Source organism: Blennius ocellaris, assembly GCF_963422515.1.
Source record: "Blennius ocellaris genome assembly, chromosome: 3".
NCBI classification, from domain to species: Eukaryota; Metazoa; Chordata; class Actinopteri; order Blenniiformes; family Blenniidae; genus Blennius; species Blennius ocellaris.
In genome coordinates this window covers 10,594,217-10,666,305 of record NC_137652.1, presented here as the reverse complement: position 1 = coordinate 10,666,305, position 72,089 = coordinate 10,594,217, and the positions used below count along the sequence as shown (strand labels likewise).

Below are 72,089 nucleotides of genomic sequence, written 5' to 3'. Positions count from 1 at the left end.
AGTGTTGGAGGTCATGACGTCTGATCCTTTCAAATATTTGTGAAACCAGAAAAAAAAACATTCTTCAGCTCAATTTTAGCTCTTGACAAATGCATCTGTATGATTCCCTGAGAGCAATGGCCATAATGGCTGAGGTTTCCAGCAGATATGTATTAAGGGAGTGCAAGAATACATTTACGATGGAAAAGGCAGCCAGAGAGCGAGAGAGAGAGTCTGCGGGCAGATAAACACTGACGATTTGTATTGCATACAAACTGCTACACAAAATCCAATTTCTTTAAAGTGCAGGTTGGAAACAGTCAAATAAAGCAGATTTCCACAATCCAATAACAGTTGAAGTATTTAGTGGTCAAACTTTACCTGACTTGAAATCAAAACATTTCTAAAACAGTTACCTAATCACGATGCAAAAGTATTTACAAGATGTGACCTTTTTGATTTCAACCCCTTGATCAGTGGGTGATATGGAAGCTAAAATGCCCCGGGTATCTTTCATGTTCACAACAGCTGCATTGATATTTTATTGCTTGTGGACATAAAGTGAACATTCAAATGGAAACTAATTAATTTTTGAATCTGCCACCAAAATGTAAAAGTCCACACCTTAAGTTGTAAATTTGAGCGCAAGAGAAAAAAAAGAGGCAGGCTTCCTGTTTGCTTCACAGTGGCTGTCCAGCAGATGGCAGCTGCGCACATGAATCCTACCTTGAATGCCTTCCAGCTCCTTCAGCTTCTCTCCATTTATGTCTGTGGCTGTGACCAAAGCTCCTTCCTTTGCAAATGCCTGCAGTAGAAACAACGTGTGTCAAACCAAGTAGTTTCAAAATGTCTACACCTGGCAACCAAGACCTCAACACGAGTTGATAGCAAAAAATTATTTTATCATATGAATCAAGATAAAATGTTCAATTCACAAAATCAGTTTATGATGATATAAATGTTGGGAACCAGAAAAGGAAAGCTATATGCAGCTAGTTATCAACCTGATCTACCTGAATGCAAGCAAATTCCATCCTCAGGTCAACAATAACAATACAGAATTGCAAGCCAGTCACTTCTTAAACCTGATCCCCCATGTCACATCAAATCCATACTGTTTGGTCAAAAAGCATTCTTTAGGTGTAAATAAAATACCCCCTCTCCTCCTTTAGAAATCATGTGACTTCAACCTAATGAGCTGAGACATCTTAAATAGACATTTCTATTTGAATTCATCAATTCAGTACTACACAAAAAAAAACCACAAATCTCTGCAATACATTGCACGGCTGAAGACATCGCTTGAAAAGAAGTGTGAAAGATTGTCAAGTGTTTTTTTTTTTTATCACTTTGCGGAAGATCATGTGCATGAGCAATAAATTCCATCTGTGTTTTCATTTTAGCAAGAATTGTTATTGTCACATTGTTGCTTGTAATGCATGTCAATGAAGTGGTGTTATCAATTCATATTTTCAAAAGGATATTAAAACATAGCAACAAATGAAAACAACATTAAAATCTGCTGCAGAACTAAGTGACTAAAATATGTAATCTCTGCCAAAAATATACAGATATATCATTTTCTCCAGCCAGAGTTGGTAAATGAATCATTTCCTCTGTGATTTGGAAGATAATAAATCAGTGAGAAGTACTTATTAAAGCTCATTACTATTGCGGCAGCACGTCCAATCCCCTGCGCAGCTGCAGACAACACAATCACTTTTCCATCCAGGCGACCCATAGTGCTTTCTCTGCTGCTGTGAACACAACAATAAACAAAACTATAGTGATGATCAGTAACAGGTTCATTCCAATGATAAATACTCTTTCTTTAGTAAAAGCATCATTAAGATTGTGTTCATGCAGGATTGATATCAAACCATTTCGTGATTCCAATACGATGCTGTTTTCAAAATCGAAATTGTATGTGTTGAAAAACAATATGGTGTGGCCAAACCCATTCAATTGTTTGTTTGTATATATTAAAAATGTACATGAGTAATAACCTAATTAAAGTCCATCTAGGCAGAATGGATCTGTCATTATAGAGATTGAAGGGTGAATACTGCCTGAGGGAGTCTCAATAATGTCTTGAAAACGCTTTATGCATTTACATATAAAAGGAAATCTTTTCTGAAACTTGACAAATAGATAGGCAGCCCTTCAAAATTCCAAACACAATATTCCATAAAGACAAGGTGAAAAAACTTTTTTTCTTAAATGTTTGCAATGGTGGGAGGCCCACTGCACACTTCAAAAATTACTGACCTCCAGAAAAAAAGAACTGAAACAGAAAACAGCCCCAGTGGCCAAGAAAAAATATTGAAAAAGATGAATAACCCTCAAAATAGCCTCAGTTAAAAAGAGACAAAATATAATGAATGGACACTCCTTGGTGCTTGCAGGTTAATAGTTCAATAACTGAAAAAAATAGTATTGGTCTATTTAATAATGTCTGCTTTTTTGCGAAATAATCTTATAAAAACATGTAGAATTTATCACACATTCTGAATTTTTTTTTTTTTTAAACAATAGTGTTACTGTTTATGAGGACTTGGAATCAGATTTATGGCCTTACAGTGTACAGTGACGTACAGTGTTCCCTGTCGCTGATTATAATCCATAGAAGATGGCCCGTTGAGGAAACAGTGTGTGTTTTAACAATCATTTTCTTATCTTGTCTCTTGAAGGACAATAAATTCAATGTAATATTCAAACCCCATCTTACAGTTAAAAAGTAACTCAGCTGAACTACATTTACAGGCATGTTGTTGTTGGCCCGTATGCGATCAGCAGTTGCCTTCCCCTTCTGCAGCCTATCTGCCAGTTTTCTCCAGTCCTCGCTCATCGGGAACCAATCAGCATACTGAATCACTGAATAACTGAATCCGAAAGCTATATTGAATATTTCTCACCAATTTCTTTCCCTGTGCCATGTTTATAATGATATTGTAAAGTTAAATAAAACATGTCAGGTATGTGGGAAATTCAATTTCCAAGTAATGGTTGGCTTCCATAGACTACTGAAAGTTTTGCAAGCGCTGCATGTCAATCTGAGCAAAAATGGATCATTCTGTATGTGAGGCATACTGTGTTGCACAGGCCCTTCTTTTTTATCACAACAAAACGTTTCTGGTGGAGTCATATAGTGTTTTCATCAAATAAAGTCATGCCTCGAATATGAGGGTGAATTGATGAGTTTGCATCAGTCAGTTTCAACTTCATTCACTCCATGTGCTTCAAAAAGAGAAAAAAACGTGGTATGCAGAATCATCAGAAGGCATGCGAGTATTTATCAATGCATGGTTGGAAAAGCACACAGCTGTCAACGGATCACTTTGGCATTGAAATAAACATAGATAGCGGAAGTACATGATTTGGGGTTTTGATTTAGATTTGGGGTTGTTATATCTGCGTGTTCTACATGGTTGCAAGCGTTTACCATAGTTATTAAACAAAACTGTGCACTTGAATATGTGAACTACACAGATTTCTTATGATCGTTGCATAACAGCTTTCCATAACCGAGCCTCGCTGTGCAGAGAAAGTAGCAGCTTATCTTCAATGCCGTTAAACAGTGTGTCACCTTCAACACTGACGAGTTATGTAAATCCGACAAACAAAGTTAGGGTGCATATGTTTGGCCAAACTTTAAACGCAACACAAAGTCACGTCAACAACTCACCGAGCGCTCAGTCCCTGGTCCACCACGCTGAATGAACGGAGAGGGTAAGCGAGTGACGTACCTGCTGCTTGAGCTCCTATTGGCTAGAAAGCAGGAAGTATTTTCTAGAACGGCATTGCTTATAAAATCTAAAAGGCAGGCAATGTAGTGCAGGTGTCTTTCTTTCTTTCTTTCTTTCTTTCTTTCTTTCTTTCGAGGGGTGATAATGGTATGCATAGATATAAAACGGACAAGCTTGAACCAGCAGATGGCGGTAGTGCAACTTCACGGACGCCAACTGCATTTGAGCTTAAGTGAAGAAGAAGAAGAAGAAGAAGAAGAAGAAGAAGAAGAAGAAGAAGAAGAAGAAGAAGAAGAAGAAGAAGAAGAAGAAGAAGAAGAAGAAGAAGAAGAAGAAGAAGAAGAAGAAGAAGAAGAAGAAGAAGAAGAAGAAGAAGAAGAAGAAGAAGAAGAAGAAGAGAGGGAAACAGTCGCCAGGGCCGATATGATTGATGGGAAACACTGTAGATAGAACCAACAGATGGCGGTAATGCAACTTTATGGATGCAAACTGCCATTGAACCCAAAAGAAGAAGTTTGTTTGCTTGTTTCGTTCCACATTTGATCGTCAAAGTTTTCCAAAACCTAAATTAAAACGCAAATCTTATTAACCTACTGAAAATACCACAAACAAGTGAAAATCTTTCATATTCGGCCAAGGGTGAAACACTCATTTATAGTTATGGAGCCTCATAAACATACATTTGATCTCAAGTGGGATAGATCAATACAATCATGGGACGATAACCATAATTTATTACTATTAACAACAACAATAATACATTCATTATACCTCATTTCTCCATCCTATATTACAATGGGCAGCCACATTACCCTGCTTTAGGAGCGGCTGATCAAAGATTTTGCTTGGACCCACAGTGGTGGCCTGTCCACTGTAGCGATCAAACCTGCGAGCTCCCGATCCCAAGCCCACCTCCCTAGCCTCTACACACCATCACCGCCCTAAACACTGTAGAAGCATACAATTACTTGCACGACTAAATACTCTCATTACTGGAACACCACTGAGAATATCCGACTCCCACTGAGTGCTCTCATATCTCACAGAACACAACGTTGTGACTGAATTTCAAGTGAAGCAGTGGACTGTTTATGAAAGTGAGGCCTATATATATTTAGTATGTGTATGTGCATAGTAATTCTCAATAAGAGTCTTGACAGCTCCATCCTCTTTCCTGAGCATTGTGCATGAATACCTAAATTCTATTTAACGTAGAAGTGGATTATTTGGTGAATAAATGAAATACACTCCTAAATGAAGAGAGACGCAAGGATGTGCAGGTATTGTTCAGGAATATAGTTTCCCCAAAAGAACACAATGATATTAATTTCAATCAAGAGATACAACATAATCACACAAAGACATTTAATGGCTTCAATATGCAAAATGACCAAACAAACAATATGAAAAACACATAATCACAGATGGAGAAACTATTAACTAGAAAAAGAACAAAGTGAAGCAAAATACAGATGGATCCAAGGAAAGAAAATTTTAAAAGGAGGCCAAGTGACATGCAAAAATATACAGGAGACACAACAAGAGACACATAATGAGCACCTTTTATTTGGTCTTTAGCTGTCTTGATTGCCATTGAGGAACAATCTTTATCTTTTTATTTTCTGCAGAATACATTCAACATTATATTATCATTCCTGTCAGTCTTAATGCTCTTTGATATTTCATCGCAATGACTTTCTTTGTTTGTGTGGAGCACATTAGTTGCATTGCTGCTGTAATGTACTATACCAATAAATGTGTCTCGTGTATATGTAGTTTCTGACTCCATTTTTCTTAAAGAAACCGTACAAAATACCAATAAACACCTTGCCTTGCCTGAGATTGTTTGCTATGTATAGGCTGTTCCCAATACAATTTAACTTTTCATATTTTAAATGTGGCTGTCCCATATTTATTTGAGACATAGATGTGAATAAATCAAATCACATTGATGACAACTACAGGCTAACCCTGTTTACAGTCTTGACCTGAGTTTACCATCAATTCAGACATACGTAGAAAAGCCTGACTGGTGCATGTGACTTTTCAAAAGACCTTGTAGGTGCAGTGAATGATTGGCTATGCATGAACAATTTCCCTTTTGCCATTGCCACAACCAGCCCATCGGCTACTCTCGCGTGACTGCAAGGGAGAGTGAGAAAACCCTGATTATTCTCATCACCTCATATAATTGACTCCTTGGACAACGATGTACAATTCCATCAGTTTACAATAACTTGCAAAAGATGAGACGAGTGGCGAGCCAGTTACATCTAAATAATCTCTGCCGCTGGTCTCTTGTTGATGCAGTAATTTACATTTTCACTATGCTTCCCACGCTAATCCATATATGCAATATAACATAACTGTACAGTATGTATATTATTTGTGTAATCTTTTATGATGTGTTCGAAAAGCAATCATTTTCTCATCTTTATGTATTTAACTCATATTTTTTTTTCAAATATAGTGTGTGGGAGTTTTTTTCATTCACAAAACTGTATATTTTTCCCCCCATATATTTGCTCTTCAGTTCATTGGATGTCAGCTTCAAAGCGTTAGCAAAACACTTTTTGAATACCACCGGTGGAACGCCATTGTGGAGGACACAGAAAAGTCTTCAAGGACTCCTTAAAAATCTAATGCATTTCTTCAAAACAAATTAGGTTGACTGCTGACCCCAAGGTCAGCAGTCATCACCATGAAGTGACAGTTTGGCTCTTCTGCCTGAGAATGAAAGCTCCATTTAATATGTGACGTATTTCCTCCAGGTTTGTATATTTTGTGGCGATAGAAGCATTGCTTTTGTTTTGTACATAAAGGGCAGTGTGCTCGTCATCACTCAGCCAGTGGAAACAGTTGGTATTTTGTTTTCTCTGGGGGGGATGAAAGTTTGATGAATGACAGCCCAGCTGTGAGTTCAAATGCTATGTACTTTCTCGGCTGTGCACACAGCTTGTTGTATTGATGCTGCAGAGAATATGAGAGGGGTCTCCTGGTGATGTCTGGTTGGTTTTTATTTGGTATTGAAGGTTTACTGTAAGATTCCTCTTTGTATTGACATTTTAGATCTATATGTGGACTTTTACTTATATTATCTTTCAGGCTTTGTGGGGATGCCTTGAATCAACCTTTGTATTCCCTAAGGAATGCACTGCTAAATTGCTCACGTTTCAGAAATCCATGAAATAGCATAGAATCTGCATTAAATGTGACTCGTAACAAACCTTTAATGACTTATTGATTGAACTGGTAAAAAATATATTGAGGTTCCCACCTTAACGCTACATATCCATTTAGTCCAAGATACTCTGTCAAGACACGAAAAAGATATAACTCTTAGACACGGTTAATAAAAAAAATTAAAAAAACTCACTCCCATCCCATGATCAGTTTAAAAGCCAAAAACCAAAAACAAACTCATGTATTTATTTAAGTTTGAACTTTATTAGGTTTGATTGTTTGCTGTTATCTCTGTGCTTGCATTGGTGCTCACATGGTGACACCAGCGTTTTCACTAATTCACTAGTTTTCACTTCCAAATACATGCTTTTTAGGTTTATTATTGCCTATACTGTAGATTCATTCTTTCTGTGTTTCCCCATCAATGAACTCTCAACCTAATATCTATCCATTGATCCATCCATACAGTTTTGTGTAATGTACATTCGACGCTTGTGATATACTTTGATTTTCAAGTATGATAAAGTTATATACATACTCAGTGGTTGTAGTGAATTACTTTGTTTATTAATGGTATAATTCACAATTATGCAGCCTTAAATGCATTTAAGAAGAGTACTATTGGATGAATAACTGTCACAACAAAAATTGACATTACAGGCATCCTTCCTAAATTTAAATGATATAATGAGTAATAATATAGAAATAGTAAACGTACATTTTCCAAACTATTGATTAAGTTTAAAATTTAAACCTGTAAATGATAAATAGGTTTGGCGTAAACAAAAAGTATTTTGCACTGGTTTGCTTTCTTTTCCAGGGATTAATCAGCAAAGGATTAAACATTGTAAATGGGGAACAAAACACATTACCACTTGTACCACAAATATAATTTAAAACCGGCAATGTATACAAGGGAGAACAAAAGCACACCTTTTTATTACTCTAATAATCAAGTTATGAGTACTTAATATAAATTAGACTTATATTTCAGTTCATTATTCGATTGTGGGAATAATGACCATTGGTATATAATAATAACAATACATAATCATAATTATATGCACATTCATATTGTCATTTTGTACACATAATATAGTCTGTTTCATGCATAAAGACACAAGGCTTTTCATTTGGCCTCAGTTGTTAAAAGGTTTTATAGGCAGCAGGTTATATTACAGGCATCATGTTTGATGGCTTGATGAGTTTTCAAAGGACACTAATGCAGCCTTACACGCAGCAACAACAGTGATTGCTTATAGATTTCACCAGAAAAATCCCTTTTCCAATCTCGCAGCGTTCGATTGTATCGGTGCAAGAAAACTATAACTCAGATGGATTGTTTGTATTTCTTCCATGGCTGTAAAATTGCCACACAGTATGCTTTAATGATTGGTTAGACATCCAAACTATTTGAAGCTGTGGTAGGAGGAAGCAACATGTGAGAAAATGTTGATTTGGCCTCTATCTTTGTCTCTTGATCAAAATATGAGCATAGGACCAGCTTTCACAAACACTCCCATCTGTTGAAGGTAATCTCTTTGCTATTTCCATCACACTGCCAACTGACAAAATGTCTACCAACCAGTAATTAAATCTGCTCCAGTCTGATGAAAACTTGGAAGCTTAAAATTGGATGCTGTTTGAAGTTCTTATCATCGAGTTGGGGATGAACTCGATTTAAAAATTTCTACACTGGATTGCCACAGTGTTTGCATACAAGGAATTTAAAACACCAATTTTAACATGGTTTGAAGTACACATAACTAGCAGTGAAGAAAATAAACAACCAACAATATGTCTGTCAACAATTTACCCTCTCTGTTATGATGAGAGAATTAAAAATATTTTTTGACAGACAATATGCAGGTACGGACATTTCCCTTCAGTGCAGCTTGAGCAATTTCAAACCATGCAGCATTTTATGTATTCCAATCCTTTTCAACACAACCCGACTGGCATCATGACAGAATACACAGTGGCAGTGGTCAATTGAAAAGCTCTCTCTCATTTTGCTTCCTATTAGGAGCAGGCTGGACCGATATGCTGGCAGCAATGAGTTGACCCCAGTTTTGTCTTTTTTTTTTTTTCTTCTTTTTTTTTGGATTGAATGGGAGGCTGCTTGGTTTCACAGCGTGCAGGGTCATTTACAGAGGAAATAGCAACGAGCTCTTACATCTGAGAATGAGCTTGTGTGGCCGTCGGCGATCGGTCGATTAAACTTAAGCTCAATTATTTTCAACACAGGGAGGGATACAATTTCACACCAATTCAAGCAACTTCACCAGAAGAACAAAACACATTAAATAATTAAACTATAAACCTTGTTGCCTATATCAGACCCCATGAAGATAAAAAAATATATATATTTTTTAAAACAACCCAAAAAAACATGTTAATGGTTGTTGGACTCTATCACCGCTGAAAATCAACAAGTGTGTTGGGTAGAGGGCCCATTACACTGCTGGTTGTTCACAACAGCCTATTTCAATATTTTCATCATATTGATTTTACATCCAATATGTCTTTTAATACAGAGTAAACATCCTCTCCCCTGCATGGTTTCTTCACAAATCACATCCTGGGAATATATATACTTGGCAAACAGCTACAGTATGTAAGGGAAACAAGCACACTTTCATTTTAATGATACTTGAAAAAACACAAATTTTCACTCATTTGCCATCTTTCAAAGCAGTATGTTATTCATTAGTAATACTTAAGGGAGAGTTTTGTGGAGTAGACCAAAACAGTAGAGGCAGGCTCCAGATGGGCAAGAATAATTTTCAGGATCCAATCTCATTAGCATGACGTAGTTTGATTTGAGAAGAATGTAAAAACTACCTTTGCTATACTGTTGACGTGAGTGCCGTCACAGCCAAAAAAGATAACGGAAAAGATCCAAAAGAGGGTTTTGTTTTCCACACACTGTTTCCATCTCCGCTGCTGACTCCAAGAAGCTTGAGTCAAACATCAGTGTGCCCTGTTCACGTCATGATTCATATTTACTGGAAACACAGAAAACATTTCTTTTTATGATTTATGTTACTTGCCAGAGCATATACAGCTACAAATGTAAGAAATAATACAGCAATTGCATGCTTCAATGCTTACATTTGTCACATTTTCAGGAAATACATCATGCAAGACGACTGAATATGAAGGACTACATTTTCTATGTAAGACTGCAGAACAGGTGCACAATCACAACCTTCTGTGATCAGTCAAAGAAATAGGGTAAAGAAAATATTTAGCAATTTCTGAAAATGCTAATAGTAAAAGTATATATAATGCAGAAATTGAAAGTGTTGTTAGATTTTTCTAAGTTGTTTGGTCTGTTAGGATGGCTCTTGAACAAGGATCCCTGAGGAACAAATGTCAGAAAGTATAAAGGTTAGAGGTTAGAAATGCAAAACATAGGGGACAGAATAAACATTTTCTTGTGATGTTTTTAACTACACGAAATGCAAGGACTTTTCAGTATGTCGCATTTACAGTCAGAGTGAAACAATAATGTGAAGGCTCAAACTTGAGGAAACATTTTTAAAAAAAAACAACTCACGCATAACTTGACACGTTTGTTTAATCACACCTCATAAATACAACAGCCTTGAACCATAGCTTTTTTTTCTAGATACTTCTTCACTGAAAGACAAGCATATTTCTTAGCAGGGGAAATCGTAGTTGAAAACACATTAATTGCACTAAATAAATGTATTGGTTCAGTGTGTTCAATACGTATCTGATAACGGTTGAATTATGCAATTATGATAAAGCTTTTTTTATTTCCCATCGTTGCGTAATTTACCTGTCCCTTCAATGGGTAGCACAAATATTGTTGCACTTTTAGATTCCGATTTCCACACATAGAAGGTGAAATTGGTAATTAAACTTTGAAGGCAATAAAAATGACTTTGACACAGTGTGACCACTTTAACGATTCATAGTAGAAGCAAGTGATTTCTTGTCTTCATAAAAGTAACATTGGAATTTCAAGGCAGTAAAAATAAGTACAAAGAAATGCTCCTCAGAGTGACTGACAATATTTTAGTACAAAAGTACCATTAAAATTTCAAGTAAGGAATGAATAATGTATTAGGACTATAACTGTAAGCAACTTGTGAATGAATTATCATTATAATTATTACTCGGGTGTTTTAAGAATTAATTTGAAGCATGAAAATGATTTTGACCTATGATGTATTTCCAAGCTAGTATAGTATGGTAGTCTATTGACACGCATGCAATTATTAGGTTATTATTATTTTCTTTTCTTTTTTAGAAATGTGATATTCTTGACACACAGTATATGATTTCTTTCTTTTCTTTTGATAATCCAATCAGTAATTTAGAAAATATCATTTTCTTTAATGACAAGGGCTCATTACAGGAGCACCTTGAGAATGTAGAAGAAAAGATTTTTTTTTTTTAACGATTCTTTTGTCACTGAACAGCCTTACTTGACTTTTGAGCTTGAGATCAAAAGCTGAAAGAATAAAAACCCAGAGAGTCCTTTCATCCCTCTGGTGGAAAACCAGCCTGATGCAAGAAGACAGCCTGTCTAACATCCTGAATGGTCTGTGTAGGGGAATATCGAATGAAAATGGATCCATGGAGAGTGATTCTAAAACTAAAGAAACTAGATGGAACTATATTTAAACAAGAATTGATCTATGTTGCAGGTAATTCACACCTGCGGTGCAATTTCAAATACTAAAGTGTTTGCTGCTGACTTCAAGTATGACTCAAGATCGCTCTCTACGTAAATTTCTCTCCACTTCTAAAATGGATTTTGATTCATTTATATTGTTGAATTCACTTATATCCACTTACTTCTCTGTGGCTTTTAATAGCCCCCAAAGTTCTTTAGTCACATTCACCTATTAACACACAACCCCCCACACCTATGAAGATGGACGCCATTCAAAAGAAATGAGGGTAGGCACAGAGGAATAAACAGCTATGTGCAATCCTTTGTGAAGCAGCATCGACTAAAACTGCAGCTCTCTTTTATAGTGAGTGGGCCAAACATTTTATGACAAAAGAGCAATAAAATGAGTTCTCATTGGTGCTACATTATTGAAATTCTACTAAAATATTCATTGCAGTAAAAATCTATTTTGAATGAAGAATGGTTGCATGTCAGAAGCAGCTACTTACCAAATTAAAGCAGTGGAACCCAAATAAGCATCATATCTCAAAAGCTGTGGCACCACAGTGATGTGTGAAGAAAGACATTGCTTTTCATTAGCTGGTGGATATCATACTTTACATTATAATTTACCATTTAAGGTTTTGTTTCAAGACCTTTTATGAAATGTGGACTCCAAAGTGTATAAATGTCTATCAATTATATAAAAGAATCAAACTTTATTTCATAAAATGTTCAGTGTCTGGTGATGGAAATGGCTCCTCTCATGGAGACAAAGCGTCCCTCTTCTCCTTTGGCCCAAATGTTTATGATGAATGCCACAGGCCAGTCTGCAGATAATGAATGAACTAATCAAAATGAGTGTACTTTAAAGTGTGCGGAAAAAGAAAAGAAGAAACTAAAGAAGAGAGAGGGTTACTGGGCCACTTCCACATCAACAAATAGATAGAAACTTGGATCAACCTTTGAGCTTCTTTGTAGTTGGCTGTGCCTGATAAACTTCCAGAGGGCAACTCAGTCAGTCCAAACACCTCGACGAGCTCCCTGTGCAGGAAAAAACGCTCTATATGAGACGCTTTATATACGCTTAATATGCTTTTTTTGAGTTTCACTCATCTTCCCTTTAACATCCATTCATCCATCCATCCATCCATCATTTGGGGATCCCAGAAGCAGGGTAAACCCTGGTCAAAAACCGAGATAGGCTCACACAACCACAACAACGTACAGTTTTGTCATCACATTATCAATTACATGTTCTTTGACTTTGGGAAGAATCCAGAGTAACTGCAGATTCACCCACATACGCATGGGGAGAATATACAATTGCCGTACAAATATCTCGCCAGCCAACAAGCCCAAACTTTTGGAAGGATTTACAGCAGGTTTTACAGTGATATCAGTATTGATTGATTGATTGATTGATTGATTGATTGATTGATTGATTGAACAATTAAATCGCATGTTTCTTGAATCTCGAAAAGTATCATTTGCATAAATGTCTCTACTGTGCATGTCTGGGAAATCGTAAGCATATGAACCGCAGTCTCAAGTATTTCTTGATATCACATGAATATTCTGCATTCATTAAGCTAAAGACCACTGGGAGGCAGAAAAAGCCCAAGTTTACAATCATTGGCTCCAAATCATCGGATTATTAGATATGTTGCTGTACGATGTGCTTTGATACACTCCAGAGCTCCTGGGGGAAGCTTGGCTCTACACTTGAAAAAGCATTGTACCAGCAGAAGAACCTTTGTGCTTCATCCATAGCCTTCTTTAGGAGCCACGATTTCACACTCATTTTGCACAATAAGTAATGACACAACGAGCAATGTTTTCTTACAGACACAGAAAGGTATTAATGAAGGCAAAATGTCTCTTAGCACGAAAATATTGACTTGGTGAGAAAAGGCTTTCTATGAATCAGGGCTTTACACTAATGTAGAGCCAGAGGCAAACAGCAGGTGCACCCTGTCAAAAAAAAAAAAAAATCCTCATTTTTATATGCCTTTATGAATAAGCGTATCAGCAGATCGAAATAGCTTTGTGTATCTTAATAGGAGCAAGGTGGCAGATACATCAAAATACCCAGATGCACAGTTTCCTGTCAAATTGAAAGCTGGGGTGGCCTTCAGTGACAGCAGTGGCAATTATTTCTGAAAAATCCCTGAACTACAAGTTAAGACATGTGAACAACACTTGAAGCGGGCAATGTCAGCTTCATCTGAGAAAAACCTCTGAATAACATCAGATGTCCCCTGCCCTTTGTAACACTGCACCACAACCTATTATATGCAGTATGGCTTTCGACTCGAGTACCAGCATAGTTGTTACCTTGAAACCCAATGGCAGATGCTTAAAGTGCTCAAAATGAGGGCTGGAGAAGTGCCGAAAGCTCAATAAACGTGTCACGGTAAAAGTGCTGGTGTTCAAATATGCTTTAAGAATCAGCACTCAGATGAAAACATCAATGTAGTTATAGGAAAGCAGTGAGAGGGCTTTTTTTCTTGTAATACTTTTCAATAGTCTGCCCGGGAATAACTATATGCAGCTGTGTTTAGGATCACACAGTGTCAGCATTTGCCAAATTTTGACAGCTTTTCCAATAAATCTAGGGAAAAACACAACTATGCTATGCAAAGCTGTTGAGGGACATCTTTTAATTTCGCTGCAGCGTTGTCAGTTAATCAGACAGAGCCAGTCGTCCTTTGGGGTGGAAAAAAATAAAGCTAGTTTGTGCTGGAGATGATGTGTACTGTCAGAGTAGAGGAAGGCTGATACAGCTGAGTTCTTGTATGGTGGGATGTGGACTTTCCAGCTCTGCCATCACGCAAAACTCAAGCCAGCTAAATTAGAGCATACATTCACAACTGTTATTTTCTCCAAAGTTATAAATTAAAACTGATCACTTCAAATGTTTGTTCATATCATTATTATGATTTTAACAGTATTTCAACAGTGTAGTAGTTGTAGCATTATTGGCTCATTTGGATGCTCTTCCTTGTGCACATGTGAGCTTTTCTCCAGGTTCACCGTTTTCCTCCCTCAGTCTAATGATCTTAGGCTAACTGACAATCTGAAATGTGAATTTGAGTGTTGGAAAAAGTCACAACAATGAGCAACACAGTGTTATCAATGGATCGCCTACAGTACATATTGTACATATTTATTGACTCTGCCTTTAATCTTGAGCCACATTAGCTAACATGATGTTTCTTGGTCACGTAGCCACTCGGATAATGCAAAGCTGTGCAGAGAAACATAAGGCTGTGAGATTGGTGCAATGGTGAAAGTACATCAATGACAGAGATCAACTTTCACTTCACGATCATGCAACTAAACTTTGACTATAAAATTCAGTCTGCTGAGTATGGAAATATGTCATCATTTTCTTAATGAGGATTTACCACAAGCATATATTACGTAAACAAAGCAGTGAAAATGATGATAAATAATGAAACACAGTTGCACAGTCTGAAGTGCAAAAGGAGATTGATGACCACTAAACAGATGCTTTAATCTGAGTCTTGTTTTTGTAAAAAATAATTTTTATATAGAAAGTAAACCATATGGAAATATGTTAACACAAGTGGAATTAATTAAAAAATTTTCCCCTGATCCTGGATGCCTATTTCATGATACTTCATTGTTTTTCTACTGCAGCACACTATGTTCACAAGAGTCCATCACTGCAGACATTGGCTGAACCTCCTCAGTACATCAGAGGCTTCAGACAGACTCCAATGACCCAAAAAGCATTTTTCTTGATTGTAGGCTAATGCAAGAGGACTTTGAAGCAACCCATACAGGCACAACAGATGCAAATATCTGGAGAGAAAGCACACAAACCAGGAACTGTCTGACTAGTACCATAACACTGCACTTCTCTGGACTGTTGCTCATTATTTAAAGCAGTTGCTAATTATCATTTTCTGGTGTCTGAAAAAAAAGACACCAGAAAAAAAAAGTGTCTGAAAAAGAGTGGTTATCATCATTGACCTGAAGCAAATAAAAGAGTTATCAGTCGAGGCCAAATATTTGGACTGATTGCCTGGTCTCTTAGTTCATTTTCCTCGATAGCAGTAAAGACAATAAAATGCTGTGTGCTGTGAGCTCTGTGTGCTGTGGAAGTCATGAGATTTGTTTCCCTCAAGTTACACTGATACTTATGGCAAAATTACCTTTCTTACATTGAACACTGGTTAAATAAATGTGTTTTCCAGATGTCAGAGTCCCCTGACTAAATTGTATTTGAAGTCATTGACAGTTTTGGTCTCAGCAGCCAAATTGGATACATTAGATGAGATAACTAAACCTTCACTGTTCGATTCGGTCTACTGAGTTTGGGAAAAACAAATTTAAGCCGTAAAAAATATTTCCTGGGTCCAGATTTGCATGGATGGTAATTAGTATAGTCGATAAATTCTCAAAGCTCTTCAAAACCCAGTGACGTAACATTGAGTTTCAAAGACACTGACAATTGTATGGTTTTACACAAATCTCAGCTGCCAAATGGGATCATTGGGAGATCTGCCATGTTCTTCAAGGGGATGCAATTTCCATCAGCTTATTCTCACTGGAGAGGTTTTGTTAACCCACTTTGTTTCTGCAGCTCTTCAAAGAGAGTTTGTGCGCCATTGTTTCCATCAGTAGTCCTTGTTGAATTGTTGAAATGAGGTTTTCAAGACAGTGCAGGTTTTGTGTGCATGCTGAAAAGATGCTGTTTCTCCCATTAAATTCAGATTCAAGTACAGAAACACATAAACATTGACTGAACATCAGATTGACAAAGTTTTACATTCAGTCAGTTATGTAATTCTCAACTTGTATTGTTTTGACCAGTTAAAGCATATTGCTAAAGATATTGAGAGATACAGTGAGGAACAGACAGATATTACTGCAAAGTAGAAGAACCAACTCAAAGAACCAGGTAAATAATCTTTGATATTGCTTTTAAATTTGGCAGCTTCAGGGAAGCTATTGTGAATGAACTTTTATAAATAAGTAAGGTGATGTGCTCATAATGGACAGGATATAGTAATTAAACAATAAAGTAATCAATCGTATAAAGAAATATCAAACACAGTCAGATTTACCTGCAGACTCAGTCACAGTGAGATAAAGCTTACTGAAGAATCAATCCACAAAAGGATAAATTCCCAGGTAAAGTGAATTAAACTGGTTTTCAGACCTTCCTCAGTCATCATCTCATATTTTGGAAAAAGCATCGATGCACATGAGGATTTTTTGTTCTTGTCTTGCACATATCCATTAAGTGAAATCTGCCAAAAACCTGATTATGCTAATACAATGTGCAATGGTAACATGTATTAAAATCAAGTAATTTGTAATGGTCCAAAAGCATTTTAATGATGAAAGACCATTTTGAACCAATTTTAAACAAATGCTTAAAGCAGATATTACATCAGGAAAGATCTTCAAAGTCACTGACAATGTTACTTACCATGCAGGCACAAGGATATCATTTATATAGCTGATTGTCTTTCTTTTTTCTTTTTTTTTTTTTTTGCTAATATTGCATGATCCAACTCCACATCAAAAGACTTTTTAAAGTTAATCTCTGCAGTTGATGTACTTTAAATGTACTGACAGTCTAATATGGCTAAATGTCTCAGTTACATCATCTAACTGGCTGTGCTTTCCCTTGTGTTATTATGGTTACATGTAGCAGTATTAGCATATTGACCCATTAAAGACATTCTGCTGCTCGTTCGTTCCTGTTGTGTCTTATTGCTGTCATGCTGTACGTTTTGCATTTTTTTCCTTCAGGTTGCAGCTTTTGCATTGTAGCGACCTTCAGGACCACTGCAGTTCTACATCAGTTATATGCCTCATTATGCTGAATGACTGCAGTACTGAAAAGAAGCATGAGTGTATCATGCTTTTAATAATACTCAATATGTTGTTCGGGAAAGTTTCACTGAAGAGCTGCTAGATATTTTTAGAAACGACTAATGCAAATATCATTACATCAAAGCGGACATTTTCACTTTTTTAGTTTTGTGTTCCTCCATCTTTCGAAATGCTTTCTAGCATTTAAAACTTAATTAACTTCTTGGTTTGGTTACTAATGAAAAAATTATGGCAGCAGGTATCACAGATTTCATTTTTAAATCAATTTCTGGCGTGACTTGTTGGGGACACATGCCCCACTCAGAAAACTAGTTTCATCCAATTTATGCTGCTCGTCAGCCCGTTGAAGACACTCTGTGCTTTCCTGCCTTGAGCTCCTTTGTGCTGCAGACACACAGACAGACAGACAGACAAATGGACAGCTGGGTTAAAGACACTTTTTACCTAAGCTGAAGTTGGTGTGTGTGCAGATTGAATGAGCTGAATTCTTTAGCAGGGCTTACACACTGCTTGTGTCTTGTCTTTGATATGGATTGCCAGCCTTATCTCATTGAAAACCAGCCTGTGGATCTGATATATATCTTTTACTCCCACACTTTCATCTGGAAGGAAAAAAAGAAGTGTTAAATTAACCATGAGCCAATTTCTTTCTGCAAGTCTTTTTTTTTAAACTTGCGTTGCTTCCTCTAACAATTTACCACTCAACCTTGCTCCATTTCCTCCCTGCATCTCCCCCTTAGTTTACCCCTGAGACCTGGCACATCATCCACCTCTCGACTGACCTTCACCTTCTATGCCAAGCACAATCTGCACCACGAGCTTGGCTATTAATGAAGATGACAGAACAAGAGAACAGCTCTCTTTTGCTTGGGCAGGTCGGACTGAGAGGGTCGAAAAGGTCAGGTTCCTCCACCAGGCAAACGATGTGAACATAAATGCAGCTTAGCTAGAGGAACCCAGGAGGACCAATTGAGATAGGGCTCTCACAATTTAGAAAACTATTAAGGAAAAGAGAAAGAAAAAACAGAAGAAGACTCCATTCACTGGAACTTACTTTTGAGAGATTGTGAAAACACTTTTGTGAAACCACTCTTTTGATGATGTTGCAGATTACGTTTTTGTCTGCCAGCAGTTTTATAAAGCTCAACCACAAAATATTTTTGTACCTCACTCACGATTCAAATTACACAGTAACTGTGTGGGGGGGAAAAAATAAACTCCTTTAAACTAAAAGTATTGCTGATTTTATAGGTATAAACTGTCACCTTGCAGAATATACCTTCCTGAAGGACGTCCTATAATTCTGGAACTTCATTTATGAACATAATTAAATGGACTTCCCTGATATAGTGCATTTCAACTGTGTGAGCTTTCCCATTTCACTTTACATTGTTACACACACAGTACAAACATTCAATCCATTGGGGTACAGTGTCTTGTTCAAGGACACTTCGGCATGTGGACAGGTGGAGATGCGAATCAAACCTGCAACCTTTCAATTGGAGACGGTCGCTCTACCAACTGAGCCTTGCCACGCTGTCTGAGACAAATACATGCACAATATGCAATCACCCCTGATGTCCTTATTTTGACAGGCACAATTAATCCCAGATGAGATTGAGCATGCTCTATTTGGTTGGAATATATGAATGGGGGGAAAGTCAGGAGCTCCAATTTCACTGTAAGATATTAATAATAACATTAACATTATGAAAAGCTATTATGTTAATCTGAGAAAAGAGCCCAAATCACTTCACCTCTTCTTTCTTTTTTACATCAAATCAGTTAAGTACATTAACCTGATTTTAAATTGTATTGTTTGATATCATTGCATTTTAAAGATTAAATGTATAGTCCTTTTGTTTCCATGTTCCCCAGACTGGCTGCACTGCTGAATATTCTCCCTCACAAAGCTTTCTCTAAACAACCTTGAAAATTAATGTTATCCAAAAGGTAGTTTAGAAGCCTAGTGGCAATTGCGAGTCCATTGCAAAAACCCGAGTCAGGAGTAAGATAAGTGAAAAGGATGTTCAACAGCTGCTTAAATACTTAAACGCGTTTGATTTGACAGTCTAGTTTGTGTTTTGGCCAAACAATTTCCTTTAAAACCAAGATTAAAAAGTAGTAAATGTTTTGGATACAGCAATGGAAGTACTAGCTCTCCAAATATTGATTGACTGATGCAAAAACCGATTATTACAAAGACATTGCTGTCATTTTGTAGTTATTTTAAAATGGCTTTCATTCTTTTGGGTGTTTGGCGCTTTACAAGAGAAACACACTTGGGAATATTTACACACTGAATCAGATTTTATTAGCAGATTCTGTTCTTCACTGTTTGCTAGTCTTCATGGTTAGTATAACAAGCTTTCTGATTCAGAACAGAGAAAAAGGGAACTCAGCTCTTTCCTCTTGTTTGCACTTCATTGCTGTTCGCCCGCAGTAATTTGTAGTGCCTTTGCTTAGGGTCATTATACGTTTCAAACACAATCACCATTTTTTCAGAGACCAAGTGTGGCCCAAGAGGAGATGTCCTTCAGTTGCATTTTCCACACTTTTATCAGAGCAGTGTGTGATTGTGTTAGATAAACTCTTTCCCAATGGGTTTTCTTTCTGCTGAATTAACACAGCTGGATCTCCAACACGAGAGCTCTTTAATCTAGCAGCCCTGAGGCTAGAGGTAATGGAGGACAGAGTATATCATGTGAAAGCTTTGAGTCTTAAATAATACAAAAGCCATGAACCACAGCTACTGCTGTTACATGGGAGAAACCAGCATGGGGCTGTGAATCGGAGATGCAGTGAACCCATAACACTGAGCTGGGAAGAAGATATCATCATCAACGCAATTAATCCACAATTGACTATGAATACTACATTGTTCAGCGAGGCAGCACTTCAGTAAAAACCTATGTAAACCTATAGAAACTACAGGAATCAAGCATATATATATATACATATATATATATATACACACACACACACACACACACACACACACACACACACACACACACACACACACACACACACACACACACACACATATATATATATATATAATTTTTTTGTGATTGCTTAATTGTTAAGTATTACTAAAATAGACTCATCATGCTGTTGCTTACGTTTAATTAGAGTTGCTCAAAGCTGATTAATCAGGACCAGGATGAGTTATATGATAGATTTAAATGCCAGATATGATCAACTTGCTTAGGTTTTCGTGGCTTTGTTTACACAAAGTCATTAACAGTTTCAGGGAGGTTGCAAATCAATATCAAACACCCGCTGTTGGTTGATGAATCCTGATAGTGCATCAGGCATGAAATTGGATGAATTCCTGATGCATATTCAAAATGTCACATGTGAGGCAGGTACTGTGTGTTTGGCTGTGGCTCAGTTACTTGTAACTTGTACTTCTATAAATCAAAAAGGGAAAAACACATTGTGGTTCAAATCTGTCAGGTAAAGTGAAGGAATACTGTTTTTCCCCAAAACAAGGAGATAAGCGAAGGAGGAATGACAACCAGCTTCGGCTTTGATTATTTTTTTAATAACAAAACTAATAAAAGTTATGTACAGTCAGTTCATACTACACCTAAAGCATCAGGATTAGTTTGATTTTAAAGAACACGTGCCAACTTCTCTACAACTTCTGACAGTATACACACAGCTAATTATATAATATATATTTAATCACCTATTTTACCATTATATGACTCTACATACTTAGATTAATACAAATAACAACGAACCAGTAGGACTAACCATACTGATTCTGCTAAGAATGACCCTGCACATATTCATTTGTTTGCTGAGCAGCAGAGCTCAGAATGTAATTTCATAAAAATATTACAATACCTCTTCCTTTTGTGCCATTTACACAAAGAATCTGGCGGCTTGTTTTGCATTCATTTTTAAGATTTCTGCATTCTTCTGTTAGATTTCTGAAGCCTCATCGATAGAGCAGAGGCCAGTAGTGTGGTGCAAGCTGCACTGATTTTTTTCTTTTTCTTTTTTCCCCTTATTATTGCATTGACCTTTGGATGAACAGCCACATCTGTGTTCATCTGTTTGAAATCAATTTGCAAATGACCTAGGTGGTCACACACGGTTCCAATGTTCTGCTTGTGCACAAGATTACTCTGTCAACACTGTATGTCTTAAGAAAAAGCCAAGTGGGAAGGTCAGTACTGATGGTGTTGTGGAGCCGTCACAAATCTTATTGAAATTCTGTTTAAATGAGCCAATTCTGTCAAACTGGGGCATTAAGCACTTAATGGACAAGAGATGTATGCCGATGAAGTTGATTGCTTCGACATAGAAGTGGGATAATCAGGGAAACAAAGTCTTAATAGCACAGTTCTAGCAGCAAGGTGGCACACTCATCTGTAATGAAGTGTAAAATCCAGTGGCATAAATACAAACAGCTACACCAAACAGACTATATCCATTATTTTATATTTAATTAGGGCATCTTGAAAACATTTTCCAAACAACAAACCCACTGATATAAGCATATACAAGTCAAACACTGAATATGTGATTTTCCATGAGGCAGAAGCATTGAGGGTTAAGTGGTAGAAAATCTTTTCATGCGTGTACATGCGTGTTTTTTTTTTATTTTTTATAAATGTCCTTTGTGCTGTTCATGGCTGCCTAGCTTTGGAATAGTGCTCTAGAAAAATGAATTTGTGACTTTTAAAATGCACTGTGACATTTGGTTGTCAATGCATACATTTGATGTGTTTTTATTGTATTTGTATTATACTCATTATAATGAGCTATAGTAGCTCATCTGTGTGATAAGACTACTCTAGGGTCAGTCTTCACTCTCCAAGTGACCATGTTACCCATTCACCACCTTCCACTCTTTGGACGATAGCAGATATGAGTAAATCAAAACTTGTCAAATCTTCACACTAGTATACATATCTGACACAACAACAAAAATATCCAAATCTACTTGGCCTCCTGCTTAGAAGTAAGTGTGTGTGAACCTTTTCAGGAGTAGCTGAGCTACCAAGATCCAAAGAACTGCAGGCCTGCACCTGCCTCAGTTAAGGTTAGTTTTCATGATTTAACGGTAAGAGCCTGGACAAATATAAGAGAAAACCTGTGACCGAAAAGATCACCAAAGCTCGTTTCACATTTGGTCAAAAAAAAATCTGGTGGAAAACTAACAAATCATTTAAAAAAAAAGAACATCCTACCAACACTAAAGTACATTGGTGTTTGTGATGGTCTGGCGCTGCTTTGCTGTTTCAGCACCTGGATGACTTGCTATAATTGATGGAATCCTGAATTCTGCTCTCTATCACAAAATCCTGAAGGAGAATATCTGCCCATCAGTTTATGACCTCAAGCTCAACCGCACTTGTGTTATTTAACAGGTCGATGATCCAAAACGTACCAGCAAGTCCCCCTCAGAATGGCTTTCAAAAAAGAAAGGTTTTGAAGTGGCCCAGACAATGTCCGGACATTAATCCAATTGAGATGCTGTGCCCGTCCATGCTTGACAACCCTCCACTGTGGCTGAATTAAAACTGTTCATCCAGAATTTCCCCACAGCAATGTGAAAGACCCATTACAGGTTATCACAATGGTTTGATTGCAGTTGTTGTCGCTGAGAGCAGCACACCCCCTTATTAGATTTAGAGGGCAATTACTTTTTCCACAAAAGGCCAAGTAGGTTTGAATAGCTCGTTCCTTTATCAAATTGATTCAGTATTTAAACAAATGTTTGTCTGTACTCAGGCTATCTTTGTGTAATGTATAGATTTCTACTTTTTTAGAGTACATACCCAGCTGACTGGTGACTTGACAACCTTTTGTCTATGAGCTTCTAGACCTCCCACAATGTACCTGCCAACCGAGCAAGTCTTTAAACAGAGCAAAATTTGGAAATCAGGATCGTCTGGCTGTTTTGGGCTTCTTATATCATAGTGACTTGTGTAAAGTGTTATTGCTTCACTGCAGTATTTGGAGGGTCTCTGTTTCTACGAATGAAGTGACTTGTGTTATACATTTAGTTTAGCAGTGACTTGTTTGAATAAATACTGATTAAACCATGCAGATAAAGTCATTGTTCATACTTAGGTTACACAAGAGTAAACTGAAGATTAGATAAAAGACTGATCGCGCAAGAATGCAGGACTATCACACAGTTACTATCGTTCTGTTCCATTATAGTTAGCTACAATTAGCTGGTTGATACTGTTACTGTTTTTATGTGACCTGCTGAGACAACGTGCACATGCACACACCCCCCACACTTGCTTGCTTCCTCGCAGGCACAAAAAATTTAATAACTACATCTCAGGTAGCATTCGATATCCTTCACAACCTATTGGATGCCGCCTACATTGACTTTTTGTGAAAATGCTGCAGTTTATAACAATATGTCACTACATCCAGAGAATGCTTCTGTTTTCATTTACTTACGCAGCGCACAGCACAGCACAGCACAGCACAGCACGGCACAGCACAGCACAACACAACTTTAAACTAGAACTACATTTACATTTTAATGACTTTTATTTTATTTATAACTGAACAGCGCCAATTCATTACAAATTGGAAATGTTTTGAGTCAGGTTTAATCACCAAAGGTACAAAACAGTCACATGAAGTTCAGGATTGGCAGTAACAAAAAGCACAATAAATATAGTGAGCGACATGGAAAGATTGCTCAACTCTCTTACTGTTACACTAAATATATTGTGTTCATTTGAAAAATAAAATAAAGTCAACCGTGTTCATTACTTTCTCACTGCATTCAGTCATATTGGCATGTAGTCAGTTCAACTTACTGTACCTGTGTAGAATATGAAATGGCGAGCCATGCTGCCAAGTAAATAAAATATATTTGTGATTAAACTTTAACACAAAGCAGGATTTTTCTCTGTTAATAATGCAAATGTTTCAAATAGTATTTAAAATTGGGTGTTTAACGAAGCAGATTATAATATTTTACAAGATGCATGATACATTTATGGTTCTGTCTCCCCCCTCCTTGATCTGTGTGGCACTGTAATCAATACAAGGTTGAGAAAAATGCAAATACAGACCACATTAAGCTGCTTACACATGACATTTATGGCCTTGCTGCTGGCGAGACGATGTAGGATTCAACATTTGCACACACCATGTTACATTTCAACGTATATGTCTAGTCTAAGGGGGACTTTTTCTCATTAACTGTGCCGGACTTATTGAAGCTCTGGAATTTCCTTTGGGGTCATTGCAGTTCGAGGCTCCTGATCTGCGGTGCTGAACTAAACTCACATGAAATCTTCATTTTATATTACTTCAATAAAATTCTTGTGTAAAAGGTAAGATTGAGGTTAAACGTGTCTAACGAGCTGTGCAGATCCATTTAAAACACGTTTTTTTCAATAGATTAAATTTAACTTGAGTCTTCATTAACCTTTTGCCATGTGCACAGATGAGTCAACAAGGCTGTTAGTGTGTCCTCGAGCAGCCATGTGTTTCCACTGCAAGGAAGGCGAAGGCACTGGGGTAATAATGACATTAATGATGACTATTTTAATATACCTGAAAGTACACCTGAAATATGCAATGGATCATTCATTATTGAACATTATTAACATCATTGATGAGGCAAAATCCCTCTGATGTTTGATGGTTGGTTCTCAAAATGTACACATAACATCACTCACAAAACCTAACTCTGGTGAAGCTGGCCTGACATGATCAGGATTGAGTGCCTCGATCTCTTGAGCAGCTTACCTCTGTACTGTCTGGTGCCTGGAGCAGCTTTGTATTCTTCACTGTGCCAGCTTATGCTCTGCGGGGATGCAGGATGCAAGCGTGTGCATGTCAATGCATCTTGCAGGCTTGTCTCAGCAGTCCCTTACCAATCACACATTTAGACTCTTCACCGCTGTCTAGCTATTTACTGTTCTAATGGTAAAGGCATCTAATGGAATCAATAAGCTGGAGTCCAAGAAAATAAATAAGATGGAAAGAATTTAATGTTTTGCTTTTTTATTTAATTACTCACTTTGTCATTACAATGCCATGTGGAAAATCAAGCCTATGTAAGAACCTTCTCTTCCTTTCATTTTGCTATCAGGCTAATAAATAAGACTTTCATTCGCTTCCACCAATCTGACTTACAGCTGATGGAGGCAGATTGTATCACTCCTATCTATTGTGCTTGAAGTTAATGTAATGATTAAGTAATTCATTTGTTTATGTTTATTTTCAAGATGTAATGTACATGAATAGTTAACCCTCTGGCCTGATAACCAAATTTTTCTGGACCTCCTCCGGGTTGGGATTGAGACAATTTCTGTGCAGTTTGCATGTTCTCCCATTACATTTTTTGCATGTACCAATAAAATAAAATGTGATCAGTCACAGAAAGCCGTGCATTTATTTACAATAATCAATCATCATTTATCATTTCCCACACCCTGCAATTTCATTACTTTGTGTGTTTTATCAAATACCTGCATATTTTTCTGCTGCACAACTTACATTAGGAACAGTGTCCTATATTTTCTGTGTCGGTTTGATAAGATGACATTAATATGAATCATATATCCTCAAGCAGTAAAATATCTGACTAATAAATGGTTCATACACCGATTAGCCATAGCATTAAGAAGATATGTATAATACTGTGTAGATAACCCCATGAGCAACAAACTCAAATGCTTTTATTCTGACACCTCTCGAAAGGAGCTCCAGTCGCTCGTCTGTTAGATTGAAACAAACTGACCAACCTCTGCTTTCATCTTGCATCAGTGATTCTGGGCTTTCCATGACTCTGATGATGGTTCACCACTTTACTTTGACCTTTCTTTGATCTTTAATACATACTAACCACCAGGAAGAAGCAAGAACCATCAAGAACCGCAGTTTTGGAGTCAAGTCAAAATTTGTTTATACATGCATTAAATAAAAAAAAATAATGGAATAAACTGAAAAAGCTTTTTGTGTTGCACATTTTAACAATACAATATGACAAAATCAATAACGTAAATGATAAAAAAGACACACTTATCTAATGTTTTAATGTTTTAACACCCCACCCCCCCATACACTAAGAGGTGTCAAAATGAGTAAAATCATTATCATGAAAAAGCCCTGTCAAATAACTTAACTCTGAATTAAGTAAACACAGAAATAATACTGATAAATTACACTGAAGTAGATTTAAGTAGATTTAAGAATTTTCAAAATTATATTTTAACAAGGCCTTTTTGAAAACTGCCACCAGTAAAAAATGGATGCTAGTGTAGCATGAGTACTAAATGTACATCCACATAGGACGATGATGAGTTGGAAGTTATGCTTGGATGTGAAATCCGGCTCGGTAGCTGTAGGATAGTCCAGAATTTGGCAACTCACTCTGTCATCTTAAATCAGGTCATAGATTTCATGACACACTGACATCCACTCAGCATAAATTGATAAAATGTCATATTTCAGAATGTGATTTAAGTGCAGGTTCATTTGCTGTCCAAAAACATTAACCTTGAGGAGATTCTTTAATATTATAACATTCTTCCTGCCTTTTTTTTTAACATAAAAATAAAATATGACGGAAATAATTGCAAGAACCATTAAAAAGATACAAAAAGAACACGGAAGAGTACATCTCATCTTCCCAGATGAGGAGCTTTATTATCTCAATTAATGACTAATTATTTCGGATTAGCAACTAAAAGAAAATATTTGTTATTAGAGGCTAGATATAACTGCAGAAATACAGCAAAAAAGAAAAAGTTTGAGTGACATAGGATTCCCTGTGGCAGAAAAGATGGTTTGTTAATTGGTACAAAGATGAGGAAGAAATGGCTCAGCAGTTTTCACACATCAATTATTCAAGAAAAGTGGAACAAAACTGCTGTGACAGCTCATCTCTGCTCTTCATTCAATGTTTTGTTTAAATGACGACAACACTGGAAAAATAAATGTTTTTCTTCGAGAACGGGCAGAGACAAACACTTTTAACTACCGCACATAAAGTGTGTATTTTGTTAGAAACACTGTTAAGTAAATTGACAGCTTTATGCGCCTTTACCACTGTGGTGGGTGACAAGCTGTTCCTTAAACAACCAACCTGCCAAGTGGTGTGACACAGACCAGCAGGCCAGGCTGTATGCAGGTTAGAAATGTGCCTGTTTTCCAGGACATTGTGTTGTCAGTGAGAAAGTAACCTTGTTGATGATATAATTGTTACAAATGGAAAGTAGTAAATAGAGTCCACTGATATAGTGCTTTTTTACACTGATTTACCAGGTTCCAAAGCACTTTAGAACGTTTACACGCACATATTCATGCATCAGTGGAGGCGGGTACCATGGCTGTATGGATGGTCGCTGAGTCCATCCATTACGAGCGGTTGGGGGTTCAGTGACTTGCTCAAGAACACTCTCACACTTTGAAAGATGGAGGATTGTACTGTGGAACCTGTGAAAATGTGTGCGTTTACATTTTGGAAGAGCGAGGGATTTTGCTCAGTGTTGACCCTTGTATTCATCTGGATTTTCACTTGTTTCAACAGTATACGTTGTAAATATTTGGTATTTTGAACTTGAACAGTTTTTAGATTCACCCTTAGTTTGAGCCTGAAAGCTTTTCTGTTTATGTCAGACCCCAGTGAACCCAAGAAAGCCAAGAAGTCAAATATCAAATACTGCACTGCACTGTGCTCATAATAGGATGGTCAGCAGCAGTCTCCACGTTACCTTTGGTATTAAAACAATGGTTATTCGGTATTCGGGGTCAAAAGTGAGCAAAGTAAACGCCATCACACCAGCAGCAGCATGTTTGACAAGATGGATCAATACGTTCATGTTGTTTACACCGACTTCTGAGTGTACCATCCAAATGTTGCAGCAAAAATAGAAATTCATCAGGCCAGGCATAGTTTTTCAATACTCACCTGACTCACGCAGTACTTCCACACAGTAGGTTTTTTTTGTTTTTTTTTTTAGGTTTCCCATTTTATGCGTTCAGAGATGGTCTGTATACTGTTCATTGTAGCGTGTCAAAGAGTTTCAGTGGTTGTTAGAAAGTTGGAAAAATTAAATCTGTGGCCTGGGAGGAATTGAAACACCTGTAAAGGTTTTCGAGAGCATCTTCTGCCAGCTCAGAGGGGTAGTAGGGGTAATGCTGTGCTCAGAAATGGCAAACATTTGACCTGAAATGAGAATGCCAACAGGAGATGGGGCACTTTGAAGATCTCTTGAACCTAGCAGACATTCCTCCTTCACACTTTTGGCTTCTGGGGTGCGACTATTGGAGTATAACACTTCGCAGTCCGCCGTGTGTTTTGTAGGTTTGGGAAATGTTCACATCTATGTCTCCAGAGTCCTTGAAGGAGCTTCAGCAGTGTGACATATTGGGGTCCCTGTACTTCTGGTGTGAGAGCTGTGTATGTATGCTTGGCAAAGAATTGGACATGTTCTGGGTGGCACTGCACCTCACCAAAGTTGGTCTTTGTCTTCCCTTCTGTTGATAATCTTCTTGAAAAGGGTGTTACATGGGGTCGGCAAATGGTTGTGTCAGCATGCACTGAAACAGTTTGCTGAGTCCATAGTTTATGCTAAAGAAGTTGCCATGGATGTTCTCGGTAGGGGGGCAGAACCTTTCTCAAGTGGAACAGGACAAGTATTTGGGGGTTCTATTTTTTATTTTACAGCAGCTAAAATGAAAGTCAGTCACACTGTAAAACTACACAAATCTGTATGTATAATCTACACAAAAACTGTCCCAAAGTTTTCTTCTAAAGTTGATTGAGTTACTGTACTTTTGCCCATATTTCATTCTGACTAAAATGTTACCCCATATAGTACCTTTGGATATCTCTCCTGACAGAAATAAGTGAATGAAAAATTCCATAACCAATTTTGATCCTGTTTCTACACTCTTAGTGGTTTATTACATAATTTGGTACAAATTCAAGACAAAAGAAAACAACACATATTGGCACTTTATTAAATTGTTATAATTTATTGTTATAATCCACAACATTTCTTTTGATCTATAGTTTGGATTTTTCAAATTTCTCTGGCGATGAGCGGTGGACTTAATGCGACTTTCGCAATTAAAGGTTAACTCCTCTGTCAAATATATGCTGGATAACTCAAAAATGCTAAAAATCACACGTTTAATCTGCATGGCATAAAAATAAAGTTTGGTAATATGTTCTCTAAACATAAAAAAGACTGCTAATAAATTCTAAGCTACTTTACTTTAATTGAAATGTTATGTTCTTGTGAGTGAGGTCTATTCATGATGTGAGCATTATAATAGAATATAAATGAATCAGATGCAGTTTGCTTGTTTGTTTGTTTAATCCTCTGAAAGAATTTTCAAGACACGGAGAATAAATACTGAGGTGAAAAAAAAGCTACTTGTGCAATAAATAATATAGGCATTTCTTCAATGTTATTTTGCTTTTTCTTTAATTTGCTCACTTTTGTGTCTTGAGCCTCTGAAGTGAACTGGTGGGAATTCATTTTCCTTCTTTTTCCTTGTGGTGCAGGATGAATTTCACCTCTTTAGCTTCCACTTTACAAGCTGATGATTACAGCAGCAAAAGACAATCAGAAAACTAAATGTTGCGATTAAAATGGTTGGGCTCTTTAAAGTGAAAACCTAATTCCAAAATAAATTGTCAGAATATTATAATGAAGTAGGGCAGGTTTAATGCAATTGCCTGCTTTTAAATTGATGCAATTTGTCTCTCAAGATCTGAATTTGAATAAAGAATTGTACAACCTTACAATGTTGAAATGTTGCAAATTATTACAATAATCTTATTTGTTTCTGACAACAAACACGAAACATCATAATTTCTCTTTTGTTTTATCTTGAGGAGCTGCAAGAGGCATGTTATGTCACTCATAAACACTCATGATTAGTGAAATAAATATATATTAATGCAATACAGCCACATTAAGCTACAGTAAGGACCATTGCAGAACAATAGAACATCATTTAGAAGCTTCAGGATGCAAAATAAGATTACTGTACGTCTATAGCTACTTCATGTAATCAATTGCAAAGAGTTTCAGGAACTCCTCTTTTCAAGTGAACAACATATTTAGAATTTTCCATCAATAGTTTGACTTTGTTTCAGTTATTTTTGGGTGAGTCTCACTAAAGGAGACCAATGACAGAGATGCTTCATATTGAGTAAAAAAAGATTACAGAAAGAATGGACCATACTGTAATAAACAAAATCAAAGAAAGAAAGAAAATGAGGCTCATGCTTAAATAAACCAGCGATCATTTGAAAAGACAACAATACAGTCACCACTAAACAGAGAGAGAGAGAGGCACACGTTGTGCTGTACATTCAAACACACACATTTTTTTTTTTTTTTTACAGAGAAAGAACACAGTAGCTTGATTACCACATACAAATATATAATCTACTGGCATACAGTGAATAACAGCTTCAAAATGCATAACACTGAAATGCAAGAGATTTTCTTCACATTCTTGAGTAGATACTTTCATGAAGTCTCCTAACATTCAAAATTGTTGGTAGCAATGATCAGGATTTAACTAGAGTAAGTCTTTATGGCTGTCATGTTTCGGGGATTTGAACAATCGAGGCTCTTATTGGCTTCATTGTGAGAAGTGTACGGAATGCTAGATAAAGATAAGATAAGATAGATAGTATAAATGTTTTAACATTGAACACAATTACAAAATACTGAAACCAGAAGACACATTTTCTGCAATAATACAAACTTGTTTTTCCCCCATTATTAGTTAAAAAGAAGGCTCCCCTTAAAATTTTAGTGGTAAAATTGTGAATTTTCTGTTGTCACAACACAATATAGGTACATCGTCAAGGATGACCTCAAGTCATTCTTGCTGGTTCCAAACATGTAAAAACAAACCAACATTTTCTATGTCAGCTCAATTCTTCATTCCATGGTTTAAAGCAGCAGAATTAAAAAAAAGGCATTATGATGTGTTTCCTGGTCATTAATAATGTTTTAGCTCGCTCAGATTTGTCCCAAAGGCTTATTAATTTGTCTGTAAAGCAAAACAGTGATAAAGTTCAATCCAAATCCTCATTGATTCTCCACTGAAAATAATTTTTCATGTGCCCTCCCAAAGATTGACGTACATGTAATAATTGACCAAACCAATTATAACTTTCTTTTTTAGCCAAAATGAAAAATTACAATTACTTCCAGTGATCTAAGATAGAAAATTAGCTTCTTTCTATTTGACTGTACCCGTTTTGCTCGTCCAGAGGGAAATCTGTTCATGCAGTACAGTTTATTCAGTCCTACTTGACACAGTATGGTTCTTAACACTCAGTATGCACACAATGCGGTCAAAATACCACATTAAAAACAGAGCATACACACCAGCAGCTGTGCTTTAAAAGAGTTCTTAATTTCCATGAATCATTGCAGAAAGGCATCTAAAGCCAGAAGTGATGATTTAATACATTTTTCTTGCTTCAAACTTTAAAATCGTTCAACCTCTAACCTGTGATTAGTTTGTCTTCAGTAAGTTCATTTAGCGTCCTATTTATTGACCAGCTGAAAATGTATACTGGCTTTCACCCCTGGCTTGATGCCACTCACAGGGAAATGTTCCTTACGTGAGTTACATAACAAAAGGTCAAACCCAGACCCACAAGCAGGGCCCGACAGAGTTCAATCAGATGCTATTCCATTGGTGAGTCTGCAGCTGCTCGTCAATCGTTTCAGGGGGAAATAGATGCAGCGTCCCTCATCTGTATGACACAAACTCTGTAGATATTATAGATGGAAATGAAAATCCTCACATGCTTAATTACAATCACGTGTTCGCTTCCCTGTGAGAAGGAGGGTCTCTCCATACTCATACACACTCAGGTTTCTCCCCTGGGGTTGATTAAATGTTCAATGTTGAATCTGACTGTAAAAATTATATATTCAGAAACCTTTTCTCGGGAAAATAATCCCTAACATCTTAAAGTGGCTTTGAATTAATAGCATGTCTTTTCCTTCACTGAAAATCGGCATTTTTATGAATACAGCGTTTCCTTCTAATTTGCTGCTTTCCTACAAACCTTCAATTGTGCATCAAACACACAAAATTTAATTTCTTTCTTATTTGGCTGCCTGTACTATGCAACACAGAGGTCAATAGCAATGTGTTAAGAATGGCACTGTACAATCTGTAAGGTATTACTCACCACAACATTAAAAGTGTATAGCATATACCTTCCACTTCTTTCTAGTTATCTACTTGGTAAAGAAAAAAGCCATTAGTCTTGCAGCAGAAAGCATCAGTTAAATGTCTTTATCAGTGTTTTCAAAGTCATGGGTATACTGCAGTTCGAAAACCGAACTCTTCCGCTGGCTGATTATTTTGCCCACAGAGATGTCATCAAGCATATAAAAAAATAAATCCTGACATGGAATTTATTACATTATAATAAACTTTAATAAGATTAGGAACTGGATTTTATGTAGGGGTGGTCTTTAATCAACTTCTAATACATTTTTGAGAAGACAGATCATAATTGAATTCTGGGAGTGACTTAAAAACGCTGGCTTTGTTGTTGAGAATAAAATTTGCGCTAAGAACAAGTAGCTTCACAAAGAATTCCATTACACAGGTGGACAGTGACTGGACAAAACTCTCTGAATGGTGAAGCGACTACATCTGCCTCAATAATTCTTCAATGTCAAAGCACATCAAACACCTTGTGCACTGTTTCTATGTACAGTGTATGACGCATGTGTATGAAACTTTTTTTTCATGCAAATGTTGAAAAGCCTTGTGCTGCATGCATTTCTGTGAAGCGGCCGTTCACGAGAATTCCTCAGGGTTAGCGTTTGGAGCGCTTCCGTTTTGGATTTTGGGGACGCTTTCATTGCCACCATTGATCTCCGAGTGGCGAGATGTGATGTAACTTCTCTTCCTGGAAGGGAGGGAGTGCTTCCTCCCTGAGCCAGCTCCAGCGTTGCCTTCGCCCTCGGCAGGGTCGTACACCACCACCATGGTGGTGTCCACGCGGGACAGCGTGTACATGCTGCTCTGACGCGTTGTGTGCAGACGGGTGGATCTGAGTTCCAGCTCGTCGTAACTGGACACTTTGATGAATGGACACCAACGGAAGGCTCTCTTGAAGCCGGCGCGAAACCTGATGGCACGTTGAGAAGATGGAGGGAAGAGACAGAAGACACAGACATCATATGAAACAGAAATGGTCTGTCTGGAGCTGCAGTACATTACTTTTACTTTCAAATACATATTACGTGTATTTTTCTTGGTGTTGCCTACCAATTCTGTGTAACTTTATGTCAAAACTGACAAGGGTATTGAAACCTATCATATTGACGACAGGATACTATAAATGTGTGAAGTTTTGCTAGTTTCAGGCAGAACAAAGAACCTTTTCCTCTGAAGAAGATCAAAATATACTCACACATATCTGTGTCTCCCTGAGTGTGAAACCAGATGTGTTGAGGGACATGACTAGTGCATTACTCTCTTGATGCAGCAGAGTGATAATGTTGTTGATCATCAAAGCCCATGTCTCATGTCAGTGATACAGCTTCTGTTATATTACCATTAAAGAGAGCACTGCCAGAGTACACAACATGCATCTTACATTTGATCAAAGTTTTTCTTCTAAATGTATTCAATACTTGCAGCATAGTTTCTATGTATGTGCCCAAAGCAGACAGGTGTTCATAACCATTTTTTTTTTATAAGATGTGATTACGACAGTATAATGGTTTGAGTTACTTTTCTTAACTTCAGACAGGAATACTGTTACATTGGGGCTGGTCCCAGTTGCTCACAATTGTTTTGCAAGTGTGTCCATATAATAGCCAAGTGCAATCATTTTGTTGCATATTGCTTGATATAATTTGCAGTAAATAAACACTTAAGAATATGTTGTTGATCGATTTGTACGTTGGGATTGTTACTTCTAATTAACAGTAATCTCGCTTTTTCTCTCTCTCTCTCTCTCTCTCTCTCTGTCTCTTTCTCTCTCTCTCTCTTTGTTGAACCTCATTTAATCCAGATGTTACTTTGCAATGGTTTTCCTTTTCTTTTGAGCACATGTATTTCTGCAGTTCCCACTGACATAATTACAAAAGCAGTGCAGTTTACTTTCTTTTTTTGAGTAATTCTTCCTTGATGTTTGTAGTTTTGACTTCTGGCCTGTTGCCACCAGATATGATGTAATGTTGAAATAATGAAGTGAAATATGATGCGCTGTTAACACCATCTACGGTAGAGCATGAATGGACAGCGCATCAGAGGATAATTCATCACAATGTTGGTAAATTTGCAATATTGAAGGCTGGAGGAGCTGCACCGGAGATCTTAAAAGTAATGAAAAACAGAAATCTCAGGAATATGTATAATGAAGAGAACAAGTAAAGATCTTCCAAACATGTGACTGACTGATCATACTTTATTAATCTCCTTGGGGAGATTCCTATTTTTTTCCGCCCTGACCAACCATTTTCTAGGATGCGGAGCTGCAGCCACGTTATAGCGCTCTGGGGAACTGATGGAGGTCAAGATTCATGCTCATGGACCCACAGTGGTGACACGTCAGCTGTGTGATTCGTATCTGCTGACTCTGAATCGCAAGTCTGCTTAAGTTCGAAACCACCACTGCCCTAACGTTATGGAAAAAGCAAATATGAATATGAAGACATCCAAACGGGCTATTCCCCTTGCCTTCAGAATATTAAAATCAGACTGTGTGTATCCACGTGGAGCTAACCTGTCTCCAGAAAGTAACAAAAATTGGCCATTTGTTTTTGTATGTTGTTGTAAAGCAGTTTTCTTTTTAAGTTTGTGGTTAATTAAATTATATGAATTGATTAACCAGTTTCACTTTGTCAAGCTTAAACTCTTGATGCCATAATTCTCTCCCATTCAGTTTGTATTTTCTGACATCAGATGTCCATGTTAGTAGCAAGCTCCAAAAACAAAATGTATACCTTCGGTCAGAGTTATAGCAGCAGTTGTTATAAGGGACATTTTGAACCTTTGGGGGTTAGTGGTTTCTCTCCATGCATGACTAGTCGAGAAATTGATTCCTGTGTCTTGTCTGTTTTATTTTCTTTCTCTGTGGTCTTTGTTTTGTGCTTCCCGTGGTGCGTAAATAGTATTTGTCCCTTTCTCAAATGAGTTACTTCTCACTGACCGAGAAGCAGAGTCTGTCTCTGCATCACAATCGAACCCAATGGCTTCCTCCTGGCCACATCTGTCACATCAACACCTTCCCTTGGTTTAAAAGTGAGGTCATGGTTTCGCTTTAGGCTTATTTTCATGCTGGACATAGAGAAGAGCTTGATCCAAAGTGAGTATGTTTCGAATTGTTTAAACTCAAAACAATTCTGTCCGAGATAAAAGACATCAGATAACTTCTGTCTTTACTTCAGTGAATAAAATGTCATAAAAGTCTTTTTTGACCAAGTATTTGCTTCTGTTCAAAATGTTCACTTGTGTTTTGCAAATCATTTCTTTTTGAAATGGACGCCAGACAGACTGTGACCTTTCCACCTTCTTATGATATCTGATCTTTGTTTTCTCCTCACCAGTTGAAAAAAATCCCCCTAAAAACCACAAAAGTCATAAATTGAAATTGATAAAGCTGATGTAACACAAGTATTGACAACTGTGTTTCTTCAAATAATATAAAGAATATAAGCACTTTTTTCAGATGTTCAGTTTTATAATGACTCTGTCCACGTATGCCATTTTGAGCCCGTTTAAATCATATGTGCTTTATTGGGAAATCAGCTCCTTCATTTACTCATGCAGACAATTAAAACCACGAGTAGAAATACTGACAACTGTGTTCTATTTGAGCAGGCATCTAAATACTCATGAAAGTTTTAATACAATCTTTCCCGTGTGATTATTAAAGTGAGATCCAATCTCATCATCATGGCTTTGCAATAAACCCGATAATTATGAACAAAAACAAAAATATGACAAACATTTTGAGCCATGCCCCCCGACTGGACCAGTGTTAGGTCGCCACTGCAGTGCAGAAATAAAATATGCAGAGGCCTTCAAACATCTATTTTTAATTTCTGCCCTGCAATCGCCAGTCATGGCTCACCCATTTTGATTGAGATCATTGACTTCAATACAATAGAATTGAACTGACAAACACCACCTTTTGTCAGCGGTTTTGCTCTTTGCATATTTTTCTATATGTGGCTCTTAATGAAAAACATTTGGTAAAATCCTGGAATGGAGCGTCCTTAACATCCGAAAACATTTGCTTATTGAAGCATAAATAAAGTCAAAATCTTGACACAGTGCCTTGTGGCCACCTGTGTTACTATTGTTTAGATCAGAACTTTCTTTAAAAAAATGAAGGCACTAATGTTGCTGCATTTGTTTGCCTTTTGTGTCTGGACAAGATGTGTACACGCAACAATACGCCACCTTGTTTTTGTGTACTTCTCACAAACACATACTTCAAAAAGCATTCCAACTGTTACACATCTCGTCTAAGTCACAACTAAAATATAATGTTTCAAGCAGGCACAGCGTAAACCTACCTGCTGTTGAGGCAGCAGTAGATGATGGGGTTGTACATGGTGGAGCTCATCGCCAGCCACAGCACTGACAGGTAGACCTGCTGGATGTACTTCCACTTGTTCAGACGTTTGTTAAGGCCCGTCACAATGAAGTAGATGTGGTAAGGCAGCCAGCAGAGGGCAAAGGTCACCACCACAATGATCATCATCTTCACCACCTGCAGTGGAAGGAGTGAGAAACGATGAGAAAGAGAGAAAAATGTCACTGATGCCAAATTCACCGGCTGAACATACGAGGAGAAGAATATTAGATGAAATGGAGAAAAGACATCCGGCCTCCTCCCACTGTGATACCATCTGAAGAAATCTGTTTTGCTGGACAAATATGATTCATGTATTTACACGGAATTTCCTAATGACAGCGTTTAGGCAGCACCTGGGAGCACCTACAACAAATAGATGCATCTAATGGGTAGCAGAATAGCACGTTCCCGAATCCACTGATGAGATACCGAGTCGCAGCAGAATCCACATGCACACTTTATGAAATGAACACGAGCCAGAAAACGTTTGAATCACACCTGTCACAGACAGTCAAAGCAGCGGTGTGTGTTTATGATCGGAATCTTGAAAAACTGAAATGAAGTCATGAAGGAATTAAAGAGAGTAGCAAGTGAGGAACGGAGCTTTCATGAAGCTGTTGTGCTGTTGAAAATGCCGTCAATACATTTCCTACTCATTATGCAGGTTGAATTTGACAGAATTGTAATCTTTACCCCAGGGTTAATTGAAGTCTTTCATTTGGCAAGTTTGAACAATCTGTCTAAAAAAACATGTATTTTGCAAATATGTCAGGTTTTTCTTGTTTTAGCAACAGTGGCATCATTTGGTATGTTTGAAAAGTGGTTAGTACTGTTGGCTCACATCATGAAGAGCACTGCTTTATAACTGTGTGGAGTTTGTATGTTCTCTCTATGTCTGTGTTATGCTGATCCAAGTACTCTAGCTTCATTGAGCAATCCAGATACGGGTCTATCGGGTCATTTGATTCAGCTTTTTGTCCGAGGATGGTTGACTGTGCCAATCGTCATAGACTCAGTATAGAACATTTATTTGCCTGTAACGCAATGAGGCTAAGGTCAGACTGTAAAAGCATTTTAAAGGAATATATTCAGCAGCAAATTCATCACCTTGAACTGAATCTTGACCTTATCATCCAATTGAGACCTTGTCATCTATAACAGAGATCATAATTAGCATTATACCGACAATATCTCGCCATATTACACGGATATGTCTTCACATTTTCTATTTTATCTTAATTGGAGAACATTGTATTGGATTGCATCTTGGCATTGACCACATGAAGTTTGCCTGTATCATCACTTTGGAGTTTATCTCTTCATTTCTGTGATTTTTGATTAGTTTTTAATTTTTTACATTTTTTAATACAAAAAAAATATAGGAAATTAATCTCATAATAAGAGTGTCAGCGTTGTTAAAAAAAGGAAAAAATCTGAATATTTTGTCATATTTTATTGGTCTGTTTATAGTTATTTTCCTTAACTAGCAACTAATAATAAAATTGTCTAATGTCTTTCAACATATTTCCAATCATTCCCTAAAATAAGTGAGCATAAACATCTGAAATGACTCACAAGTATCTATCAATGTTTCAGGTGATCTTTTCGTGTCAGTCTTCACTGAGCTGCATCTGGGTGGTACAGAAATCTATGTAAGCTTGTGGGTCTCCAGAGACAAGCTGCAGAGGTGCTGTGAGCAGTCACACAGCTGGAGACAAAGCAGACATCATCGAGTCCCTCCTGTAATCCAAACAGAAGTCTTGGCACCCTCGGTTTTGAGTGCATGTTTCAAGGGAGTTTATGATATTAACACAAACTGTGCTTGGTGGCTGCTAACCAGTGGCAAAATATTCAATCAGTATTTGGGTCTTATGGCAGTTCACACATTAAACGTTTCTATTTCGATCCTATCAAAAGAATGAATTTACAAAAAGTGATAGTGAGAAAGCAATGAAGTGACTAAATACTTGTGCGAAGTGTAAATGCATGTGACGTGCACTCTCGCTAGAGAAGGGTTTGAGTCTTTTAAGGGAAGAAAGCTGAGGAGGAGCTGATGAGGTGTGAGTCTGTTTCACAGTGTTACCATTATCAATCAGACCTGTTTGTAGTGTAGCAGCTTTTGTTGTGTGTGTGTGTGTGTGTGTGTGTGTGTGTGTGTGTGTGTGTGTGTGTGTGTGTGTGTGTGTGTGTGTGTGTGTGTGTGTGTGTGTGTGTGAGTGTGTGTGTGTGTGTGTGTGTGTGTGTGTGTGTGTGCTTATAACTCCCGTGTTAAATGACAGCAAAGTATGTTTGGATAGTTGTTGGATGACTTTGCTGACACAGCATCAAACAAGACCCCCCCCCCCCCCCCCCCCCCCCCCCTCCACACACACACACACACACACACACACACACACACACACACACAGAATGAACAGAAACGATTTCACAATGAGACAGAGAAGCAGACCGAGATAAACAGGCAAGAAAAAAAACAGACACTGGGAATCAAAGCCAGGATTACAAACTGAGGACTAAAGATTCATATACAAAATAGAGTGTGAAGAAACAATGAGGCACAGTTGAAAATACTCAAATAGTAATCATCAATAGAAACGCATTCAGGGCGGAGCAACAAGACACTTGAGATGATGGGAGAGATAAGAAAAATGAACACGGACAGGTAACATGGAACCAGGCATGATTTTTTTTTTTTACATGTAGAGAACCGCTGCATAAAACAGGAGATGTGCAAAACATAAACATGAAACTCAAGGAAATAAAATACGAGGGAAGCACAAAGGAGAACATTCAGACACAAGACAAAGTACAACATACATCAAGGATGTGACAAACATACAGATAAACACACACACGCACGCATGCACGCACGCACGCACGCACGCACGCACGCACACACACACGCACACACACACACACACACACACACACACACATACATTTATAAAACTAAGAATGGAGCTATTGTTAAAATGCAGAAAACAAGCTTGGTATGAAAATAGATAGAGAATGTGGACAAATCGTGTTTTTCTGCATTTCAGTGGGCTGTTAGGGGATGTTATACTGTGAGCTCAGCTCAAAAGATTATCTGTCAAAGAAATATGATACTGGCTGGTTGCTGTCAATCTTCAGATATTGACATATCGCCATCATTTCCTGTTTTTGGTCTGAAATGGCCATATATGCAGTGTGTATAAAACACATAGTCAATCCATTTATTTCAAGTTCTATTTTTCATTATACAGTTTCTTTATGCTGAACATGATGATTAATACGACATAGTTGGTAATATATACATTTCCAAAAATCAAGTGTTTCTGTAAAGCAGACTGACACTGTAGTTAACAGAAAAAGCTCCGTACTCCAGTCGGGGACTACTTTCTATGGCGCACTGATACATATTTGATGTCCTAGAAAGTGTTTTTCACAGCAGTTTGGCATGACGACATTTGTGGGATTGACTTGAAAACACTTAAGAGCTCATACTTATGATAATGAAAACACATGCCATGCTGAGTGACTGCAGCTAAATGCGATTCTGATAGTTTCAGAATCGCATTTAGCGATTTTTGTGGACAAAAATGACACTTTATTGTGCAGAGACTTGATTATGCAGACGCTGCCTCCACAGGACAAACTCATTGGAGCTCTGCTACTCAAGTGGCACTTCTAGGTTTCTTGATAATACATTCAGTAAAAACCTGTGACATAGTAAAAAACAACAACCTCAAACTCATCAAAAGAATCAACTTGTAAATAAACTTGAGGCTTGAGGAGACACATTTGCTGAGAGCTCCTCGACCTTGTTTAAACATTCCATATTTAGATTGCCAGTGATCTCTGGAGTTCCCAAACAAATTATGTGTATATACACGGGGTATTAAAACAATGTATCTGCTTCACCAAACACTCTGAGAGATGCTGAGAAGTCGACTATGCACTCTACTGGAAAAAAAAGTGTGAAATTGTGAACATGAGGACGCTCCATACAAGAAAAAATAAATCTCACTGGGTCTGCGAGAATGATCACAGACAGAAGTGTGAATGCAGCCACGAATCACATAAAGACCTTCTTGACATGCCGTCAGCGACACGTGAAATGCTGTGTATCATACACTAACAGCCAAAAACAGCAAAATAAAATGGAGCCTTTAGTTTGTCGAAACCCGTAGAGCCTTATAACAGCAAGTCAAGCTTATCAAGATGATTTATTAATGCTCATTCTGTTCATAGTTAAATACAGCTTGTGTACAATAGGTAGACAGACGCTGCGGTCTTTTTCCTCACATTGCTACATTAACGCTACTGAAAGGATCTCCTGTGAGACTCAGACTGAGAACCAAAAGAGACACTGCTTGTTCTCAACACATACTGGCTTTCTTTGAAGTGAGGAGAAAATGAGGACTCGTATGATGACTTTTATGCTTGATATTGATCTAAACTATGATTTACAGTCGGAGAAGAAGATAGCAAGAAAAGAGGTATACAACGTAAGTTATGATCAGAAATATTAGTGTCATTTATTCTTAAAATGAGTTGTACTTTGAGACACAACAATGAAAAGGTTGCTGCTTGATAAAGCTTGTTTATTCAACTACAATTTGCATGAGAAAAATCTGCAGACAAACACGAAGCTTAGTTAGATACCGGATCATAAACACCAAAGAAAGAAGAAATGTGACTAAGTACCAGGTTTTTTTCAAGCAAGGCCATGGAAGTTGATGTTAAGCCCCAGTAATATTCATGCGTGGACAAACAACAGCCCGTTATGCGGGCGGAAAAACAAACTTCAGCCAGTCAGATAAGAAGAAATCTTATTAGAGGCTGTGACACCAAGTCGTTCATCAAGACGGCTAATTAAACAAGAAATGTTGACAGGAATGAAAGCAGACTTTAAATCAGATCACACAAGTCACTGGGATTAGCAGTTAAACACGATGAGCCATGAATAGACAAAAAAACAAATAAGCATAGATGTCCACCCCCCCTCAAAAATAAATGTAATTAACAAAGTTCTTCTGATAAGAATTGTAATGACAAATGTCTGTCCAACAAACAAAGGCATTTTAATATCACTTAAAAGGAAATTAGTGAAGATTCCTTAATAATGCCATCGCTGGCCTGCAATATGCAAATAAACAAAGAACAGATTGGATACAATAATGATAAGATAGTGAAATGCCAAAATCATTACTTGGAAAACAAGCACAAATAATATAAAACAAAAAGTTGCAGATGGCTTTGCTTCAAGTGAATGAGGGCAGAAATATTTTTAGATCAGATGTTCGGAGTTAAAACAAAAGTCAAATCTTGTTCTCGGATTATAAGAATCAACAAGTTTTCTCCAAAAAATTTCATCCAAGAATTTTATTTGACTGAACCGAAGGTCCATACAGAACTAAAACATGCAAGCACACAAGTGCTGCACTATCACAGTTGTTACTGAACTTTATCAGTGAATTCATGTGAAGTTGTCTGTGACATGTCTTTTTCTGCTTCACCAATCTCCTGATACCACTTGTATATAGTGTATTTCAGAGGTTGTCAGCAACGAGTCCCCAGCTCTCTCAGGTCATCAGCTATTGACTTTTCAGAAATATCAAAAGTCAACCCGAAAGCTGATAAGCAGGTTTTGCTTTATTGCTCCTGTGTGCTGCAACAGCCTGAAATGGACATACTTTATTATGTCTTATTGTCATAAGCTTGCCTGTCCTTGGTTTATCCTGTCATTTGCCCTGTTCTGGGTGGGACACTCTCTATCCCTCTGGACCATCGTCTGGATCAAGTGAGTCAGAGGGTCGATGCATATGCATCCATATTGCTTTTTTTAAGTCTTAAATTTAAAAGCCTCCTCAGTTACAAAAGTCTGAAAACTATGGTGGTGTTTTGGAGGATACTCAATATCTTGCATTTATTTTGCATTTTTGCATTAAATTCTCAATAGGCAAAAAAAAATATGGAATTGAGATATTGAGATATACATTTTTCGAAAAATATTACCTCAGGTTTGTTTTTTTGTTTGTTCAATGTACTTTCAGTTCACAGAGATTAACTTTTAGTTAATTTTGATGCAGGGGGACTGTGGGGAGTAAACAAATTCAAACAAATGCTTCAATTATTTAAGGAGTTCTTGGAAAAATGTAAAAAGTTCAACCGTGTCTCCAGTTAAAACAAAAATAAAAAGAACACCCGATTAATTTCTCATGCCCTTTATAACGTTGATTAATAGTGTTTGGCAAACAGTGAAGCATGGATGAATAATGACGGACCTGATCCAGTGTCCCACTGACGAACAAGAGGGACCTGCAGGGGAGGGTCAAGGTATCAAAGCCCATAACCTTTTGCTGCTTCACCTCCGACATCTAGAACCCCTAACACCTGGAAAAAAAAAGCCCTCAAAACTTTAATCCTAAGCATTTTTGTTGTTATCAGCTGTCTTTTATTTCCTTTATGCAGAGTGACTTTGGGTGTCTTGAAATAAGCTACACTTCTCAAAGACGAAAAGAAGGCCCAGCTGTATCTGAAAGGATGCACATCCCCTAATCCTAATGTTCTATTGGTTGCTTGACATTCAAAAAAGGTTTCTGGTAGGTTGAGTGACGATGATGTTGAACTGTGATTAAAATTAAGTTGATTAACTTTGATGTTTCGACCTCCTTAATTGTTCAAACATTCCTGTGACTTGGGAAACTACTCAGTCTTCTCATACTTCAAGTCACAAAATATATGCTTCTCATCTTCTAATACATCTGCCTTATTCCAGGATAAAGCATTTACGTTGTACCGTCTACCCGATATTAGATAGTAGAAATAATTTAATCTTGATGTCATGAAAATCTTCTGATGCACGGGTCTGCATACATCATGTTCCTCGAACATCCTTTTACGTCCTTGAGAAAATGAAATGCAACTGAGGGCAGAACAAAGCAACTTAAAAGCAGAGAGAGAGAGAGAGAGAGAGAGAGAGAGAGAGAGAGAGAGAGAGAGAGAGAGAGAGAGAGAGAGAGAGAGAGAGAGAGAGGGAGAGGAAAGCAGCTTTTTCTCTACTGCTTCAATTTTCTGTACAGTACTTCATGTTTCTAAGGTTGGTGCATTAGATTTATAAAAACGTTTTTTTTTTATCTCTGAATTGCAATTACTTTCTGTTGTTCTGTGACAAACCATCAATCATGAATACACATTTTTTTAATCAAAAGAAAAAGGAGTACTAGGAGTACTCAATATAACTGTATTACTGCAATCACAAGGCTGCAGCTTGTCTATTTTATGTAGGAATAACAGTTTGTACTTCAGATGTCCTCTTAGCTTGTTAGAGTTGGTGGCGCAGACCAAAATGCAGGAGAAACCTTTCCTGAAACAAACATAATTCATGAATATGAAAATTGAAAAGGAAGAAATAAATTACTAAATAAATGCAATGTGGACATAAAAAACCAAGCCCAAATCAAATCAGCAGAGCGAGAACATGCTGCATCCACTTTTAGTATAATGCATCATTTAGAATAATAGAAAAATACTTTGATGCTTGTACGATATATTCATTTGCAAATGTGAAAGAATCTAAGAGTGTACCATCAGAGAGCCTTGGGTGGCTATCCAATTAGACAAGGTCATGAAATTCCTACATCAATGGGCTCTGACAGAGGACACAGAACAAGAGATGAATGAGGAACAACATATTGGAAATTGAAATACTCTCAAGTCGACCTCAAATGGACAGTGTCATACCTCTTTATACCACTCTTAGAAAAAAGAACTTCTACACTGGAATAATAACCACAATGACACATGAATGGAGCTAAACAATAATCCCTTGTAGAAAGGGTCTCCAACAAAACATATTTGCCTACAAAAAAAAGCAATTTAATGGGATAATATCTGTAGAATTCACTTTTCCATCAGATATTTTTGCCTCTCTTTGCCACTCACAATATCTGAACAGGAGGAGAATGAACTGCTTGAGTGGACAAAAGAAAACCTATCTAAAATGCCTTTTGTCAGAACTGTGCTTCGATTGCTGAAATATGGACCATTGTATTGTGATTACTGGGATTAAATGGTGCATTAGGCACTACACTTTGTAGAATATCCAAAAATGGTCAGTTAAAAATGATTATGAAAAGGATTATATCATATTTAACAGTTTCGCAAAGAAAGAAAAAAAATTGGCTATTCTTTCCATGAATACTGCTAATGATAATTTGAAACTAAATACTAAATTAATGTACAAGGACAGGTAGGTGAATCAGGAGGAAAGTATGTCTCTAACTTAGGACATCATTTCACCACCAACGGAGTTACTTTACTACCATGTGACCTGTAGCAGCTCGATCAGTTCCACTCCATGTGAACAAGCAATACTTTTTGTAGCCATGCTGTAAGTCATGAGGAAAGTTGCAAAAGCACAGCGACTGATCACTGCATTAATGCTCTCAGTACTTAGAAAAATCCTTTCTAATGATTGAAACAAATGCAAAACGGAGCCTCTTGATATCTAACAGCTGCTTGCTACAAATCAATCTACAGCATGTATAACATGGCTGAGAAACATTTGTTCCAGATTGAGCGAGAGAGATTTAGTGAGTATATCAATTTTAACAAGATGATTTTTATGAGGATAGCAATTTTTTTTTATAGGGAGGGTTGTAGTGCCGCATTATGTAATCATGGTGCAATATGTAATAATGTAATATATTTTTAACTCATTATGTAAAAACACTGCATTCTGTAATAATCTGCCGCATTTTGTAATAAAAAATCTTGAACCTATTTTGCAATAACTTGTTCTATATTGCAATAGTTATTACAAAATGCTTGTTTTCAGAAAATGTAATAATTTGGTACATTGTGTAATAAATATTTCACTATAGCCATATAGATAGTTCTGAATTTAATAATGAGAAACAAATTAAGTTGGACTAGAATTATATGAATGGCTATAAATACAGTTGAACTTTATCGATCACCTGCCTTTCTTGATTAAATGAAACCAGATTGTTAGTGAATGTATTTAATCATTTAACCTGCATTTCTTTTTTGTTATATCTGTTGCAATATGTAACAAGTTATCACAAAATGTGGCATAATGCGGTGCTACAAGGGTGATGGATGGATGGCTGGATGGATGGCTGGATGGATGGCTGGATGGATGGATGGATGGATGGATGGATGGATGGATGGATGGATGGATGGATGGATGGATATACAGTATAATTATGTAACCAGGGAATGTAAGCAGGGAAGACTACTGCAAGCAGCTGACTTATTCCAACAGGTACTATTAGTAAAGCCATTTTTGTCTGAGTGTACGCCTAAAGTATTGATACTGAGTCCCACTTGTTAACTACAGATTGGCAGCCTGCACCACAATTTCTCCATGGAAACATGCTGGTGTAATCTAATGGCTATTTCATATCAATTCTACAAAGAGGACAAAGAGAACAAAAAGTAGGGTGACATTTTTCTCTTTACATGTCAAGGTGCAGACCAGGATTACACGTTCCTTTGGTGATGTGAACGTAAAGCATCCCACCTGAAATATACAACCGGTGATGCATCCCAATGTATCATACAATTACACCATTACATATAATGGTTGACAAGGAAAGGTAACAGCGCAATCGATTTTTTTTATGTTACGTCGTGGTAATTACTGAGCTTTCAATAACGTGAGCAAATGCAATTAAGGCTTCCTGGTCTGTTGTTTCGAAGTTGAGATTAGAAATAAATGAGATCAGTCACTCTGGGATGCCAGAGAAGATGAGGTGAAGGCACAGGTTAGAAATATTTTCACTTTTAACTTTTTAAATCAAAATCCACCTTCTCTGCCATTTTACATGATTCAGGCTTAGAGGGTGCTGGAGCCAATCCCTGCTCAAGAATGTGGCCAGTCTATCACAGGACAAGGGGAGAGAAACTCATATATTCACACCAAAGTACAATTTAGAGGCACTTTAATCCACTTTAATGCATTTTCCAGGTATGTGTTCCAATCACGCAGAATACCGGGAAGAGTTAATGCTTACATAATAACGCACAATGTGCAATGTCATTTACAATGTCTGATCCTTTATTCCCTTCATGACTGTGTCATTGTGTTTTAAAAAGGTGTGCAATTTGGCTTAGCTCTTTGAAATGCTGCTGTTATTGAGCTGAGAGGGATTCTCAACAACTGCCCCCCACCTCTTTTATTTATAGGCTTTGTGAGAACATATGTTCCATATGCTCTTATTTCATTGCTCTCTGAATTTCTGTTGAGCCTCTTTATCCTATGGCGTTGGTTTTGAAATCTCACAGTTCGACTGTGTGCTATTTTTTTCTTTCTTTCTCCGTTGTCATATTCTGGTTTACATACCAACACTCTGTTATGTTCAATACCTTTCTCAACCAGCATGTCGATGTTGTTTGGCTTATGGGGGCCTGGTGCTGCATCCATGACAAACACAATCAAATAAACATTGAAACAATACCATTTCAAGCAGATCGTTCTTGTATAAATGGCTCTTTATTCAAGAAAACCCCCAGTTTCAAAAATTATGTTTACTTGTGATATCACCCATTGTATTATTCACAATGGATCACCTGCAAAATGCAAGAGAAATGAAAGCACAATCTATTTGCACTTGCTATTGGGCATACTTTTTCCATTTGGGCATACCTTCAGTTGTCCTGTTAGGAGGCATCGCAAACCAAACTGAATCAGTTGACCTACTGCATTTGGTCATACAGCACACCTGGAAAGACATTTTGCTCCTTATCCAAGTATCTCGATCAGTGCATTCTCTTTATTAGAATGAAGTATGTTCCAAAACATATTTCATCTAAAATTGAAAAGTAAATCAAGCCCTGAGACAATATGAGGTCACAAGACTGCAAAACTCCCCAACAAAAAAGCCAATTGAGTCAGACGGATTGCCTGCACTATCTTAAGAAGATGCACAAGGATCCAAAACTAATAAAAATGATGTGGGTAGATAAGAGGGGCCTTCATTGCTCACCGTAATGTGTTATTGTTTTGTGCAAGCCTTGCAGCAGATTTCATAAACCACTACATCTGCAAATTTTTGTCTTGTGTAATAAAGTACACAATTCTCTCAATCCCCACTGTGTTTCACTTCCTAACTTAAGCAAGGCAAAGACAGAGGAAACATTAAAATGGTGCTAACTTGCTCTTAGAAAGCAAAATGTAATGAAACTCAAACAACAATGAGATTTGTAATACAAGAATGTGATACTGAGTCCAACCAAAATGGTCTTAGGGCCGGTTTGCAGCAGTGGATTGATGTTTCTTCATTAATTCACTAAATGACGACCCATTTGTTGGTGTGATAGCAGAACGAATCCCACAAGCAATGCAGAACGTGACACAGTAAAGACTAAAATGAACAAATAGTTTATCTGAATGCAACTGAGAGGCAAAGCAGCAGAGTGATGGAGGAACGAGCTAATAAAGAAAACAAATGAAAGCAGAACTGGAGGTGAACTTTTGGTCAAATAACATTATTTTGAGAGTCCGATAAGTGTTTATATACAAACAATGTGCAACTCCATATGTTAATTTATGCATTTGTTCATTTTTAAGGACCTCATTTGTTTTACACAAGATCCAAACATTACTTCTGCATGGCACAATAACAGTTCTTCAAGCACTGAAGAAATGATTTCAATAGTATTTCTATAGTTTTTTTTTCTTTGTCTGAATAAAGTGCTTTTCGTCCTCAGCTATTAACAACCATTACAAAAAATGGGAGAATGAAGACAACAGGAGGACATATGAGACAACATGAGACAAACCTGCAGTAGGGACATTATATTAGTATGGGCTCAGGAAAATGGTACAGATTTTATTATTGCTTGAGGCAGCCGTTGGTGAGAAGAAGGAGCACAGCAGGCGAAGGAGCATACAGAACATAAAATTTGAAATTCACAAACAAAAATCACTGGCTCACATTGTTTCATGCTGTCGGTCTTTTACAATGACCTTTCAATTCAGAAGCCGGGGCACGCACGCACGCACGCACGCGCACACGCACACGCACACGCACACGCACACGCACACGCACACGCACACACACACACACACACACACACACACACACACACACACGCGCCTCAGTTGAGATATGTCCAGTTTGGATTCAAAAACTATTTGTTATCTCTGGTTGTCAGTATGGCACCAGGCGTACACTGCAGCTTAACACTGTTGTACCTCATTTGTGGAACAATCTGATCTTGTCAGGTAATCCATTGAAATCATTACATCCACACAGCAACACTCAACAACATGCAGTACTTCAAGCGTCAACAGGAGGGAGATGACCGATCGATGGTGCTTATAGAACATGAGTTGAACACAGATTGACTTTAAGAGCTTTATGGCCACATTATGACAGGTGATTAGTGCTGCTTGCCAGACTGACATTTCAAACATACAGCCTCAGGCTGGGGCATAGATGGACACACCTGTTGTACATTGATTGCAGCAGAATACATACATACATATATGAAATTACATACCAGGAAATTACATTGAAACACCAGGAAATTCTGTAACAGGGCCTCCATTCACCCACAATCAGCTGGTGTCAGCGCCATACCCCACATGAAGAAGTATTGAAGCTAGATAAAGGGATGGAACAGTACATTTTTTGGGAATCTTGAGAAATAATAACTCCCTTCAATGTTCGTGCTTGTACAATACTGCTGCTTTTTTATACAATCAGATTCAATTTAGCGACCTTGACTCCAACCCTCACAATATTGAGCAGAAAGTACTTCATCATCCCTGTGAATGGTTACATCAAGTATAATGTATATCTGTGCAGGTGAGGATCACAGTTACACAATTTCTTTCTGAATGATATACTCTCGCATTGCTTTCTAACCCCCCCTCATTGTGCATAGCTCCCATTCATTCAGTTTTTTGTTTGTCTGACATTACTGTATTTTTCTATGTGAAAAGTATTAACCTGTATTGTTAGAAAGTGCTGTTCTTATTTGTATCTTTGTAACTTGTGAAGCCCAACATGGCCATGGCAAGGTGCAAGAAGTGGTAAAAACAGGGCTGCACAATATGTTTCTTTTAGTCTCTTCTCACCTTCAGCATTGTGTTGACAAGTTGCATTGTCGCAAAGCTATCTGCCTGCAAGTTTCTTCAATGTCACTGGTTTGAGATTATATTTACTTACGAGTGACAGGCCAATATGATCCTACAATCCATTTCAATAAAAGCAAGAAGTTGGCAGATCTCGTAGTTAGGGTTAGGGTTAGGATTACTAATTATGTGAAAGGAGTGGAACAAGTCGTCTTTATTTGGTTTAATCCCCATCTTCACCTGTCCATGTGACAAAGTGTCAACTAAACTACTATACTTGTAAGTTTCAAAGTCAATTTACTCATATGTGGTAAAGATTTGAATGTCAAACGGTTGCTGTGCTGATTGAAGTTATATTGAATTATTACCCTCAGCCGTTGTTCTAATGTGTGCCAGCTGTAAAAAGTTTAACCGAATTGAATAGCCAGTGAACGGCCATCGATTGCAAACTTGAAAATAAATGAGGACATGCTGGATTCATAGAGATTCATTTGAAGATGATTGTTGAGTGCAAGTCACTGAATTATTCAGAAACATTAAGCAACGACACAGGTAATGAGCCATACATGTACCAATCATGACCACAAGCAGTGATATAACCATTATAAGTGAATTAAGGTCAACTTAATGCCTGATGTACTTTAAAAAAAAAAGAAGAAAAAATAGGTATTATTACAGGAATATTATAAACTAAAGGAATCTCCTCAAACAAAAAGCAGACTTGTGCATGTGCATGTGCATCATGTTCCAGTGTGTGAGTGTGCTGTTCTGATGTTTCCGCTCAGTTAGCTGGATTTTCTTTATTTAGAGAAATTCCTAAGGAATCTGGACTACAGTAGATAGAAAAGCTTGTGAGCCAGCCAGTTTTGCGACGCTTCAGCACTTTGCCTCGGGGTGTTCTCCTTTTTCTCTGTGAACACTAACCTCACAATTCTAATGTACCAGCTGTGTGAATGAACCATAACCCCCAGAGACGAGGGCAGATCAGAGACTGAAGATGAAGCCTGATTTTCTAAAGTCCTCATTAGGCTGTTTTTTTGTTTGTTTTTTTTTTTTTTACCTGCAATAACCATAGTCTTTCCCTAAAACATGTCTTCACATTATACATGCTCACACTCACACATTCACATATCCATATCCACATGCCCACACTCAGATGCACAAATATTCAATTGAATTATTGATCTTACTGTAAGAACCCCCAAAAGACCAATTTTCAGTCAGGAGGACTCAGAAATAATGAAAATTGTCGAGAGGTTAATAGTGATGTTTCGGCAGAAGGGGGAATGGGAAAGTCAAACACAGGAAGTTGGAGCCTGTACTGAGTGGAATCAATTATATAGGTGTTTGAGAGAATGAGAGCAATTACTGGAACATGAAGGGACACCACACTGCAGTGTCAAAAAACTGTGAGCAGTAATGTTTCCCATTCAAGTAATGCGGCACACTGGACTCAGCAATGGACAACCACTTACTGGTTTCAGAAAGCAATTTGACGCACATCATTCAGTGTCGTCTTGTCGTACACAATAGGGAAGCTTGGGCCGCAGCAAACCGTGTTCGCCGCTAACATTTCTAATGAGGTAAAACAGGCTTGGGTTGAGGCTGCAGTGATTTTCATTGACCATTAAATCACAATGTCAGTAGCTTCAGTGCAGGATGTGTGTGCTTAAGGAAAGATCCAGATTGCCCTGAAATTGTGTTTGCTTTAGCCTGACACTTGTTTAGATGACTCAGCGTAAATGAGATACACAGGGTTTGCGTTTGTGTCCATGTGAACTGGCTGTGAATTAATGTGGTTCAGTCTTTTATGAGTCTGCTGGTATCAAGGCCTGTTTCAAGTTTGTGGGAAGATATTTATAGTATTGAGCAAATTTTTGTTTGTTTGAGCTCATTTGAGGAAACTTCCAGGATCAATAATCCAACAAGTTTTGATTTATTCCTTAAGTTTGTTCAAAGTGCACCAACTGGTGTGTAACATCCCATTGCCTTTAACCACAGTTCTCGATTTCCTTGTCAACGAAGATAAATCGTTTTTGTGAGTCTGGTCGTATATTTGAGGTTATAAAAGTGTGTGATTAATGAGTCAAATCTCTGATGGCACTGCATGACAAATATTTCCTAAACATCTACATTTAGTATGGTCTGTAGTGTGGAGGCAACCAAAAAAAGAAATTTTTTTATCTCATTGTTTTTCAGTAAAGACGGTTTATGTTTATACTTTTGAAGACGATGATGTTCTTTAATGAGGCAAATAATGCAGTGTTTAATTTTTATCTCAGGCTGTGCAGAGAACAAAATACACAGACGAATGGCCTATAAATCAAATGTACATTTGGCGTGATATCCAGACCATGAACGTAGACTATTCTCTGTCACAATTAAAACAAAAAATAAAGCCTCAGGCTCCCGTAAATATGCTCCCTTTCTGTACTTTCTAGAGTTTAATATATCCTGAAACTCACTCCAGTAAAAGCACTTAATAATGAATGGATGAGTCTGATAGTGGATATGAGGAACACAAAAGAAATTAAGATTTAGAAGTGATGATGGTGTAATATGCCAAGAATCCATAACCATGCAGTTCAATACTATAAACAATACAAATATACCAAAAGGACAATGATGCTACAGGAAGTCTCACAATTTGTTTGTCTGTATTATTCCTTTATGACTAAGAAATGTGTTGTAAGATGTGCTGGTAATTTTTGGTATCAGTTTTCCACTGTAACAAACACGTAAGAATGAGGAGCATTAGGAGCCGTAGGGATAAAAGCTGGTTTCCAATATGTTGGTTTCAAACTGCCTGCAGATACTGGTGGTGTTTTTCAGAGCATGCGCCTGTCTGGTTGAAAGAACAAGCACTTGACTGACAATAATTGACAGTCACAAAGGTTGTGCTGTTTAGAATCAAGATTTCTTTCCTTGAAGTGTGTGACAGGCCAATTCCTGCTGCACACTATTGACAAAAGCTATTATTTTTGCTCGCTGCAGTGTGGTGGAGCTGATGTTTACACTTTAAAGACTAAGATTTATCACCACCTTTAAACTTTTCACAGCCAACACAACTTTATCTGACTTTTTGAGCTGAGTCCAACAATAGTGTTTCTTTCAATGGCAAATTGAAGTAATCTTTCTCTCTTTCTTTACCTGTAACAATACCACATCACCTTGTTATTGCTGGTGTGAATGAAAGTACTATTTATGTTATCTGTTGTCAAACATTTGTTTGAGGATGAGAGATGTATTTGCAGCAAACATGGGCTAAAGAGGATTAAAAAAACACTGGGAAGCTTATATAATGCTAATTTGGTTAATTTGAAAACAGAACTCATTAGAGCATTTTATATTTCCGACCCAAAACTCTGTAAACCAACACCAATGGGAAGGTGCTGTAATGTCAATGCTGCAATGTATTATCAGAATATTATTGTTTCTCCAGGTTGAGTATCAGCAGGATAAACTTCACCAACTGTCAGAAAATGCAGAATACATCAAACATGCACAGTTTATTAGCTACGAAGGCGTTCTGGGATTCTGGGACACTTGTGTTCAGTCACAGTAATAAAATCAACTGAGATAGTAGCTTAATTCTAAATCCTACAGGAACACCTATGGCAGCAGAAAGTGCATAATTGAGCACAGCAGCTGCCCGGTCATTTTACCCTCAATTTAACACAATACATCGACAAATTATTTTCCCTCAAAGACAATATGCATTTAAATAGCTTATTTGCCTATGTTATGTTTTTCCTTTCTCTCATCAACACACACTGGAGCAACATAGTAATTATTTTAATCAACAAAGGTTTCAAATGGAGCAAAAATGCAGATTATTTCCTCATCTCTGGATTTCAGTGTCAGACATGCCTTGGAGTTATATTTAGAATTGCATGCTTACCTTCCTTTTAGCCCGCAGCTGTCCATGATAATTATCAGATGAGTCTCCAGGGATCTCGCCTCCCCAGAGCGTCACTCCCACGATGGTGTAAGTGATACCCATCACCACCAAAGGCAGTACGTAGACCAGAACTGTCACTATGATATGATACCTGGTGAAGGAATCAAGACCAATGGATGAAAAATTGATACAATTATAATAAGCTTGTAATCAAACTGCTAGTATTTGTGCAGAGCAAGTTCATGTTATGACAAAAAAACAGTAAAGTCTCCTGAATTCAGCCAGGACTCATCATTCCTGTATCTACCATAGTATAGTATAGTATAGTATAGTATAGTATAGTATAGTATAGTATAGTAGAGAACACAGAAGCAAAAAATTTAAATAGAGTCCCTGCGGTTTTTGGGTGGTGCCAACATAATTCAATCCTATTTAACATTTCACATTTTTGAAGTACAACAATAATTTTGTGACCATTCAAAGTCTCAGTCACATTCAGAGTAATTACACATCAATGGGAACACAATCCTCGATTTGCTCATATAGCACCTGTTGCAAAAATACACAGTGGAATAAAAAAATAAATAAACAAATGTGATTTAAAAAATGACTGAATCCTACAACAAACTATTTCGTGAAAACATTGATGCAACAATTTATTATGGTTGCCAACTTTCTTGCTTTGAGTTGAAAAACAAACAAGCTTAGTGCAACTCGAGTGCATGAAGCATAAAGCCATCTACAAGCAGTCAGACAGCAGACTGACAATACAATTGTCATTTTCTTCCAATTATGCGGCTCTGTCTTGCTCAGCTTATAATCAGTGATGATTTTCAAATTGTGCGATATGATTATAATCACCTTGTATAAGCATCTAAATAAGTTTAGCTGCATTGAACTGAAAGCGATGCACCAAATCTGACGGAATGGGATTTGTCATACCACCTTCTATCAAGCCATGTTTCTTTTTTTGGGATAAACAAGGAGATTATTCTCACATGAAGGGATCATCTTTCATGCGGGGCCAGGCCACATAACACAGGGTCCTGTGGGGCAGAACTCGGATAGTGGAGAAGTAGCAGAGTGGGAAGGCCAGAACCACGGCCAGGCTCCAGATACAGATGATGACTCCCATAGTGGCCTTTGCAGACAGACGAGGCTTCAGTGGATGGATAATGGCCATGTACCTGCAGAAAAGAGATAGGCAGCTTACAATGTATGGAAGATTAACATTAAATACTGATAAACTTATTCATTGCATGAATTTGTATTAAATGAGAACCCTTATTGTGATACATTATTGCCTTATGAAGTTGTTTTTAGGGGATGTTTCCAGAGATGACAGCTTGTTGCTATCCAATACTAAATATTATCTTCTATGTGTGAGGCTTCTAAATGTGAATTAAATCCCCATTTTATACTGCTAAATCCTTAATCTTCAAAGGATTTTTCATGTCCCCATGAGCAAGTATGAATACTGTTTTACAAGGGGAAAAGATAATAATACGAAATGTAACCAATTTTGTGCGACATGAATTTGTTGTATGAGACATGTGATATGTATGTGATCATCAATAATTAATTTGAATCAAGATTGAACAACATATTTTTTTAATATATATTTGAAGTTATGCTGAGATTTTCTGCAGTGAGCCTGACTGTGCCTGATAAAACAGTGTTGTTTAATATTCAGGGTAAATCATGGGCGAATCATTCCAACAAACACTGATGACATTCTGTTTGAACAGCACAATAAAACAATGAAACCTGGCCAGAACAGGATGAGCCACAGGGACCTACTTAGGACGCAACCCAGCTTTTCCAATTGCAGATCACACAGGCTTAGAGATGCTAATTCAATCACTTTAAGATAGTAAAGAATCATTTGAAGATGGACACATTATCCACTGTGGTGTCTTATAACCTCATTGAATGAAATTCTCTGGACACACACACACACACACACACACACACACACACACACACACACACACACACACACACACACACACACACACACACACACACACACACGCACACACACACACACACACACACACACGCACACACACACACACACACACACACACACACACACACACACACACACACACACACACAGCAAACAACAAAGCCACCTTTTCTTTTCCTGAGCAATTGTTTTGTACTTAGAAAATCTTATTTAGACCTTTAAGATGTCCAATCAAGTAGGTGCCAGAGTCGCAAAGTTATTTAGGCTCAAACAAGCAGCACAATGGCTGCTGATCAAACCCTCTGGAAAACAGTCACACTCAAATGAACTAATGGAAGGATTTTTCCTATTTGTACACACACACACACACACACACACACACACACACACACACACACACACACACACACACACACACACACACACACACACACACACACTTGTATTCAAACACATTGAAGCACATTTACCTCAAATCACTATATCAGATCAGCTTAAGTAAACTTTGGACTATGCCTGCAGAATAACAAAAAATGTCTTTGATGGGTATAATTTAAAAAAAATCAATACATAATTATTGAGTTTGTGAAACGTGGTACAGAGAAGTTTTCAGACGGAATGCTGGTTAGACGCCAAGCCACAATGGTATGACGTTACTCAGCGAACGCTGGCTCTATCACCACCTCGTGTTTAAGAGGTCACTTTGGATGAGACTTCGGGTGTGAATAGTGACACATTAGGCAAACAACTGAATGCCAAGAGTTGGCTTGGATAACCTCAGAAAAATGATCAAATCTTTCAGTCACCCACTTTTACTCATATGAAACATAAAACTGGTTTTGTGCACACACACACACACACACACACACACACACACACACACACACACACACACACACACAATTAATACAATACAATACAATTAATACAAAACCTGTTGTCGTTAGCGCTATCTTTCACACAGAAACGTGCTGCATTGAATGCAATTCCCAAAGAAACACACAACGGCTGAGAGACTTAGCAGGAAGGACGCATTCACAGATGCTCACGAACTGTGGCCTCATGCCATTTCAAGACATCAGAGCGGAGACAGCACCACACTGGGGTTAGGGAAAGCATGACCGGAGGTTACATCTACATCATGTAGGTCATGCCAATGTTCTCTTTCTCAGTGCACAGATGACAAACCTGAATGGACACTACAGACCAAAAATACAACTGCATCAAAGTTGCTGTAACGAGGCCAAAATGGGCACAGCCTGGGGATATGCGTTGTTCCATTTGCGTGTGTAAAGGAGAAGCACTGGAGGAGGAAAACACCTCACACGATATCAACTGCACACTGTGACACATATGTGTGCACACTGCACATACACCGCACTTGCTTACACCTTTGAAATGCCCTTTCTCTTCATTATGTAAGTCTTAGGCTGCTTCATTCATCAGATTAATCCTTTTATTCAAACATTATGACATTTGATGGTCCACTGATTAGTATCAAAGGATGGTTAATGGTGCAGAGTGCACCTACATTGCTGGAAATCACAGAGGCAGCCAAGTAGGAAGAGATGAAGGAACCAGGACAGAAAGAAAATATAGGAAAGCAAAGATCATAAATAGTCCGAGTGCATGTGACAGAGAGCAGGAGAGTCTGAGCATGTAAAAGCTTGGAGGAAGGGGTTATCATTTCCAGGGTGTTGCCACACACATAGTCTTCCACTGCAACATAGACTCTGTTAGCAACAGCTTCAGTCTCTGATTCATTGGCAATGAAACGGAAAATTAAATCTGTGGGGTAGGTCCATAGTGGGTGAGATGGCACTCACCCTGCTGAGAAACTGCCTTTCCGGCACAATAATGCAAATCACAAACAAGTACTGACGTCGCGAGCGGAATTGCAAATCTAAACGCATTAAAAACAGCGGGAAGGAAAAACTACTGCAATTTCTCATCAAGCAAGAAATGACATGCAGTTGAGATTTGTTTTAGGGCACAATGTTCCAACACTGCTGATGGAACACGGCAGAGTCCAATGAAACAATGATGAACAAAATGTCCAAAGAAGGAAAGAAAAATCAAATCATGTAATTAAACACTAGCGATCAAACCGTTTTAGTGACGATGATATTGTTTACTACATATAGTCTAAATAGCAGAAATATTCACGAGTTGTGTTTCACATTATTCATTTTGATGAATGAGAATGAGTACAAGAAATTCTTCTTAAAGAAGGAAAATCTGTAACTGTCATACCTCACGGATAAAACAGCATTCAAACACTTGCATTTGTAGCTTTTTTATGCTTGTTTATCATATTTATATAGACGAATTACAAAATTACTTCACGGAACACGAATCAAATCATCTCCACATCACTGAGTGGGGCTGGAGTGAATGACTGGGGGAACTTGGCATCACTGACTAAATATTATTCTTGCAGTGTTTACCTGTCCACGGCAATTGCAGTCATGGAGTAGATGCTTGCAAAAACGGATGTCACTGGGAAGAAGTTGTGGAATTTGCAGTAAGCTTCCCCGAAGTACCACTCGCCGTGAGCAGCGTAGATAAAGTTTATTAAAGTGTTGAACGCGGCCATCGACGCGTCAGAAAACGCCAAGTTGAGCAAGAAGTAGTTTGTCACCGTCCTCATGCGTTTGTGGGCAAGAATGATCCATATCACGATGAGGTTTCCAAACACCGCAACCGCCAGCACAAAGCTGTAGGCGACGGACCAGAGCGCGACGCGCCACGGCGGCTGCACAAACTGGTTCGTGTAGTTCGTGGTGATGTTTGATCCGTTGTGTGGAGCTGCCATTCTCTTCTCTTTGTTTTTTCCTCCCCTCAAAGTCGCAGGCTGTGTTGTTTTACTGGTCGTCTCTACTTGTTTAGGAGCAAAGCTGGAGTGTAGGTAGAGGATTGCGTACCGGCGTCATGACGCGCGAGTTAAACTCCCCGAGAAATACGCATAATTTCTCCAAGATCCTCATGTGCACTAATCCTGCACTTTTCAGTTGCTCAAAACTAAAAAGAAACGCAGAGAAAGTGTGCACGAAACAAGTATCCTTCAGTGCCTGTTGAATGTGGGTGTGAAAGAACTGCCTCTCCTCCTCCGGCAGCAGCAGTAGCAGCAGGCAGTGCGCCGTGCGCACTCAGTGACGCACAAATGGCACACATAGTGAAAGAGATCGATTGATACTTGTGAATGCTGTTTTAAACTTCATGAATAACGCATGGTCCCGTCTGTAACTCTCGGCGGTTCATAATCAGCTTCCTGCACGTCGCGTTTTGTTTTCCTCCTATTTTATCTCCTGTAACCGAGCGGGATGATCTCGTGTCGCCTGCATTTCAGGGGCCCCAGACAGGATATTGTATTGAAATATTGCAGGAAGCTCACCTCTCATTCGCTTTTCACAGCCATTATCATTTCTGGGGCGTCACTCTTCAACATTCAATATTTCTGTGGCTTATTATTTATTTTTCAATGTCGATATCGCTACTTCTCTCTTATCACAGTCTAAAAGCAGCTCCATGCTGCACTGTAAATATTGGCAGTGTATAGTGGTTTATCACATTGCTGGTAGAACGGTTGTGATCTTCGTCCTTTTCTGTAAAACCCACATTCACAGCTAACATCCTGAAATTGCCCCCAGATATCCCACTATTCACATCAGATAAACCTCGTTCATCTGCTTGTATTTGCCCTGGGTGATCTTGTAACCTCTGCATGGGTTACATTTACACGCCTTTCATGACTGATCAGATCTAATTAGCCCACTACAGCTTCTCAGCAGACAACAGCATTTCTCACTTTACAGACAGGTGCCCATCAGACAATTTTATTCATTGAATAAATACATTATTGGTTTCCAGACCACAGACACCTTATTTAATGCTCATAATAGATAGTTAACCAACCTTATCCTCAGAGCTTAGCTTTAAAACAGCAATCCTTTATCCTATAAAGGTTGAAAGAATGCTTCAACACTTTCATATTCACAGATGTGCCATTTTATTGTTCATTTTATAAAAACAACTGCACATTACTAATTTAAAATAAAGTGAAAAGCTGTCCAAACTGACATTGTATTTTAAAGTTTAAAGTAATAATAAAAAATAAAAAAATCTTCTAACAAACAAAAATTCTTATTGGATGACTCGAAAAAGTGTTCACAATCCAACCCTGATAAAATGGCAGCCTCCTGCAAAAAAAAAAAAAAGTGCTCTGTATTTGGTATTAATAGTCAGTTTGAAAAAAACGAGAAAAATCTGAAAGGGATGATATTATTTTATCTTTCCCATGAAGGAATATGATTAGCTGTAATGAATCTTTAATCCTGCATTCAAAAAACACAGCAATCAAAATGCATTGTCCCAGAACTATACTAAATGTCACAGTCAGCCATGATATTTTGAAAACCCAGTATGCTGGAACTTATCCGAGATAACTCCCATATTTACTTTTTATTAATGACGGAGAAGACGCCACAAACAGTGATGTAATGATATGTCAATCAATTTGAATAAACAGTAAATTCTTCCCTTAAAATGATAGTGATGTTCTCACCATTTTTACCACAATGCCTGCCAGTGGTTCTATTGAATGGGTCATGTGGTGCAGGAACAAATTAGCCATATTCAAGATCTTTCTTTCATCAATGCAAGATTTAAAGTGACTGGCATTTCAGTTACTGGAGACATCGGTCTTTATGCCTTTCGTAATGTACGCTAACTGAACTTGTATTTCATTCAACATGAAAATGGCATAATTCAAATAAATCATTATTTTGAGGGTTTGATGCAGGGTATGCAAACACAATCAAAAGCTTTTTGATAAGGGACTGTGTGTGTTATGAGAATGGAGCATATACATCCAGCAATTTATTTGTATGAATTCATAGATTCTAAGTATCTATATTGATGGGTGTTGGCGTGTGTAAGTGTGTGTGTGTGTGTGTGTGTGTGTGTGTGTGTGTGTGTGTGTGTGTGTGTGTGTGTGTGTGTGTGTGTGTGTGCGTGTGTGCGCGCGCGCGTGTTGTTGTTGTTGTTATGTGCTCGTGCAATGTGACTAAATATTGTTTTTAAAGATACACATTGTAAGTAATGTTAAATCCATTGTTCCTCCAGACATGCTCTGGGGTAATAGGGAAAAGAAAAACTCAATTGCAGACATGAGCAGCCACAGCAGCATGCAATATAAGGTATGTGGAGGTGATGACTTGTGGAGGACGTAGACCTCAATCGCAGCAGCTTTCACTTGAGTCTTTGATCACTATTAAAACCCTGAGGGTCTCTTCAGCTGCCCAATGTGCAATCTCAGCCAGTTATTAATGAGCTGTGCAAGTCGTGCTATTGATGTAATAATGGAAAGGATGTACACAGCCATGTGTGCAGAAATCCTACACGGAACATAGAGGAACCTGTACTGTAGCAGCACCCAATGCTTGACCACATAATATGTATTTAATTCCTGCTTGGATTTCTGAAAGAAAACTAAGTATGTGGGTCTGATTGACTAAGACCATGCATAAAATGTAGCACACAGAATGTCCGCATATAATATAGTGGGCCCTTTTAAATGAATTAAAAGACTATTTGTTGGTAACAGTATTGTTTGAGTTAGCCTAAGTGTACCATATTGTATGTAATGGATATTGTGCTTCCACAAATGCAAACATGTGGAGTCAAGTCGGGCATGTTGATGGAGAAAGTTACTGAACACGTCAAAGCATGACAGCAAATAAAAACGAAGAAACAAACATTAACACAATCTGAAAGACCCAAGAAGATGTACGTCGGTGTGTGAGGTTTTTTTCCCCCCTTTTTTAAATGTATTTTCTTTTTGCAGTGTATACCAGTCATAGATAGGCTTTCATGCTAATGTGTGCCAGTTGTGAAATACCCAAATCTTTTGTGGATCAGACCTTATATGTTTATGTCTCCTCCATCCCATCCTTATTCCACATGAACTGCTTTCTTCAGTCCAGGACAATAGGGCTACTGCACACACACACACACGCACACACACACACACACACACACACACACACACGCACACACACACACACACACACACACACACACACACACACACACACACACACACACACACACACACACACACACACACACACACACACACACACACACACACACACACACACACACACACACACACACACACACACACACACACACACACACACACACACACACACACACACACACACACACACTCAGTTCCCACATTCACTGATATTTGCAAAAATATTCTTTTTTTATGTGACTTATGTGACTTGGCCTTTGTACATGTGCAGATGGTGTTTTGGACCACAATTTCAAGAACTATTCCCAGAGAAAACATTTCAAACATGTTGGTCATGCTGAAATGCAGAAGCAACAGAGCTTTGCAGTTATTTTTCCCAATGTAAGACAACCTAGTGGACATCACTAACTGTTTTCTCATTGCTAAATGGATTTTTCTATATGCAGAAGAAACATTTTTGTATCTTCAACACTGAGAAACCAGAATGTCAGAATATGCTCCAGATGTTGTTACTCAGTGATGATCCCACATTCCCAAGCTATAGATCCGCATAATTCTGCTCGCCTCACCGTGTGAAAGAAACCTGGTTGGATTCTGTTGATGGGATCGCCTTGAAAATGAAGTGGGTGTTGCTGAAGAGCGGCAGTATAACTTTCTCATAACATGGCCATCTGTTCGTGAGTTAGAAGCTGTGTTTGCACATTGGAGATACCACAACTGTAATGAGTTTCTCAATTGGCTCTTGACACTTCTTCACTTGATCTTTTTTTTTTCTTCTGATTTTGTGTGGTCTCTTTTATTTTTGTTCTTTCTGATGTTTTTTAATTGTGTTGTGAAGCACTATATGGCTTTTTGTCTGTGAAAGGTGCTATATAAATAAATGTTACTCACGTACTTACTGTTTGTCACTCCAGTTTGAATCCAGTTCAGCGTTTGTTCTTATTCACTCCACAGGGATCAACCTCAAAGTCCAAAAAAACTTTACAACTTCACTGAAAGAATATTGACAGATGTACTGTTCCAGATAAACATGGAAAAGAAAAGCCCTCCTACGAGTGACCACTAGTGATCTCATCTTTTATGTAGGAAACATGTAATATCCCATCCCTATTTTTGTTTTTGGCCTTGTGTGTTTTGTTTATTTTTTCAAATGTAGAATGGTTACTATTGAATTTTCTTTGACGAGGTTTTGCATGTTATTATCCTGTTGTTAACTCTGTTTCTTCAAAACTTTCCTCACATCTATTTAAAAAAAAAAAAAAAAGTCAACAACATGCACATCTTTAGTTTTCTTTAGTTTTCCACACAAATTATGCTACTGAAATCTGAAGTGAAACTCCTTGAAGCATTTTACATATAACCCTACTTTTTAGAGCATTAGAGCCTGAATAGAGAAAAGATGCACAAGGCATGAAAGTAAAATCCTCAGTAATCAAATCAGATGGCTTACAGTTATAAATAAACATCTTAATATAAGGTTAAACAATTGCCCTGCAATTAGATTCAAGCAGGGACAAAAAAAGGGGTTCAGACTTCAAGCACATAGCACAATTACACCTCTGAGGTCTCATGATGCATTTTAAATATATATTATGAAAGCAGCGTGTAGTTCACATTAAACACCTTCCACCGTACATATTGGCCAAGACAAAAGATCAAAGGTTAAAGGAAACACTTCATTTGTATTTGTTGCATGCACCGTTCAATTTTGAGCCCCGTCTCTTCTCTCCTTGAATCAGCTTGCCACTGAATGAGGCTCCGTGGGATCGCTGTGTGGCCATAGCCATGTCATGGCCGTGTGGCCATGGCATGGCTATGTGCATGCTATGTGTCAGAGACTTGATTAAGACAACACAAGACAAGACCAGACAAGATAATCCTTTAATATCCCATAGACGGAGAAATTTAAAGTCACAGTAGCAGCAAAGCAGGATAGGAGCATAAAATCACACATTGTACATGATTGGAGAATGAAAACAAAAATCACACAGTGCACAATACAATTTGGTAAAAATATAGTAACAGAAAGAGAATCCATGTTAGAAAAGAGCCAGTAACTTAAATATGTATGAGCACTATCATCACACAGTGCATATAAGGGTGGACATGTTATTGGACAGTCAATAGATAAATGATTGTTGCACGGAGGTAGAAGGAATTGTCTGGTTTGTGGGTGTGTTTGTGATCTACTGGAAGCAGGCTTGATTAATGACATGTTCTGTCACTTTTTGGATAATTATCGTGAAAATATGAGAGCGACACATGCACCACTTCAGCTGCAGTGTTGTCATCCAGTCTTTTTCCAGCTGTGTCTGTGCTGTGTCAGACCTCGTGCCAGGGCTCCCGGCTATTTGCCTCAATCAATTCGAAATGTTGCCAGGGACAGCGGATTATTTCCTAATGAAAGAGGGTTTCTACTCAGTTATTTTCTAATTAGTTTTCACATTCACATATCAACAATTAAAATTATGTTCCCAAGACATATTTCACATGAGAGCTAAACTAGCTTTTTAATGGCGGCCTGCTTTGTTTTTTTGTGTGCCGAGTGAATATCGACGGAATGCATACTGTCACACACAAATCAATTAAATGTCATCAGTGGGCATGTTGGCACTGCTGAAAACATTTGGACAGGAATTCAGAATGGCTTGTGTTGAGTGGAGCCTATCTGATATTATACAGAAAGATGAACAATGGCTTTTTAAAATTTAAACATCCACCCTCAAAAGTAAAAAACTTCCTTCTTTGGTATGTTGGTTTCAATGCAGTTTACCAGTCTCGAGCCAATACGAATGAAACACACCTCCTTTTAACTGTACTCAAATAATTATTGTATTTTATAATACAATTTTGAAATGGACACACACACACACACACACACACACACACACACACACACACACACACACATACACACACACACACACACACGCACACACACACACACACACACACACACACACACACACACACACACACACACACACACACACACACACACACACAGAGTTTCCATAAATTATGGTGAATTATGACCTACATGGCCTATCACTTTCTGGTTCTCTGGGAGTGACCGACCCTCTGAGTTGAACTCCAAGATGGAGAGCAGCAGGAGCCGAAGTCACATAGGTGAAGTGAGCAAGTGAATTTTTTACAGTTTTTTTCCCCAATTGCTAATACACAAAAAATGGCATGCAAAGCACAATTATTTAAAATGATACACACAGTGCAAAGCTTCTTCTCAAGTCTCCAAAACTCTGAACACATTTTTGGCTTTGCACACAGTTTGTAATTTCAAAATGGCACTTTTTTTAATGCAATGAGCATGGTTCTCTGCAAAAGACACAACAATGTGACGTAGAGTTACATGGTTGCCATTTGAAAACACTGACATTTAAAAAGATGCTACTTGAGCTAATTGCCAAAAATATGTTTAACCTGGTGAAACACCTCAATGGATAATTGTTACCACTTCAATCAGGAAGTAAGCACTGTTACAGAACCACAGGTGAGCACCTGTTTTTGTTTTTACGACATTGCAGAAAGAGGAAGTGGAAGAGGAGGTTGAGAATCACGAGGAGGAAGAGTGACAGGCAGAGCTAACAGAGGAGTCCATGGCCAAATACTGTAACACATACTGTAATACACACACACACACACACACACACACACACACACACACACACACACACACACACACACACACACACACACACACACACACACACACACACACACACACCCACAACTGCCATTGTAAATTTGGTTTTGGAAAATAATGAAATCAGAGTCAAGTCAGTATGTCCACATGGCTCTCATCCTCAAGTGAAACCAAATCAGAATGAAACAACTTTGTAATGTGACTTATGAGAGAAACGCTAAAAAAAACGACGAACTCAGATGAGCACATGCGAATGGAGGTATAATATTGACTGCAGTACACTACATGTAACATGGTTTCCCATTGTACTAGAAAACACCATATTGACTGATTTTCAGCACAGCGATGGAAGGTATACACTGGCTTGTTTGGTGGAAAATGTAAAAAAATAAACATATCAACAGCATGTGTGTATCTGCAAATTATTCTATGCATGTGATGAATCTGAAGAATTTTCTACAGTATCATGGCAAAGTATAATAAAGATGAGAGTGCTCTACATTAAACCCAACAGTGTGTAGTTGGTTGGACAAAAATCAGGTAATATGAATGAAGTGTACGCCACTTGGTACAGAAGTTTGATTTTGATCATTCTGTATGGAGTTTTGGTGGCAGTGCTTCATTTTGCAGGATATATGAGGTATTTTGCAGTTTGTATGAATTGTGTTGTCGTATTTTGATAAAACCATCCTAGTTTGCAAAATTGTGTTTTAGCAAATGGGGAAAAAGCTGTAAACAGGAACAAATACCATTAACATCCAAATGGAGGCCTTTTAGTTGAAGGCCAAATGAAGTTGAGATATTATCAAAAAATGTTTTCATGTTGCAGCAAGTTGAAATGGAAGTCTTCTGTTCGACAGTTTCATTGAATCTGTGTCCAATGTAATATTTTATCAAGTATTATCAATAATAGTTCCCCATTTTGGAACATGAAATAATAATAAAGAAAACTTTTATCTCAAACAGTGATAGTTAATTTTTTGAGCTGTGCATCTTTTGTCCACATAATTTTAAAGTAGATGGAGGTAATTTTATCATGTCTTTCTTGCACCGAGTGTGGTTAAATTTGCATTTTCTTCAGCGTCAAGAGGACACAGAAACTGCAAATGCATACACAAGAGTTTCACTCACACATATATTTCTGAGCAAAAAACCCCCAAACAAATACAAAAAGCAATAGCCCAATCAAAGACAGAAGGAAGTCACAATTGCTTTGAATCAGAAAAAGAAAAATAGAGATAGGAAATCCAAAGGAAAAGATTGAGCAAAAACAAGATAGGAGTCCCATGATAAATTCAAGAAAGACAAATTCAAGAAAGGAAGAATAAACAGGAAATAAGCGCAGGAGGGATGAACTGTAGGGAAACAAATCTATGGATGGTGAGTTTCCAACAGCTCAATAAACTGAAAACAGTGAACACTGAATTGATTTATTCATCGTCTGTATGTTGCACCAGTATTTTCAGTATCATTTCAAGTTACAGTTAATATTTTCCCTGCACTACACTGTTCTTCAATTCCAAATTGGGTGAGATGTATTGGTCCAAAGTGAATGTGTACAAAAATATACCTTCATCTGCTGCTTTGAGCCTGTTTAATCTTACTGTAATAACATCACACAAGAAAAGAAAAAGTAAGACATTTGAGCCAAACAGCCACTGCTCAGGCAGAAATTGCAGGCTGTTTCTCCTCCATATCTCCATGAAATATATTTTTATTGGCAATAACAACTGAGTCTATGGCAATGTCAATTTTCCATCATTGGAATTTAGAGTATGGAGCCTGGTTCATCTATACTTTTAGAGGTTTTCATGATGGGATGCTTTAAATTAATCTTAAATTATCTTAGACTCGAAGCAAAAATGCCCACAGTTATTTGTCACGTAGAAAGCAAGACTACAGGCTCTGGAGGAGACACATTGACACCATGGTCAGCTATTTACATGTGGCCTACAAAATGAAATGATCCATAACCACACAGCATTTACAAATATCGTACAACAGCGGCTTTACACTTTAAAGCCAGGTACATACATGTGATATCGATATCAATAATATAAATATTGAGTATATTATATTATATAGTTATGATTGTGTGTTTGAGTTGCAGTTGTGGAGCCAATGATTTTTTATCCATGATTTGTCTTCATGTATTTGTCAGACAAATGTGCTGACCTCTGCGGATGGTGCTACTCCTGAACATGATTAGTTATTGCATACATTATGCAATTTCTATAATCAAGTAACGCAAGTAATGCAGAGCATAGATGCAAGACTATGTTGTTTGTAACTGTTTAACATTTTGTAACACTGCCGTCCCCAAACAAGAATTCATTAGCCTTCTGTGCCAGCGCTCAAAGCCTGCCTCAGTGGTGGCTGACCTCTGGTGCATAGCTCATTTACGGGGGTTGACGAGAAACAAAAATTTTATCAGGCATCTTTCTGTACTTCAGTCAGTGTGTAGAAAGACACATTGACCAGACCACATTCGTTCAAGACTGACACTCTGATGGAGGGTTGGGACAGACCCAGTCATCACTGCTACACTGCTGCATACCTAAGGTCCATCCTCTTATTGTGGAACTCACATAATGCTTAAAAGCAGAGTCCCAAAACATTTGAGTTAGAACAGTTTTGTTTTGTTAGCTTCATATCATGATGAAGCATGCTCATGGTGACCACAGTATTTTCTTGACAGTTAAAGTAAGTTCATCATCAACAACTCCATCCTGTGATGTACCTGCAGTTGAAAAACAGTTGGTATCCGACTCGGAGTTTATTTGAAACATCTTGCTTGCTCTCAGCAGTTCATCTGACAAGACGTCACCAATATCTTTGGCAGAGGTTATTAAGTTTCATATCTGGAGATGTGAACTCTCTAACAAGGCTTCCAAATCTCACCACTGAATCTGCGAGGTGTCAGATCCAAGAATAACACAGAGTGTAAAAAGAGACCCACAGGGAAGCTCAGCATTCACAGAGGAAGCTCTATCGTAACTACCCTCAAGGAGGCGTACTTTGAGATCCCATCCCTTAAGAAGTGGAGTCGGCAGCAATATTTGTCACAACTGTGTACTGGCTACGATTGATGAGTCCATCTGAGGCGGAAGAATGACCCTTGACACTGTGTACCCCAGTAACAGGAGCCAGTAAAACATTTACAAAATTTTGCAATCAAATGCTGAACCCGGCTGTGCTCAGTGCAGTTATGGCTGCCATTCACATGGCCACTAGGTGGGGAACATGAAGTGTGTAAAGTTGCTGGTAGTATATGGAGCAAACACCTGGGACAGAGATAGGAAAGAATTAACTCTGCTTACACATGAACAGTAGCAATGCTTCCTCACACATTGAACTGTGGGAACATTTTAGTTTTTTTTCTTAATTTACTAAGTTTGAAGGATTCTGCTAAGCGGGGAATGGCATAATAACAACATCACTATGGCTCTTATGTGACCAGCAGTTGTTGACAGTTGTTTATCAGCTGCTGGTCACACGAGCAGAAAGGGTGATGTGGTAGCAAAATGTTGTACTTGACTGGGTGATAACATTTTATTTTAAAATTAAAAAAACAAACAACTTATGCATAGAAAAATATTAAATGGCTGAATTAAAGAGACAAATGGTGCAATTTTCTTTTGCCATTTTCATGACAACATTCAGCAGATGCTACTGACACGCTTTTGGCTGCACAAATGTAACATAAATCATATGATCTCCCACTTTGTTACACTTTAACGACTTTCTTGGCAGGGTAGTAAGTTTTCTGACAATCAGCCAGGAACAGGTGCCTTTTTCTGCATCAAGACATCGATTCCACCCATCTTATTTCTTTGGGAGCAGACAATGGGTCGGAGAGTGCCCGTGAGCAGAAGTGAGTTGACCTCATTGACTCAGACAGCAAGGAGTTGCTGGATTTGTTTGGGCTGGCAGTCAGTATTTGAAAAATCTTGGCTCATATAGCTTCAAACGTCAGAATGCTGACGCACAGTCACTCAGCAGTTTGCAGAAAAGGCCACATCACTGCAGGAATCCTGATTCTGTGAGTTTCTTCAGGGGTCAAGAAGCATGAATGGTGGGAGAAATGATGTTGGCTGATTTATGAAAGTGCTGTATAGTTGCTGGCAGGAGGTCCTCTTCATTCAACAGAGCACAGAACTCTTAATATCTCTTTTTATGTCTATTCCCACCGAACAAAAAGTGGTCCAAAACACGTCTAAAAGATGTCATCTCTATACGTCCACAAGACAACCCTAAAAGGGCCAGAATGAAAAAAATGTTTCGACATCTTTCTTAGACGTATTTACGTCTTGTCTGGACATCAATGAAAATACATTTAAAGCCAGAATGAGGACAGGTCATAGATCTTTCAGAGGACATTCACAGATTTATTTAGGGGTAATTTAGGGTTACCGATTACAATTACATTTCTGTTTTTGGAATGTAGGAGGAAACCTGAATAGCAAGAGGAAACCCACACACACACAAACACCTCCAGCTAGATTTGAACACATGACTTTCTCTCTGCGAGGTGAGAGAGCACAAACCACCGCACAAAAGAGACAATGACAATTGACAGTGCTGATTAAAAATGTACTCATGTGCATGGTTGTATTCACAAAATCAAAGGTGGTGGGTTTCTCAGTGCAAGCTTAAAAGGTTCAATGCTTTATACAGCCAAAATGGTCATAACAGACATTGTGCAGTCTGCATACAACTTCACATGCTGTCACCTCTTGCCTGTCATTATCTAGTTCCCTCATTATTTTAATGACAAATCAATAATTATACAGGCAGTTGAACAGACACCTTGTGACCTGTCTCTTTCACCTGATTCTGGGTGTCTTAGATGTCCATAATTTTTATGCGTCATTGGTCAACTAGTTGTGGATGTGAAATAGACATCCAGACTACAGCCTGGACGGAGGGACATGTCTTGGACGTCTATGGACATTGCTTGCTCAGTGTGTTTCTACTCTTGTGAACTCAATGAAAAAGGTGGAATTTCAAAATTAGTGAATTTAGGATGTGTTTGGTCACAGTTTACTGACTGGATATTCTTCCTTGGCCTCTGAATTAAAATACAGTGAAAACTAAAGCATGAGTTGAAACCAACGTGAGAAATCTTTGAGAGGAAATTCTTTGATGTTTAATGGACCCCAAAAAGCTCTTAAAATATCCCTGTTGAGTATTTCACATGCTTGTACTGTATAAAATAGACACCTCCTTACCGACTGTATGTTGCTGCTGAACAATCCATCCATCCATCCATCCATTGGCTACCGCTTTATCCGGGGCCGGGTCGCGGAGGCAGCAGTCTGAGCAGAGTTGCCCAGACTTCCCTCGCCCCAGACACTTCCTCCAGCTCCTCCGGTGGCACCCCAAGGCGTTCCCAGGCCAGCCGAGAGACATAGTCCCTCCAGCGTGTCCTGGGTCTGCCCCGAGGCCTCCTACCGGAGGGACATGCCCGAAACACCTCCCTCGGGAGGCGTCCGGGGGGCATCCGAAATAGATGCCCGAGCCACCTCAGCTGGCTCCTCTCGATGTGGAGGAGCAGCGGCTCTACTCCGAGCTCCTCCCTGGTGACTGAGCTCCTCACCCTATCTCTAAGGGTACGCCCAGCCACCCTACGGAGGAAGCTCATTTCAGCCGCTTGTATCCGAGATCTCGTTCTTTCGGTCATGACCCATAGTTCATGACCATAGGTGAGGGTAGGAACGAAGATCGACCGGTAAATCGAGAGCTTCGCTTTTTGGCTCAGCTCCTTCTTCACCACGACGGACCGATACAACGTCCGCATGACTGCAGACGCTGCACCGATCCGCCTGTCGATCTCACGCTCCATCTTTCCCCCACTCGTGAACAAGACCCCAAGATACTTGAACTCCTCCACCTGGGACAAGGGCACTCCACCGACCTGGAGGGGGCAAGCCACCTTTTTCCGGTCGAGAACCATGGCCTCGGATTTAGAGGTGCTGATCCTCATCCCAGCTGCTTCACACTCGGCTGCGAACCGTGTCAGTGCACGCTGGAGATCCAGGCTTGATGGGGCCAACAGAACCACATCATCCGCAAATAGCAGAGATGAGATTCTGTGGTCCCCAAACCGGACCCCCTCTGGCCCCCGGCTGTGCCTAGAAATTCTGTCCATATATATGATGAACAGAACCGGTGACAAAGGACACCCCTGCCGGAGGCCAACGTGCACTGGGAACAGGTCCGACTTACTGCCGGCAATGCGAACCAGACTCCTGCTCCGGGAATACAAGGACCGAACAGCCCTCAACAAGGGACCCCGGACTCCGTACTCCCGGAGCACCCCCCACAGGACATCTCGGGGGACGCGGTCGAACGCCTTCTCCAGATCCACAAAA

The 72,089-nt window shown here is 38.2% G+C and overlaps 2 protein-coding genes across 3 annotated transcripts in view; both read right to left on the bottom strand.

Annotated features, from left to right (window-relative positions):
- Nucleotides 1–3,801, bottom strand: part of bdh2 (3-hydroxybutyrate dehydrogenase, type 2) — an 8,351-nt gene extending 4,550 nt beyond the window's left edge. Inside the window, exons 1-3 of one of the 2 annotated variants that reach the window (XM_080519164.1) lie at nucleotides 3,665–3,801; nucleotides 1,649–1,736; nucleotides 706–784 (exon numbers count right to left, since the gene is read on the bottom strand). In XM_080519164.1, coding sequence (XP_080375290.1) covers nucleotides 706–784; nucleotides 1,649–1,720 — 151 coding nt within the window. In that variant the 5' untranslated portion in view covers nucleotides 1,721–1,736; nucleotides 3,665–3,801. The remainder of the gene's footprint in view (nucleotides 1–705; nucleotides 785–1,648; nucleotides 1,737–3,664) is intronic. The other variant, XM_080519165.1, reaches the window with a different exon arrangement.
- A 29,445-nt stretch (nucleotides 3,802–33,246) lies between these two features.
- On the bottom strand, nucleotides 33,247–58,826 carry tacr3a (tachykinin receptor 3a; the record flags this gene model as incomplete). The annotated part of the gene is made up of 5 exons (XM_080520214.1): nucleotides 33,247–33,580; nucleotides 36,984–37,180; nucleotides 54,040–54,190; nucleotides 55,038–55,226; nucleotides 58,459–58,826. The coding sequence occupies 5 exons, from the start codon at nucleotides 58,824–58,826 to the stop codon at nucleotides 33,247–33,249; spliced, it is 1,239 nt and encodes a 412-aa protein (XP_080376340.1).
- Between the last annotated feature and the right edge of the window lie 13,263 nt (nucleotides 58,827–72,089).